General features: G+C 38.3%; 5 protein-coding genes across 5 annotated transcripts in view; 2 read left to right on the forward strand and 3 right to left on the reverse strand.

Moving 5' to 3' along the window:
- LOC143754414 (uncharacterized) overlaps positions 1-6 on the reverse strand; it is a 5,645-nt gene extending 5,639 nt beyond the window's left edge. Inside the window, exon 1 of the mRNA XM_077247032.1 lies at positions 1-6. This exon is cut by the window's left edge and continues 26 nt beyond it. The gene's annotated coding sequence lies outside the window, so the exon portion shown is untranslated.
- Positions 7-3,545: 3,539 nt separating this feature from the next.
- On the forward strand, positions 3,546-18,301 carry ppm1g (protein phosphatase, Mg2+/Mn2+ dependent, 1G). Its single transcript, XM_077247012.1, has 10 exons — positions 3,546-4,115; positions 4,380-4,449; positions 5,385-5,470; positions 5,766-5,889; positions 10,001-10,452; positions 10,680-10,808; positions 12,452-12,686; positions 12,797-12,926; positions 15,702-15,798; positions 17,236-18,301. The coding sequence occupies exons 1-10, from the start codon at positions 4,005-4,007 to the stop codon at positions 17,422-17,424; spliced, it is 1,623 nt and encodes a 540-aa protein (XP_077103127.1). The 5' UTR covers positions 3,546-4,004; the 3' UTR covers positions 17,425-18,301.
- Positions 18,302-19,581: 1,280 nt separating this feature from the next.
- Positions 19,582-26,834, reverse strand: LOC143754503 (uncharacterized). Its single transcript, XM_077247039.1, has 9 exons — positions 26,754-26,834; positions 25,965-26,032; positions 25,844-25,891; positions 25,688-25,752; positions 23,994-24,031; positions 23,830-23,903; positions 23,634-23,696; positions 22,159-22,209; positions 19,582-19,789 (listed from the first exon to the last, which is right to left on the reverse strand). The coding sequence occupies exons 1-9, from the start codon at positions 26,821-26,823 to the stop codon at positions 19,736-19,738; spliced, it is 531 nt and encodes a 176-aa protein (XP_077103154.1). The 5' UTR covers positions 26,824-26,834; the 3' UTR covers positions 19,582-19,735.
- A 740-nt stretch (positions 26,835-27,574) lies between these two features.
- apmap (adipocyte plasma membrane associated protein) lies at positions 27,575-44,140 on the forward strand. Its single transcript, XM_077247019.1, has 9 exons — positions 27,575-27,879; positions 27,994-28,110; positions 30,823-30,938; positions 31,255-31,347; positions 36,202-36,318; positions 38,874-39,048; positions 39,229-39,363; positions 41,450-41,642; positions 42,691-44,140. Exons 1-9 carry the CDS (start codon positions 27,788-27,790, stop codon positions 42,898-42,900), a joined length of 1,248 nt encoding a protein of 415 aa, XP_077103134.1. The 5' UTR covers positions 27,575-27,787; the 3' UTR covers positions 42,901-44,140.
- Positions 44,141-50,799: 6,659 nt separating this feature from the next.
- Positions 50,800-54,787, reverse strand: cst7 (cystatin f). The gene is made up of 4 exons (XM_077247034.1): positions 54,364-54,787; positions 53,968-54,143; positions 53,771-53,890; positions 50,800-50,971 (listed from the first exon to the last, which is right to left on the reverse strand). The coding sequence occupies exons 1-4, from the start codon at positions 54,536-54,538 to the stop codon at positions 50,879-50,881; spliced, it is 564 nt and encodes a 187-aa protein (XP_077103149.1). The 5' UTR covers positions 54,539-54,787; the 3' UTR covers positions 50,800-50,878.
- Between the last annotated feature and the right edge of the window lie 17,302 nt (positions 54,788-72,089).

Raw genomic sequence — 72,089 nt, forward strand, 5'->3', positions numbered from 1 at the left:
CAGAATCTGGAATCAAAATATATGCACATTTAAATAAATTATAAATATACTTTCAGTTAGAAAGTTTGCCTCCATGAGATAAAGTTCAGTTTTACCTGTGCTATCCAAAACTAATAGTTTAAATTCACAGTAAACAGCAGAATACGTTAAAGATGTAGGCTAAATAATAATGTATCACGATTAGGTTCATAATTCTACAATTCTTTCATTTTCGAATTGTATCATTCTTTTCTAAACGAAAATTACAGGGAAATTTACAACTTAAAAAAGCCGTAACACGGCGGTTTTGCTTGACTACCATCTGTAAAATGACAATTTATTCATAATAATGAATATCTATAAATAATTATATTTAAATGATTTAACACACACCCATAAAAAATGTGTATATGAAATATATAATTATAAAAAGGTTTTATTTACAATTATTATACAGTTATTGTTTTAGTATGATAAAATATATATTATAAATACAATCATTCCAATAATTAAAATTCATTGTGTTATGTAGTGTCTTATCTTATAGATATAAATTGATAAAACGGTTCAAAAAAAGTGTCTTTTATACCACACATCAGCCTATCATTGTCCGACTTGTACATTGGTTCATCACAGCATTTATAGACTGTTTGGTTGATTGATTGAATGCTGACCTGTGTGCACTCATCCTTGAAAATCAAGTGAAAACTAGAATGGGCCTATCGAAAACAAATCCTGCAAAACAATGAATGAATAAATCAAGACACTAAAAAAACATTAACTGTGTGGAGTTGTGTATAAATAACCTACACAACTCCACACATTGCTGCATAAATAATTACTTTTTTTCTTATTTTTTTCTCATTTTTTTTTCTATCAAAAGAACATTCTGTTTTTTTTTTCTAATCCTTAGCTTAAACTGGATTTAAAACATTGTCTGATCATTGTGAAAGCACTGCAATTGCACATAATCATAAAATTATGAAAGTAGGTAAAGGAGTTAAACTTACAATTAGGCCTACCAGAGATCCTGAACACAAGCAAACACTGCTTAAAAAATAGCCTACATTGTGTGCTATTTATAAAGCCTGTTCAGAATGAACTAATTACACTGTAATAGAGCATGTAATTGACAACAGCAATGATTACAGCAATCATCAGTAGCCAATGACAGAAGTTTTGCCTCAGCTAATGATGATTAATTGTCAGCCCCTCCTTATTTGCATGTTGCCCAACTTTAAGTTATGTCCTTTGCTATATTTGCATTTTCCACAATCATTCATGTTATGTGATATAATACTTTATTAAAATGTATTTACGCATTTATGCATTTCTAGTCTTTGTATTAAGGCAAGGATAAGTATTCACATATTTACTTAAGCTGTTTATTTGTGTATATTTTTCTATTTTTTTGTTGTGAAATATATTGTTTTTTCAAGCGTTATTATAGATATTTTTGTTTTAGAGCTCTTAAACATTAATACAAAGTTTTTGCCCTTTTTTTGCTTTTTTTTTGCCTTATAAAAATAGAAATAGTAGTTTCTATTAAGTTTACCTTATTAGTAAACTTTATCTTCTCCATACAAATCTCAAATTCAATTAATTAACATTTACAATTAAACATCTTTAACATTGACTGACCTCCTTAATTTAAATTTGATTAACACATTGAAGAGAAATGTTGTGAATGTGGCTATATCCTAGTTTTTATTTATAAAAATTATAATTTGTTAACAGAATTTGCCTTTATTTTTCTCTAAAAGTCCACAATGAAACCCTTTTTAAAATTGATGTGGACAGAGTGATGGTCATCCAGAAAAAGAAACTATTGAAAATGGCATGTCAACTCTGTAGGAATTTTAATAATTGCAATACAAAATACAAGAAATGAGCAATGTAATAATGCATTTTGACAGACTTTGCCTTTATTTTTCTCTAAAAGTCCACAGTAAAACCCTTTAAAAATTGATGTGGACAGAGTGATGGTCATCCAGAAAAAGAAACTATTGAAAATGGCATGTCAACTCTGTAGGAATTTTAATAATTGCAATAGAAAATACAAAAAATGAGCAATGTAATAATGTATTTTGACAGATTTTGTCTTTATTTTTCTCTAAAAGTCCACAGTAAAACCCTTTGAAAATCGATGTGGACAGAGTGATGGTCATCCAGAAAAAGAAACCATTGAAAATGGCATGTCAATATAGGAATTTTAATAACAGCAGTACAAAATGCAAGAAATGAGCAAATGTAATAATGTATTTTGACAGACTTTGCCTTTATTTTCTTTAAAACTCCACAGTAAAATATCTGCGAAAATAGTTAAACTGAAAATAGTTCAATAGGTTGCACTTGATGTTCGGTCAATTCGGAGAATAACCGCTGAAATACAAATCTTTCTCAGCTTTTTGGCACCTCCATGTTTCCGTACCGTAATTCCACAAATAGACGAACATCAACATCTAGACGGCTCACTTGACCGCGGTTAATCCTCCGCCGCTAATTTCTGTCATCCGTATCGAAAACATTTCTCAGAAAACTCGACGTTTTCTGACAAAATTATATTTTTCAATAAAAAAATAAGTACACAAAACAAAATAAACACTTACTGGCCTGAAAATTGTGTGTTTGAAAAGGATAAACATACTCACAGAGTCCGTTAATTGCCACCGAACCGATGCTGTAGACTTTAGATGTAGACTGCAGACGATGCTGAGATCACTCACGCGCACCCTCATAAAAATGTGTGCACGCGCGTGAAGGTCTTGATGTGGACCAACGGTTGCGCAGATATTATTTATTTGAAAAAAAGAAGCGGGATCGGCAAAATGGTTCATCACGGTTCCTCCACCGATCTCCGGAGTTGTGCATGCATTGGAGTGGCTGTACATTCATTCCGCCGATGGTTTACCCACCGAAGTTTTTTTGGTGTGCAGGGGAAAATCCCCTCCCGATACTTTGCTGCTGGTGCCCTCCAATTGCCAACGTTGGCAAGACTGAACGTGCTATCTAGGATCTAGTCCCCTTTCACAGCCTCATTGTGTTTATATTCATGCACTTGCAAACTATTGGGAACATCTTTTTAAATAAAGATTGAAACATTTATCTGAGGTTTGGTAATGTTGTCACACGACTGTAGTGTAGTTCATTAAGGCTTTTAACTTATAACAATTGTATTTAGGCTTCAAAATTCATAAAAGTTTCTGTAAGTTGTGAAACTTACGAAGTGGAGACGTCGTCCATCTTTTTTGCAGTCTAGTAAACACGTCATCAGAGAGAAGAGCCTGCATGATATAGGGTAAGTTATTTTGATGAAAGATTACGAGGTCACGTGAATTCTAAAGAATAATGAAGTGTCCGTATTAATCAGAAATACTTGCATATCCCATAAAAAATTAGAATGGTCCATTTTGATTTCATGGTTACTATAATGATGTAACCTGTGACTGGACGAATTAGTCAATCTAAACTAATCTTTTTACCCAGCGATTCAGAAGATTCGAGTCACTACGATTAATCAAAAATCCCCGCTACCTATTTTTTGTAACATGCGCATGCGCGAACTCACAATGAGCAGACTTCCTTTTCCGGTGTGCCTAAACTAAAGTCCGCCCTCTGTGAAATGGGTTTGCTGGTGGACTGTTGATTATGTTGACTCACACGTGTTAGCGGCTTTTCTATGTTTTAAAAGAGACTCATATCGAATCAACATTTATTCCCCTTTGTGTTTAATGTGAATTCTGTCCGTTTTGGACAGACAGTCTTATCTGGACACTTCGCTCATCTGTGATTATTCATTTAGAAACTCCAGCAGCATCACCACCAGTGTTAGCAGCCAGTCAGCTAACAGCAGTTAGCAGGGTAACATACCGGTTTACTCTCATTTAAGGTTCACTGCGCACTGAAATGTGACGAGTACCTAGTTTGCGCAAACGTATTAACTTCTTTAAAGTCAGCGAACTGGAATTGGACGGATCTATTTTATATTACGAGCTTTTCTTTCACTATACCTCATTGCATACATCATGGGGGCTTACTTGTCTCAACCCAACACGGAGAAAAGCACAGGCAACGGCGGGGATAAAAACATGACCTATGGGTACGCGGCCATGCAGGGCTGGCGAGTGTCTATGGAGGTAAAACACACTTTCACCGTTTCATTCTCTCCGCTGCTGTTGCTATGTGGATTACTAATGATATTTGAAAGGAAACCGAAGAGAATGGCCCTTACCAAGTGAAATTGGATGTTTATATTTTAAATGATTTCTATAACTGAGCGTTAGTTTTTGTTGTGTGTGTGTTTTGTTGTGTGCGTGAGTGACGTGCGCGAATTTTGGCGCCAGTGAGTTCAGAGTGACTCCCGCCTCGAGCTCTTTCTAATGGCTTGTTTTGTTTCTTAGGACGCGCACAACTGCATCCCAGAGTTGGATGAGGAAACCGCTATGTTTGCGGTCTATGATGGTCATGGAGGTAAGCTGGTAACGTGCACATCGTGTATAAGAGCTTTTAAAGAGTGAGTTTGCTCAAAAATGACACATCTGTCATTTTCTCTGCCTCAAAGTCGTTCCAGTCTCCTGTTTATTTATTTTAAAAATTCTTTCAGTGCAGCTTTGTGCCGTATGCCTGTTCATAGTGATCATGTCATTTAAGCTAAAAAAAAAAGCACCACATACGCATACAGTAGTCCATAGATGAGCGTTTTGAGCAAGAGGACTTGGAAGGTGCAGGCTGCATCCGAAATTGCTTACTTCCATACTATATAGTAGGTGAAAAACGCTATGTGACAAAAGTACTCATAAAAGAGTACGCATAAAGTACTTGGATGGCCTACTACTTCTGACGAGATTCTGAAGTGTGCATTCGATGGACACTGTACGATCCCATGAGGCCACGGGAGAGGATTTGTGAATTGAGGTGAAGCCATGCAGCTGACATTGGTAGGCCACATAATAATGTCAAAATGGTGAATGTAGTATGTCCGGATTTCATTCATACTACGTACATTTATACTATATAAAACATACTTTTTTTTTAGTGGTCATGAATTACTTATTCAAAACAAGTACCTACTCAAGAGTATGCGATTTCATGACATTCCAAACCTGTATTCATTTCTTCGGTGGGACATAAAAAAGATAATTCGAGAAATGTCTGTTTTCTTTTTCCATACAATGGAAGTCTGTGGTCACCAAAATAGTTTGGTCGCCAACATTCTTCAAAATATCATCTTCTCTGTTCCACAGTAGAAAGGAAAGTTATTCACTTAAAATCTTCCCCTGCGCTGAGATGTAGACAAAAGATATATATATGTATGTATGTATGTTTTTTTTTTGGTGAACTCTTCCTGAAAGAGGCAAAAATCCATTTGATAATATTGATTGAGAATCTGTTACTGTTTCCTCCAGGTGAAGAGGTTGCTTTGTATTGCTCAAAGTACTTGCCTGACATCATTAAAGAGCAGAAGACATACAAGGATGGAAAGCTGCAAAAGGTAACACTCACCTTTTACAGTTGTATATTCATATTGCATCTGGTCTAATCCTTTAACTTGCATAAGCCCACAACTCTGTGGTGCAAACAAAATTTATTTCTGCTTTTATTTGAGACATTATGGTAGATTTCAGATGTGCAAAGCCAGTAAATATGATTTGAAGGCTTTTTAAAGTCTCCATTCTGTTGTTGTTGTTAGTCTCTCATTAATTATTAATTATATCTTGATATCTGAAAATGGGTATAATTACTGACCTCGGATGTGTGTTTCTCTTTGGTTGCCTTCATATTACCAGGCTCTGGAAGATGCATTCCTGGCTATCGATGGCCGAATCACCACAGAGGAAGTCATCAAGGAACTTGTTCAGATAGCTGGGCGTCCTCAAGGAGAAACAGAAAAAGTAGCAGATGAAGATGATGGTTAGTTTTAGGGTTGTATATATCACATATTGGCCCTGTTTAAACCTGGTGTTAAGATTCAATTTGGTTGATCCGATCACAGGTAAATACAGGTGTAAACGAGAAAAAATGCAGGTGTAAGCGGGGCTAAATGCAGGTGTAAATGCAGGTGTAAGCGGGGCTAAATGCAGGTGTAAGCGGGGCTAAATGCAGGTGTAAGCGGGGCTAAATGCAGGTGTAAGCGGGGCTAAATGCAGGTGTAAGCGGGGCTAAATGCAGGTGTAAGCGGGGCTAAATGCAGGTGTAAGCGGGGCTAAATGCAGGTGTAAGCGGGGCTAAATGCAGGTGTAAGCGGGGCTAAATGCAGGCGTAAGCTGGGCTAAATGCAGGCGTAAGCGGGGCTAAATGCAGGCGCAAGCGGGGCTAAATGCAGGCGCAAGCGGGGCTAAATGCAGGCGCAAGCGGGGCTAAATGCAGGCGCAAGCGGGGCTAAATGCAGGCGCAAGCGGGGCTAAATGCAGGCGCAAGCGGGGCTAAATGCAGGCGCAAGCGGGGCTAAATGCAGGCGCAAGCGGGGCTAAATGCAGGCGCAAGCGGGGCTAAATGCAGGCGCAAGCGGGGCTAAATGCAGGCTGCGTAAGCGGGGCTAAATGCAGGCTGCGTAAGCGGGGGGCCAAATGCCGGATGCGTAAGCGGGGGGCCAAATGCCGGATGCGTAAGCGGGGGGCCAAATGCCGGATGCGTAAGCGGGGGGCCAAATGCCGGATGCGTAAGCGGGGGGCCAAATGCCGGATGCGTAAGCGGGGGGCCAAATGCCGGATGCGTAAGCGGGGGGCCAAATGCCGGATGCGTAAGCGGGGGGCCAAATGCCGGATGCGTAAGCGGGGGGCCAAATGCCGGATGCGTAAGCGGGGGGCCAAATGCCGGATGCGTAAGCGGGGGGCCAAATGCCGGATGCGTAAGCGGGGGGCCAAATGCCGGATGCGTAAGCGGGGGGCCAAATGCCGGATGCGTAAGCGGGGGGCCAAATGCCGGATGCGTAAGCGGGGGGCCAAATGCCGGATGCGTAAGCGGGGGGCCAAATGCCGGATGCGTAAGCGGGGGGCCAAATGCCGGATGCGTAAGCGGGGGGCCAAATGCCGGATGCGTAAGCGGGGGGCCAAATGCCGGATGCGTAAGCGGGGCTTAAAACTTTCAACCACTTCCAGAGATAGTTGAAAATAGTGTTGTCACGATACTAGAATTTCTAACTTCGATACGATACCTTGAAAAATATCGATATTCGATACCATTTTCGATACCACAGAGAAAAAAACTGCCACAATATTAAGGGGGTCTTTTTTTTATTTAAAGCTAAATATTACAAGTCTAGAACATGACAATGAGGTATATTTTACATGAACAAAAATGTCCTGAGTTCTATCTGTTAATATTTTTTCATTGGACCAGAGCTAACATGATCCGTTGTGTTTTTATTACCTACTGTTATCAAAGATTAAAATATACTGTAACAAATGCATTGGTCATCGGTCATAAATGCTGGTTAATACATTAACTTAATTTGATGAACAGATTTAAGGAAACAATGCTCACTGGATCAGCATCTAGTCAAGTTACCTTTATTTATATATTGCTTTTAATAATACAGATTGTGTCGAAGCACTTATCTGTATCAAATTGGAGGATAGAGTGTCAGTAATGTATAATAATAAGGTTAAACATTCAATTTTCAGTTAAAGGCATTTCATTATTGAATTCAGAGATGCCATTGTCTAGCTCAGTTTAGTTTAATTAGTATATGTGTAATCAAATTGATGATAATCGCTAATGAAGGCAAATTGCAGAATTAAATAATAATTTTTGAATAAAGTTAAACAGACACAAGTTAATTTACATCTGACCACAGTTACAATATTTACTTGTCTACGATTCCTCAGTCAGATTATGTTAACTTTAAGAATTACAGTGAAAAAACGAAACAGACTCATATCAACAACAATACTAGGCCATCTTGGTTAATGTTTCAGAAAAGTTAAAATGAGAAGAGTTACAGTGTTAGGATGTTTTTAGCAGTGGTGCAGGTCTGTCCAAAAAACAAACACCCCTGATGCTGAGCATATGCTTGCTAAATGGTACCCCTGGAGCCAATTCCTTAAATGTTTTCATCTATAAAATAATTTGACAAAATGAGTGATGAGAGGGATATTGATAGTCAAACAATCTTTTGGGTGCCCGCAGCCCGCTCGCAGTGTGAAGCGCGTGTCCGCGCTATTCTCCGACATGCCCGCTCGCGGTGTGTAGCGCGTGTCCTGTCCACGCCATTCTCCGACTCTGACATGCCCGCTCGCGGTGTTCTTTATCAATCAACCAAAGCCGGTCGCGGGGACGCCGCACTCGCCATCTTTCCATTCACTTTTGCTATTTAACCAGAGCGAATGAGACGAGTGCGTCACGTGTGGTGTTTGTCAACGCGCCTTTGGAGAGAAGTGAAAGTGACTGCTCGGCTAGTATTGGTGTATCGATACTTCGGGAAATTAGTATTGGTACCGTTCAGATATTTCAGTATCGATATTTATCGAAATATCGATATTTTTGACAACACTAGTTGAAAACACATTTGACCGGATTGCTTTCATGGTTTGAAGATGAAAAATGTACCAAGCACAATGTTCTCACCACTCCTGATTTCTAATACACATTCATAGTTTCAGTCTGTCTTTTGGAACTGGGAGTATTTTGGTTTCCTGTTTGATGGATGGAGCTGGAGGAAATATGAATGATAGACTTTTTCTTTAAAGTGCAGCTTTTCATTATATTTTATCTTTTTGTTAATGTTATTTCTGAATGAAACATCTCGTAATGATGCTACGCAAAGTATAAGGGTGCTTTCACACTAGCACTTCTGCTGCACGCTCGGGTTCATTTAGCGTCAGAGTAAATGAACCCGAGCGTGTTAGACGTGAATGTTTAGAAGTGAATGCTGCTTTCTCAGCTCTGGTGCGCATCCGCAAACCACTCCTGATATTAATGCAATCGTACTAAATTGCATGTGTAAACCACTATTGATGATGTATGATGATGGTGACGTGTGACTTGGTAAACTGCAAGCAGAATGATTGTGTGGCTCATTTCTGTTTGCCTTTTGCAGAAATAGTTGTCACACAAAAAAAGACACCTGTGTTCTTTAGAACATTTGCGGCAGATAGACGCAAGGTCTGTAGTGTTAATGCTTTGGAAACAAAACCAACGGTTCAAAAATCTAAGTATAGAAGTGAGGTGAGCAACATTTTCCTCCCTTCTCCTGTCTCAACGTTACCTAGAAACAGGAGTAAAACAGCTGCTGCTTTGATGCACACGTACCGGTTTGGATGGAAAAAAAATGCAGTGTGATCTATTGCTGGATCTAAATGCTAATAATCTCTTCCTCTCAAATGTAAAGGATTGAAAGACGTGATCTGGATAGAACATATTATGGTTGCAAAGTATATAAAAATTGTTTATTCCAAAAGCAACACTAGTTAAAAATAATAATCTAGACATTGTGTCCACTTAATGATTTTTAATAAATAAACACAAAAGGGATATTTAAAATCAAATTAACTTAAAGGTACCAATATGAAAATTGTACAATTTTAATCTTCTTACAAAAAGTGGTTTCTGCATTTTGAGCGGTATTGGATGGATTCTGACTGGCTTCAACACTTCTGATTGGCCATTGCATTCTGGTGCTCAACAGACATGTCTGTGATTGGCTACAATTCTCAACGCTGCAAAAATACGTTGTAAATAGTGTTTTATGCTTTTCAGAGCACAAACACAAAAATGCACTGGAAAGTTAGAAAGCAGCTGCATATCTTTGTGAGAGTGTGAAATTGGCTTACTTGTATGCTAAACTTTTAACATTATCGTGATATTAACAATATTCCCTAGTCTTTATCGTGAGCAAATATCATGATAATGTTGATATTCAATGTATCACCCAGTCCTATTATGAACAAAATCCAGTTTCGAACCAAGTGTGAAAGCACCCTAAGTAACAATTGCAATGTGTATCAATTGTAAAATGCATGCACAGCGCAACTACTACAAGTTAGCAAAATAAACTGACATCCATGCTCTTCTTTCTTGTCAGTTGATAATGAAGAAGCAGCTCTGCTGCATGAAGAGGCCACCATGACAATCGAGGAGCTGCTTACACGCTTCGGACAGAACCAAAACAAAAATGCCAAAAAGCCGTGTCCAGATGCGTCTAAAGAGTCGGAGGATGGAGAGAAGTCTTGCACTGAGAAGGCCATCAACGGCGAGGCAGAATGTAAGGCTTCCGAGGCTGGCAGCAATGGGAAGCAGAAGGCAGCTGGTGCTGGAGATGTGGCTGAAGGCTCCAAGATGAGGGCCTGCAGAAGAGCTGCGGCTTCCGGCTCCGCTTCGGCTGGATCCCGTGAGAAGTCTGGCTCAACTGGGGATGCTGGTCCCTCATGCTCCTCCTCTGCAGCTCCTGCTCCTGGAAGTGCCAAGTCCAAGTTTTTCGAGGACAGTGAAGAGTCAGAGGAGGGAGAAGAAGAAGAGGAAGGTAGTGAGGAAGAGGTGAGGGGACACATTTAGCAGCAATAGCACATTTTGACGATTCAGGACTAGGTTAGTGTAATGGCCAAGCATCTGGGGTACTTGCACTGCAGGTTCATTCTGGTTACCAAAGAGTAAGGTTTTGTGTTGAATGATCAAGTTTAAACTTTACAGAAAATCAATGGAATCTGTAATTGTATATTTTGAAATTTACAAAAGTTTGCTTCATTTTCTGTTACGATCAAAAGGACTGCAGTGAGGAGGATGGTGAGAACAGCAGTGAGAATGAAGAAGAGGATGACACTGAAGAAGGGGAGGAAGAGGACACAGATGAAGAGGAGGAAATGTGCTTGCCAGGCATGGATGGAAAAGAGGAGGTTAGCATGTCACATGACCTCAGATTTAATGTGGGAAATATAGGCTGCATCTGAAATCACATACTTATGAATAAGTAATTACTTTGCGACTGCTAAAAAGTATGTTCTATCTGGTGTGGATTATGAATGTAATCTGGACGTACTACATTCGCCATGTTGTAATTGTCATGTGACCTACCGCCGTCAGTTGCATCGCTTCACTGTCATTCACAAATCCTCTCCCGTGGCCTCATGGGATAGTAAAGTGTCCACCGAATGCACACTTCAAAGTCTCGCTGGAAGTAGTAGGTCATCCAGGTACTTTTTGCCTATTCGACATGAGTACTGTGAATATTCGAGTATACTACTTTTGTCACATACCGTTTTTCGCCTACTATATAAGGAAGTATGCAATTTCGGATGCAACCTTAGTGTTTGTTCATGACTTTAAGAATTTTCTAATGGTTCTGACCTCTTTCTACTCTGAAGAGAAGTTCAAATGATGCATTCATGTCCTTTTTGTTTCTTTTGAAACTTGGTTGCTGTTGTTTTTTTCTGTGAAACAGAAATAATTATTTTGGGAAAATTCAGTGAGCCCAAAAAAAACATGTTCCACAGTGAAAAACAAGAATTTTTTTTGGGATTAAAGGGTTAGTTCGCCCAAAAATGAAAATTATGTCATTAATGACTCACCCTCATGTCGCTCCAAGCCCGTAAGACCTCCGTTCATCTTCAGAACACAGTTTAAGATATTTTAGATTTAGTCCGAGAGCTTTCTGTCCCTCCATTGAAAATGTATGAACTGTATACTGTCCTTGTCCAGAAAGGCAATAAAGACATCATCAAAGTAGTCCATGTGACATCAGGGGGTTAGTTAGAATTTTTTGAAGCATCGAAAATACATTTTGTTCCAAAAATAACTAAAATGATGACTTTATTCAGCATTGTATTCTCTTCCGGTTCTGTTGTCAATCCGCGTTCACAAGGCCAGTGAAGCTGCTGATGTGTTATCTGGTGCGTCCGTGTATTCGGGTTCAAATAAATATGTCTGGTTAAAAAAAAATGCAAGTCTTCCCCTGTGTCGAAATCCTTAGACATGTTTGTGAAGATTGTTTTGTTTCCAGCGTGCATCTCCCTCAGACTGTAAACGAAGCTCGGGCACACCAGACACACGTCAGCTCGTCTTACGTCAGCGGACTCATGAACGCGGATTGACAACAGAACCGGAAGAGAATACAATGCTGAATAAAGTCGTCGTTTTTGTTATTTTTGGAACAAAATGTATTTTTGATGCTTCAAAAAATTCTAACTAACCCACTGAGGTCACATGGACTACTTTGATGATGTCTTTATTGCCTTTCTGGACAAGGACAGTATACCGTATATAGATTTTCAATGGAGGGACAAAAAGCTCTCGGACTGAATCTAAAATATCTTAAACTGTGTTCTGAAGATGAACGGAGGTCTTACGGGCTTGGAACGACATGAGGGTGAGTCATTAATGACATAATTTTCATTTTTGGGTGAACTAACACCTTTAAGTCATTCTTTCTCATGTGAATGCTTTGAAAACTTGAAATAAGATGTGTAAGGAGTGGATCACACAACCTCGTGACATATGCCCGTATACATAGTTTATTTAAATGTTTCCATCCGTTCTGCAGCCAGGTTCAGACAGTGGCACCACAGCTGTTGTAGCTCTTATTCGTGGGAAGCAGCTCATTGTGGCCAACGCTGGAGATTCCAGGTGTGTGGTGTCTGAAAAGGGTAAGGCGGTGGACATGTCCTATGACCACAAACCAGAGGACGAGCTTGAGCTGACCAGAATAAAGAACGCTGGTGGGAAAGTGACGATGGACGGACGTGTCAATGGAGGCCTGAACCTCTCCAGAGCTATTGGTAACTCTGCTCCTTACTGGCTTATTTATTTACGGAAGTATTATTTTGCGCATTTCCTTTTTGTTTGACGTAGTTTTCTTGCATCGCTCTAATGGTTGTGTTTCTTGTAGGTGATCACTTTTATAAAAGGAACAAGGCTCTTCCCCCAGAGGAACAGATGATCTCTGCTCTGCCTGATGTCAAAGTGCTGACTCTCAATGAAGACCATGAGTTTATGGTTATCGCCTGTGATGGCATCTGGTAAGATGGACAAAAAGAACTAAACTTGATTTCATGATTTTTTTTTAGGACTAGTTGTATTAAATATTCACAGCGCATTAACATGCTTTTGCAAGTTGTTAATTGAGCAATCGTGATATTTGTGATTATTTTTCTGATCTTTCAGACTAAAATTATTATAAAAGAAACCTTGATTTACTTTTAACTAGGGATGGCGAAAACTAAAAATGTTCTTGACCGAGCTTCATTCGCCGATTGAAACCGGTTAACCAATTAGTTTAAAATATGCTACGCTGTTTGAAATAACAGCCATTTCGAGCCGCGCCTTTTTGTTTTCCGTTGTTTTTATATATAAATATATATAAATTTAATTACCATTTGTGCATTTAATTCATTGCGCCTTGACACCAAAACTGAGTCCCAAAAGTCCGCTTAAGAAGCATAATAACTGTAGGTACGTTCACACCGCCGCCGACTTCAGCGGCAAAGAAGCTGTGGCCGCCCTGTCGAGGACGCTTGTCAAAAAGTACACGGAAGCTTGTTGACGCTTTGGCCGCTCTGACGTAGCAGCATTATTTTCGAGATAAGAGAAGTGTTACAACATGAAATGTAAGCAGAAAAACAAGCAATACATTGACAATAGAAACCTTTTATAATGACAGCAGTTTTATATTGCCTATTCTGCATCTCAACGCACACATAAAGCTTGCCACAAAGAACCGGCCAAAGTAAGGATTATGCATTAAACATTAGAATTGTTTATTAATAAACTAGTGTTTTCTGTCAGTTTTCGGTTCATTTATGAGACTCACTCCAGTTCACACGCCGGCGCCTCCGTGTCCTAATTAGCCTATATTGTTTACTATATTTGCTTCTTATTTATTAATCCAGTCAATTTGTTGATGAAACATTGATTAAAATGAAGATACAATTTATACTAAACGAAATTCACTTAAAACAAAACTTAAGTGGTCAAGATTATGTCGGACCCATTCCAAATGTTTTCCGATACCCTATATTGGGCATCTTATGATCCTATCTTACTCATCTCATGCGATTCCCTTTTCATATAACCAACATAGATGAAATGAAAAAAACATTATATTATTTAAACATATATATGAAACGTATGTTTCAGTTTTTTTAACTTAAGCGTCACACCGCCCCGCTTTAGCTACTCACATGTTCTGGTGTGTGGCCTATACATGCATGCAAAAATAATATGAAACACACAACCATGAATGCTGAAAACATTTTTCAATATTTATTGAAAAAAAAATACTGCTCATTGTGCAATTTATTCCCTCCTATTTAAAAATATAATAAATCATCAGCACGCACTTAACCAATTCACCGGAGACACCAACTATCTCAGCTATTTTATCCCATGCCTCGATCAAAAATACAACAAATGAAAGCGTTTATCTGTATTTCCGACTGATGAGAACTATGCATATATACATTCATAAATCAGTCGATTTTGTATTTTATTATGAGATTTTATTCTAATGTGATCAGTGACTCAAGCACTGATGGACCAAAGAGCGCGCATTTCGACTTGAAACTTGAAATATAAATTCTTAAATGCATTTAGTACCAATATATTAAAACGTCTGTTTATATACTCCATTAATAAAGGAATCCAGACATTGGAAAAATATCAGTCCACAAGCGTTTTATATTTAATATGAGGGAAATATGACATTTATGCTTCTAGACTAACGTCACTCATAAATCATGAAATTACACACATCCACCATTCCTTGAGTTTTATTTAAAATCTTTAACTTTTAGGTAGCAAAATATTTTTTAGTAATTCTGTCAGTTACACTAATGTTAGATTTCATTGAAGGTATATTGGAGCGGCCACACTGAGCTGTGCGTAACGTCCACAGACGTGAAGTGAACGAGACAGAGGCTGTCTGGTACTGTCTGAAATGGTTAACTCTGTGGCGATGCATGTGCAAAACAGATTTAACTAATCATAAAGTCAATCAGGATACATTACACAGCCTACTATACGCCTACACTAAAAAATCCCACGTCCCTGCCTGTAGCCTTTACTTTCCGCAAACCTTGAGCGCGCAAACCCAAACGCTGTGACCTCGCGCCAAATGTTTTTATTGGTTTATGAAGTACAAACAGGCGAGTTATGAAAAATTGAGTGTGAGGGATTTCACTTCACACAAAAATATCTTGGAATGGGATGGCTAACTGTAGTAGCGTTTAGTCCACTGTCTATAATAGCCTAATTTAGAGATTTTTTCTTTTCTTTTTTTTACCGACTACCGACAACTTTGATTGGTTAACGTTGATACGGTCAACCATCGGTCAAACGGTCATCGGTTAACATCCCTTCTTTTAACTACATTATGCCTTTAGTTCTTGGATAAAATGTTTGCATGCAATTGGCCATGGCAGCTGTGTTGGTTGAAATTGTTAGTTTGGTTGAAATCACTTTCAAATGATAACAAAAATATTATGTTATATAAAATATCAAGGAAAAGGCTGAAAAACAGTGCGAATTCTAGTGTTTATTCAGGTTCTCTGCTTTGATAACATTTTGCATAACATCTAGGCTTAATGTAGTGGTGTTATTTAAAGTCACTCGATGTAATGGTAGTTCCCCGATAACAATTCTTCTCGTTGCAATATGCAGGTCCATATATGTCTCTGCTATGAGAAATGCTGAATTTTTTTTGTCTTGTTTTTTTGCAATAGTCAATTAAGAACTGTAATGAGTAGCCAATGAATAGATTCAATTGTCTGTTTATATTTGTCTTTGTGTGTTTAAAGGAATGTGATGAGCAGTCAGGAAGTGGTGGATTTTGTGAATGAGAGATTTAAAACGGAGTCTGGTAAAAGCAGACCCCTATCTGCTATTGTAGAAGAGGTAAGTACTGGGAAAAATGTGTGACTATGGATGTGCCCGAAGCCGAATTTGTAAAGGAGATAATGGATTCTACGGAGCCCCTAAAGGGACATGGTGAAGGAAAAAATATATTTCAATATCTTCACGTAATAAGTGAAATCTGATCAGAGCTACAGACTGCGACCAAATATTTTTTTTTTACTGGTGCGAATAAATAGTTAGAGGTCGCACTGGTGCCACCACCACGTTGCCCAACTGATAAGAGCTGCCTTCAATGCATATGAAAAACATTAAATGGCTAATTAAAAATGAATAAAACGAAACCACGCTACTCTTGAGTTTATCAGCTCCAATAACAGACAGTGCAGCACGAGCTCAGAACAGCTTTACTTTCTGGTTGATCTCGAGCATGCAACACCGTTACTACACTATAATCACTCAAATACTATCATTTTATTTTTACAAAGAGATTTGTAGATCTATTTGTAAAATGAAATAATGTTTGCAGTATACATGCTAAGCAGGTGTAGTGATTAGCTGCAGATATAATCCTATATTTCAACAACATTATATGACTAAAATCCACATTAGATCGCGATCGGAAGTTAATACAAACACTCGATGGTTGTTTAAAGTGAGTTTTGGGTAAAAGGGTAATTAATCTTTTAAATTGTGTTATGTAGCTTGATGCTAATTGTAATAATAATTTTATAATAAAAATGTAATAATTGTAATTTAATAGAAAGACTTAAGATAATAGATTAAAGTAGAGTGGGATGAAAGTGTCGTAGATGGGAAAGCCATAATGCCAGAATAAAGGCTAATAATGGCTGAATACAAACAAAAGGATAACGATAAAACAATAATGAAGTCTTCATGACAGAAGTGTGAACGGTTCAATGAGTAAGAACAAAAGAACATGAATTGAATTGGAGTTCTCTTTGCCAGACCATAGACAGCAAATGGGAGTTTAAAGGGCAATAAAATATTGTATTAGCATCTATCAGTCTTCTCTAAAAACTCACGACATGATCTTAGAAAATTCATAGTTTTAAGAGATCCTCAGATTTGAAATCAAGCATGACTGCACTTGTGGCTTCACTTTAATTGTGATTATAAATTGTTATACTACATTTATTGTCCGTGCCTTTCCAGATTCGGCTTCGGGCACATCCCTCGGTGTGATGTTTTGTGTTTTTGTTTTGGTTCTTTCAGCAATATGGAGCCTCACACATGACATGCGGACAAAAATACATATATTGTGTCAATTAAGAATTCATTCCCACAATGAAGAATTCGTTTTAGTAAATCGTGGCCACGTTGAACTAATTCCTTCCCGAACAAATTATATTGTTTCAATTAAATGGCTAAAAATGTAATTATCATTGGACTTTTGTGTTGTCGTTATGACTGGAGCCATTTAAAAACTTACCAAAAAGTGTGTTTTTCACCATCTAGCTGCTGGACCACTGCTTGGCACCAGACACCTCGGGGGACGGCACAGGGTGCGACAACATGACCTGTATAATCATCACCTTCTCCCCGCACCTCGGGAGCAACGTCGAGGAGAGCACCAAGAAGCGGAAGTCCGAGGACACCACGGCCGAGGAAAACGGCAATGACAGCAAAAAATCCAAAACTGAATAGAAGTGCTGTCGTTGAATATGCTGATTATTTTGAGGACACCTTCCCCTTTTGAATTCAGACCACTTGGAAAATTTTAAGAATAGCTCCCTGAGAAAGAGCGTTTAAGTTTTAAACCATTCAAAGACGCAAGCAACTAGAACTGTTAAACCAGACCGTTTGTTCTTTTGTTGTTCTGATTTATTTAACAGGCCCGTCTATAATTGCTAATGTGATGAACAGAGCAGTGTGGTAGCAGAGGTGAAGACATGAGTCTACTCCTGATGTATCTGTCCATCGTACCCTTGTTTATGTACATAGTGTTTTTCCAGTAACCGTCAACTTGATGATTTTTTTTTTTTTTTTTTTTAGTAGTAGTGGTTCATTGTATCAGTAATTGTGACCTTTTTTCTGGACACCAGTATGTAATTGATCAAATACATTTTTTTTAAAAATAACTTGAAAGATGCTGGTCTATTTTTTTCCCGATAAAGCCATCGTCCAGATGAGAGAGATAATCCTGTAGAAATGCTCTGAGATGGTGATTTACATTGACATTCCTTTCTCCTTTGTTTCATGCTTGCAAAAGAACATTGATCCTAATGCGTGTAATAAATGGGCTTCATTCCTTTGAATCGGAAGGACTGAAGGCTGACATTGTGATCAATGTGAAATAATTCAGTAAACTGCATTTATAGAGTGGAAGTCCTCACTGCAAAACAAGTTTTCTTTTTTTCATTGTCATGAAGCAGCCATTTCATTCATTAAGGTTTATATACAATGTATTTTGGAATATATATTTTGCTACTTTTTCAGAACATCTTTGTGGGATGTACAGGGAAACGATAAGTCATTGCTCAGAACTACAGCCTTTTCTGTATCAATAAACAAGTGGAGACAAGTACTGTGATGCGGGTTTTCTTGTTGAGGATTGGGGTTTGTTCAAAAATTAAGTAAATGTTTCTCTATGACCGGTGTCTGTTTAGTTCTTGGTAATCTGATCAGCAAAAATGTATCCAAATTTTAGCCTATTGAGAAGTGATCTGTTCATAATGGGTGGTGTGCTGGGAAAAATCAAATCTGATGAGTTTTATTTAAATGTAAATGCTGCTGTCATTATCTTCCATTGTTTATGTGGCCATCATGTTAACATGAGTGTGATCTACTTCATCTTATACACATTTTAGACCATTTACAATGGTGTAATTATAATACATTGACATTTTAGGCTCTAATTTTAATTGTGAGACACTGAATATTTCTACTTAAAAAGAAAAATGATGGCCACCAGTCACAGCACTTAAAATGCACACATAACACACTGATGTTCAAAATAAAATAATGGACATAACATTCATGCATTTGTAAATAGGTGACCCTAGACCACACATGGGTAAATTTTTTGAACATCATCTGAAAGCTGAATAAATAAGCTTCACATTGATTATGGTTTGCTAGGATAGGACAATATTTGGTCGAGATACAACTATTTGAAAATCTGGAATCTGAGAGTGCAAAAAAATCGAAACATTGAGAAAATCGCATTTAAAGTTGTCCATTTATGTTTACAATTATGCTGCATTCACTCACAAAAATAAATGTTTTATATATTTACGATAGGAAATTTACAAAATATCTACATGGGACATGATCTTTACTTAATATCCTAATAATGTTTTGTCATAAAAGAAAAATCGATAATTTTGACCCATACAATGTATTGTTGGTCATTGCCACAAATATACCCGTACTACTTGTGACTGGTTTTGTGATCCAGGGTCACATATATACAATATGCTGATGCACTTTCAAGGAAAAATAGAACTGTAATTTTCTTTCAATGGGTTTTCAAACTTTATAAACTGCTTTACATATTTGAATTGTTCTGTTTGCCTATATTATAGTAATGCCAAAACGTTTCTGCAACTTAATCTACTCTTACCGGTAATGTATGCCATTACATTAGATTGCGGGTTATGAAATCTTAGTGGATAATGTTAATAGGTAATGTGATTCTCTTCACCTGTGGTCACACTGATAGGACACCAACTGGATAAAAGCCATTGGAAAAATGACTCAGAAACTTATTTTTTGTAGTAAAGTAATTTACAGGTCAGACATGTGTCCATGTGTTTTGGAGGCCAGTTGATATTGAAAAAACAGATAAAATACATGATGATATACTTAAACAACTCCAGAAAAATCATTCAGATTCTCTATAGATTTAAAGAAAAACTGAAGAACAGACAGATTCTACTCTAAGATGTTATTGGTCATGTTAGTCAGTGCTTATATTATTGAGTTGAGCCAGTCATGCATGACCTGTGAGCATCATTCACCACAGTGGAGCTTTTCTCAGCATCCCCTCCCAACAATAGCACTCGGACATCTAAAATAAAAGAAATCTCAATTGTTATTTTAGTTAATCTGAGATTACCTTGCATTTTAAATTGTAAAATCATTTTAAATATGCAATATTCAATATACAGGTGCTGTTCATATAATTAGAATATCATCAAAAAGTTGATTTATTTCAGTAATTACATTCAAAACGTTAAACTTGAATATTATATTCATTCATTACACACAAAATGATATATTTCAAATGTTTATTTCATTTAATTGTGATGATTAAAACTGACAACTAATGAAAATCCCAAATTCAATATCTCAGAAAATTAGTATATTACTTCAGAGAAATACAAAAAAAGGATTTTTAGAAATGTTGGCCAGCTGAAAAGTATGAACATGAAAAGTATGAGCATGTACAGCACTCAATACTTAGTTGGGGCTCCTTTTGCCTGAATAACTGCAGCAATGCGGCGTGGCATGGAGTCGATCAGTCTGTGGCACTGCTCAGGTGTTATGAGAGCCCAGGTTGCTCTGATAGTGGGCTTCAGTTCTTCTACATTGTTGGGTCTGGCGTATCGCATCTTCCTCTTCACAATGCCCAATAGATTTTCTATAGGGTTAAGGTCAGGCGAATTTGCTGCCCAATTAAGAAAAGGGATACCATGGTCCTTAAACCAGGTACTGGTAGCTTTGGCACTGTGTGCAGGTGCCAAGTCCTGTTGGAAAATTAAATCTGCATCTCCATAAGGTTGGTCAGCAGCAGGAAGTATGAAGTGCTCTAAAACTTCCTGGTAGACGGCTGTGTTGACCTTGGACCTCAGAAAACACAGTGGACCAACACCAGCAGATGACATGGCACCCCAAACCATCACTGACTGTGGAAACTTTACACTGGACTTCAAGCAACGTGGATTCTGTGCCTCTCCTCTCTTCCTCCAGACTCTGGGACCTTGATTTCCAAAGGAAATGCAAATTTTACTTTCATCAGAGAACATAACTTTGGACCACTCAGCAGTAGTCCAGTCCTTTTTGTCTTTAGCCCAGGCGAGACGCTTCTGACGCTGTGTCTTGTTCAAGAGTGGCTTGACACAAGGAATGCGACAGCTGAAACCCATGTCTTGCATACGTCTGTGCGTGGTGGTTCTTGAAGCTCTGACTCCAGCTGCAGTCCACTCTTTGTGAATCTCCCCCACATTTTCGAATGGGTTTTGTTTCACAATCCTCTCCAGGGTGCAGTTATCCCTATTGCTTGTACACTTTGTTTTCTACCACATCTTTTCCTTCCCTTCACCTCTCTATTAATGTGCTTGGACACAGAGCTCTGTGAACATCCAGCCTCTTTAGCAATGACCTTTTGTGTCTCGCCCTCCTTGTGCAAGATGTCAATAGTCATCTTTTGGACAGCTGTCAAGTCAGCAGTCTTCCCCATGATTGTGTAGCCTACAGAACTAGACTGAGAGACCATTTAAAGGCCTTTGCAGGTGTTTTGAGTTAATTAGCTGATAAGAGTGTGGCACCAGGTGTCTTCAATATTGAACCTTTTCACAATATTCTAATTTTCTGAGATACTGATTTTGGGGTTTTCATTAGTTGTCAGTTATAATCATCAAAATTAAAAGGAATGAACACTTGAAATATATCCGTCTGTGTGTAATAAATGAATATAATATCCAAATTTCACTTTTTGAATGGAATTATTGAAATAAATCAAGTTTTTGATGATATTCTAATTATATGACCAGCACCTGTAATTAAAGAGATTGCTAATTTATAATTTAGATATTGTTGATATATAAGTGAATAATTGGCATTATTAAAGGTGGGGTAAGTGATTTGGAAAACAACCGGCAGATTTTGAAAATATACAATTCAAATGGTCCTACCTTCTTTCCTCCAACGCTGGCCCTGACTCCACCCATTCGAAGAACATAGACGCGCAATCATGCACGAGCGAAAACTCAGATGCACGAGAGATTGTTTGTAATGACGATTTACTACTAATCATGGAACCGCCTTTACTGACGAGATGCGCATGCGTCACGAGTATGCGCACAAAGGGGGTCACGCGCGCTGGGGGGAGGGGGGTGTGGTACGACCGTTTGATTGACGAACTTACTGTCTAATGATTCCAGGTGGTCTTGGAAATGATAGACTGGAGTTTTTCGAGCCCTGCCTGTTCCACAGATGATTAAATTGCTTAATTTTCATTTCAGTGCTTCTAAGGCTAGGAATAGGAATAGGATTTCAAGGAATAGGAATAGGAATAGGATTTTCAATAGTAAGTGGGCTAGGAATAGGATTTCAAGTTATTTTGAAAAAATGGAGAAAAAAGAGAATCACATACCCCACCTTTAATTATTATGACATAAGGATGATTATGATAACAAATGAGGAATGACATTTTACCTGCATTCGTTTGTGAAGAAATACCAACTGTTGATTCAGTAACTCAATATCCTGCAATAAAAGGCATGAAATTAATTAGCGCATTACTACTTTTTTAGAGACAAATATTTTGCCATATGCTTAGTGCACACTTGAAGACCCGCCCACAAAGGACGATAAAGTAAAAAAAAAAAAGTTCTTAAAGGGATAGTTCACCCCAAAATGAAAATTCTGTCAGTATTTACTCTCCCTCATGTTGATCCAACCCCGTAAGACCTTCGTTCATCTTCAGAACATGAACTAAGATATTTTTGATTAAATCTGAGAGCTGGATCACTCCTCCATAGGCTTCTAAGGGATTGAAACTTCCCAGCCCCGAAAAGTTATTAAAGACATCGTTAAAATAGTCCAAGTGACTACAGTGGCTCAATCTTAAGTTTATCAAGCAACGAGAATACTTCTTGTGCGCAAAAACAAACAAAAATAACAAGTTTATTTCAACTATTCATTTCCTTCTCTGTTGGCCTCGAGTCAGTTAACGTAGTGTGATTGCGTAGAGCTACGTCACACGTAGGCTCACTATTGACCGACACTGGTCATGTCTGTGATGCGTGTGACGAACAACAAAAGAAACGTACGCTATTACACTAGTGAACTGACTCGAGGCCCACAGAGAAGGAAATGAATAGTTGAAATAAAGTCGTTATTTTTGTTTATTTTGCGCACAAAAAGTATTCTCGTCGTTTGATAAACTTAGGATTGAGCCACTGTAGTCACTTGGACTATTTTAACGATGTCTTTAATAACTTTTCGGGGAACAAGTGTCAATACCTTAAGAAGCCTATGGAGGAGTGATCCAGCTCTCAAATTTCATCAAAAATATCTTAATTCGTGTTCCGAAGATGAACGAAGGTCTTACGGGGTTGAAACAACATGAGTGAGAGTAAATACTGACAGAATTTTTGTTTTTGGGTGAACTATCCCTTTAAAATAAAAGAATCCACACCACACCGATAATGAAAACAGCACAGTGAAACGACATCGTTGGAATTACTTTTGGGACAATTTTTCCCAGCAGATGAGTGATAAAAACATGAATCCATCCTGCTTTAAAGAGCTCAAGCATTTAAAGTGACAGAGGACAAAACGGCAGCGCAGTTTTAATAAACAGATCAATATCATCCGCTGGCGTGGACTCTAATATCGTTATAGCTATCGTTCTTGGTGTGAACGGGCCTTAAAAGTTGACAGAATTCACTAATAGCACATGCATGCATATAAAATGTACAATCTGAATCTTCCTGGAAAACAAGAAATTATACTGATCATGACTTACAGACATATAAGACTTTTTCTAATCTAATACAACCATATGCATATAGAAAGTGGCAAATCATGGTTCTTCTGTGGGCAAACTAAAGCATTTTACACTTTATTGAGCTACATCCTGTTTCAACAGGAAATACATGTTTTTAGATATAAGATCAGAAGTTCACCTTTGTCATCTTTTCATGGTGTCTTAGCTTGATTTGAGGCAACAGCTCCTCTAATCTTTCAATCTGAAATAGCACCAGATGTGTCATAAATGTTTGAAATTTTCATACTTTGTCACCAAGGAAGTGTTTAACAGTCAACTTGATTTAAAGAAGCAAACCGAGTATCAGTGACTTGCATCTGAGTCAAACGTCTCACCTGTTTCACAATGTTCTGTAGTCTTGACTTCAAGGTTTTAATAAAAATGGGAATGCTTCTGGGTCTTGGGTTGACTATATTCATAAGGGAAAATTGTGACTTTTTTAGATAATATAATAAAGCTTTGGGGGGGGGGGGGGTTGGATTATTATTAGTTGACATACCATGCTGGTAGTTTTTAGCCACTTCAAGGACGTACGGCCTGCAAAAAGAATATGAACAAATTAACACATTTTAAGTAGTCAATCCAGAAAATATAACATGACTAAGAAAGGATTAACAATAATAAACAGAAAGAAATTACCATGACCATCAGACATTACCCAGGTCAAAAATGTATGTCAGCCATTAATATGTATTCTGTGTTTATCGTGTGATGATATCTTGTGCATTTAGATCTACTTGAATTTGATAAGTATCGAAAATGTAACATTTATTCATTATATGCAATAATTTATTTCAATCGATTGATTAAATTTAGATATTTTATATAATATTTGTATTTTTAAAATAAGTCCCTGAAAAGTAATTATAGTGTCCAAATACTGTCCTGTAATAAAAGAAGGGAAATTCTGACAATGGAAATTCCTTTTGTTATTGTTGGTTGAGGCTGCCACTCATTTATGTGAGCTATAAGTAGCATATGAGCGGAAGTGGAAGTATAAGCTTATAACGTAGTATAATTATTTCGTTGAATTATTAGAAAATAATGTCCACTTCGCTTCGTGTTGTGGCCGCAGCTGTGCTTTATTTTCTGATAATACAGCGGACAATCAACGGAGTATAGTCTATCACTACGGTTACCACACCTCAAAACATTCAGATGTTGTATCTCAAGACATTTGTCAGGTTTTTGTCCTTAAAACTAGTGAGAAATGTCATGTAGCTTTAAAGCTACTAAAGGATCACTGATAAAATCGCCATAGCCGCGCTGACAGTGTGTATCCGTATTGCCTACTGTAATATGTTTGTGCATTTGAGAGAGAGAGAGAGAGCGGGTGAAAGAGAGTAAGTTTGTTTCTGCCACGGAATAAAAAATACAAAAGGTGATTGCGACTAATTACAGTATCTCACAATTCTCATGATTTTTTCTCGCAATTGCGTGATATAGACTAAAGTCACAATTGTCAGTTAAAAAAGTCAGAATTGCTAGATACATGGCTACTCACAATTGTTGTCACGTGTAGGCTATGTTCTGTTTTCGTTGTGTTCTGTTTCTGTTTGCTGTTAGTTTATTAATGAGTTAATTATCCTCTGTTCCCTGCCTGTTTGGATACAGATTGATTAGAGTCCTCAGTTCAGGTGTGCCTTGTTAATTAGATGCTTGGTTTTCAGTGTTTATACAATAGGGTAGTTTTTAGGTTTCAGTTTGCTCCTTGTCTTCCATGTCTTCCATTTCAGTGTGTTCGAGGTTGTTTCCTGAGTTTATATCTCGCAATACTGAAAACAATGTCAGAATTGTGACCTAAAAGGTCGCAATTACCTTTTTTTATTAGCCTTTTTTTTTTTTATTATTCTCTGGCGGAAACCTCTTCCATAAGAGTATGTGCTTCACATAGTCGAAATAATGTCATTTTTGATCCTATTGTTTACTATATTTATTTGCTTGGTCGGTGTCGTTGTGGGTTTTTGGTTCTTCTGCTGTTCCTTTAAAATAATAACTGAAATCATTCGGCGGAGTGATATGGAACTGTAATGTGGTCAAGACCTCCCTGGAACTACTTCAGTCGTGCGTTTCCATGAAAATAATTGCACACCTTAGAATGTTCGTCAACCAATCAGAATCAAGCATTCAAAAGCCCTGTAGTATAAATTTATATATCTTTGTCACTAGGTAATATTGTTTAAATAGACTTACATTTCCTTGCTGTTTGGTGGCATGCAGCAGTTTAATGGAATAAGAGATCCTCGATTGTTTCGCATCTGAAAATTGATTTCAAAATATTTCTGTTTAAATATGGAGCAGATAGTAAAGATCTCAATCAGCACAGGAAGTTTGTGCATGTCAAAATACCTTAAGTGTTAACTGAGAAGTGTCCAGCCTGAAAGAATGACCTAGTGTCTGTAAGGAGAGAAAACACCAATTTAATACATATTTTGAATATCACTAACCAAAGAACTGATATAAAACGCACTTGTTTTATGGTGGTTACTTTAGCCCCACTTGGTATGTGAACTTCCCGAAGGGCCGTGACCCTGTTATCTGTAAAATAACTGGTTATGTCAGCACTCATATTTACATCCATGATAGCACACGCACATCAAAGAGATGTCTGCCCGAGGGACTATTTTTTAAAGTGTTTGCTAATCTGATATAATTTCAATAAGAAATTGAAATTTCTTTCTACACATCGCTAATCTGCAATGTGTCTCTAAGACTTCTGTCAGATGTTAAATAGACATTTAGAAAACGTCTTTAAGATGTGTATGATTTAGAATGTGTGTAAAACGGCCTTTTTTCTAAGACTTTCTCAGATGTTTTTAGATTAAGCACATTTAGCAGACATCTTAGAGACGTACCTATGCTATATCTTTTACATTTGCATGTGATTAGCATGTCACAATTATTCAAAGCCATAGTCAAAATAATATCCATTTTTTCTTTCTTTTGTCGTAACCAGTAACTCTTTTTCTTGTTCATCCAGTAACTTTTGCGCTGTCAGATGCACCTGTTGCTGTCTATCCATCGCAATACATTTTACAACATCAGTGGCCGAAAGGCAAAGTTAATTATTTCAGAGTAATTCAGTATATTTTATAAGAAATGTTGTACTCTTATAGGAAAAATAATGAAGGTGGCAAAAAGGCAGAAAAACAAGGATCTACAGCATCTTTTCATGTTGCCATGGTAACCAGGATGCTGCGCAGCTGTCCGCTGTTTAACTACATGCAATTTGGACAGATTATTATAAAATTAGACCAACCGTTGAGATCAAGCCTCTTGAGCGCAATCCAAATTGTACTACGAATGTTTTCGGTGTTAATAATAGCCATTGCAGCATAAAAATACACCTCTTGTGCCAGCGTTAACCAGCAGTGTGAAGGCAGATATAAAAAGTACAATATTTTCATAATTAAAGTCAGAATTCTAGCAAAAAAGTATTAATTATTAATAATAATTTACCCATTACTATTACTCATAACAGGAGTCATAGAACAACTAAAATACACTTAGTCATTGTTACATGCAGTTACTATAGTAATAATTAAAACATGCAAATAATTCATAATTACATGCAATGGACCCTAAACCAATTCCTAATCCTAACACTTTAGTAAGTATTACTTAGAACTTAAATGTATAATTACAGTGTAACAAAGACACCTTCAATAAAGTGTAACCACACTTCCCTTTACAGTCCTGTTCTCAATGTACATACTATGTACTTATTATAAATAATGTGCTTATTATAAATAAAATAAAGTGTAACCCAGAATGTTTTTATATATTATTTATGTATTAATGTGTTATGTTGTTACAAGATTATTTATGCTTTTAAGAGTTGTTCGGTTCCAATGATATTTAAAGTGTTTGACGTGTACAAGCTTTCTTGATTCAGTGGTTTTATCTGTGCACATAATGTCATAAATGAAACGTTTTGTGTATTTATTCCTTAAAATGCTTTATTTATTTATTTGCTTATATTGATGGCAAAATGTAATTTACTGTAAGCTAATTCAGTCGTTGTGTTGCCTTTCTAAAAAAAAAAAAAAAAAACCCAAAAACTTTTAATTTGAAAAAGGGGCCTTGTGTCACTGAAAGTGTTTCATCGTTTCTCCGCTCACACGTCACTGACTGAGTCTAGAACGCGCGTGTGTCTCGTGCACGTCATTATGAACTGCGCTGGCTTTGGGATGTTGTGAGTACATTCTTCGTTTGTTGGACCAGCGTTTATTTAGCCTTATGTTTTAGTGAACGTAGCTGTGAAACGGAGAAGAGAGTCGACACAACAACAAAATGAATGAGCCCGAGGGACTGCGGTTCAGGAGGTTGAACAGACCTCAAATAATTACTGACGAAACCCATGAACCCCAGTATAAAAACACAAGGTAAGACATGCCTACCTGCCTTCATTGCTTACTTGGAAATGCACTTGATTAATTGATGTTAAATGTGTCCTCGTCAGAAAAATGTAAACCATATTGCTTTGTTGTGCGTTGCAGCACTTACAGTGGGAAGGTGTTTCGTGTGACGTTACTCTCTCTGGTGGCTTTCCTGCTTTTCCCACTGCTGGTCCTCATTTTCCTGATTGATTCTCCCATTCAACCAGAGGCCTTCAGGTGAGCTTTGTACTCTCACAGAGATCTACACCTTAAGCATGGAAAACAAGTTGACTATTTCAGACATTCAGGGTTTCCTCACGACAGTTCCTGGGAATACAAGTTTATATAAAAACTAATGGAAAGATGCATTTTCTAGTTACACTTCGCTCTTGAATATTTAATTGGATAGAAATCAGTAAATGACTAACTGATACATCTTTAGAGTAATGCATGTAAAATAGGATATTATTCATGCAAAGGTGTGTAAGTTAATGATGTAGGTGGTTACAGAGTACAGGTGGGACATTGTGCAAGTTAATACCGCATTGCTCAGAAACCATGAGTTATTGTCATTGGTCCTACTCAAACTTTACAACTGACATTTAGCAATAAACATTATTACCAAATGGCAAAAAGAACATCCTTAAACATTCTGTTGTCAAGCTGGAAATGTTGCAATTTAAAAGAAGCCCTATTCAAAAAGTAGTACATTGCTTTAATTGTAAAAACTGCCGCCTTTTAGACTTCATGCGTTCAGTTTTAATGGTTGAAGGACTTTTTTACACCCAAAATGAAATATTATCTTTCCCAATGTCTTTTCAACCCTTTATAAATATTTACAATATAGCCTAGCTTAGCTTCTTCTTTCCACATAACTAAATTGGAGGGTGGTTTATACTTTTGTTAGTTGTTCCAAAAAGGAAAAATAAAACTTGAAACATAGTCACTTGAGCACTTATATATATATATATATATATATATATATATATATATATATATATATATATATATATATATATATATATACACACTATTCTGATTTGTATTTTTACATTAACAGTGTAATAAATTTTCTATTTATTAATTAAAACCAAGTATGAATTTCATCAAGTTAGTGTTTTTAAGCATTTTTACTAAAGGCAGTAATAATTTAAATTATATTTTGCTTGTGAACTGATGTTCAGCTGTTCTTTTTAAAAGTCAAATTATTTCAGATCATCAGACATCAAGCTGGGTAAACACTGGTCACAAACATGAAGATGTGCCTTTAAGCTGATTGCTCCCCCACAGTCATCATGTTTTCGGGCCATTTCACGCTTGATTTTGACCTCATCTATATAATTACAACTTGTTTGGGAAGAATGCAATGAAAAAGCCTTTGGTGACATTAAACCGTAATCTCCTGCACCTGCAGTTTGCCAGGCGTTACTGGGACTTTCAGTGGGACTGAGTTTTATGGCCAGATGAGACCAAAATAAAGCTTTTTGGAAAAACACCTGATGTGGGTTAGGCATAGACTGAACCATGGCAATGTAGAAACGTTCCTCATCCCCACTGTGAAGTATGGTGGTGGACTACATTTCTTCCAAAAGACCCTGGGCAACTTAGGAGACACGGAAAAATAAAAATAAAAGGCCAGCAGACATAAAATCAACACCTGACTGACCCTGTCAGGAAGCTTGGTTGGATCTTCCAGCATGACAACGATCCAAAGCACGTCTCAAAATAAACCACAGAATAGTCCACCGATCACAGGATGAGGGTTTTGCCATGGACATAGCAGTCCCCTGACCCAAACCCCTTAAAAACCTGTGGGATGAGCAGAAGAAAAGAGTCCACAAGCATGGATCTCTGAATCTGGAGGATCTGGGGAGATTCTGAATGGAGGAATGTGTTCATCAACCATATTAATTTGTTATGCATTATAGGAGAAGTTTCATAGTAGTTATCTATCTTGGCAAAGGGAAGTTGCACAACGTAAATTAAGGGGTGCCAATAATTGTGAAATGCATATATTTCAGAAAATTTGTTTTATGATAGTATTTTGTTTCTTTCAACTATTTGACTTTAATTAAAGGTGAGATTTTTGTGAATATTTTGAATGAAAGACTAAGAGGAGAAATTGCAAAAACTAATTTTCACATTCAGTTTTGCTCATACTGGGTACATAATTGGGTGCCAATACTTGTGAAGCCCACTGTATTTATTCATGTTTTAAATTAGATTTAATATAAAAAAAAATATATAAAAAAATATATTTTTATTTTTATTTCAGCTTTATTTTGATTACTGAAAAAAAATAATGCTAAAGATAGTTGATGTAAATGAAGTCGCATGTGGTATGAAAGGTGTCTATTTTTTTATTTATTTTTTAATAAAAAATAGACCAACATTTGTGAGCTGTGGTGGAGGTAAAGCTTATTTGCAAATATTTCACAATATGACTACTGAAGACATGAGTCGTATGGACTGCTTTTATTGTTTTTTTTTTCTGTCCTTTCGTTCTGATCAGTATAAACCTCCTTTTGCGTTTCACAGAAGTAAAATAATATAGGTTTGTAAATGATATGAGTAGGAGTAAATGAAAGCACAATTTCATGCACTATTCCTTTAACGCTGAATGGAAAGCTTCTTTAATCATTCTTTTATATCTCATCCAGTATAGTCCGTTTGGTTCTGATCTTCTGCCACAATGTTCTTGAGAGTCAAGACAAAATCCAATATAAATATTCATCTTAAGTCAAGCCCCACAGTGCTTTCTCATTTCTTTTTTAGTTCTGACAATCGTTAATAATTGATGCCTCTGCAGTTGATATGTAGGGCACTTCATCTCCTCCAGCTTTCTGCTGAAAGAACGGCTTTCAGTTCAGTTTTTCTCAACATTTCTGAACATGAAGCTTAACTAAAGTTCTTCTTTGATTTTTTCCCCCTCTTGTGTTTAATAATTAGTCTCAGTGAACCGCCTCTTATGACTGGCTGTTACGAGCCCAACCTAATACTCAGACAGGCAGAGCGACTGTTCGAGGAGCGGCTCATCGGCCCAGAATCCCTTGCCAATATTGGAGGTCAGTATTTGCAAAGCAATGCAGTTAAAACTTGACCTTTCACCCAGTGTGTCGCAGCTGTTTGGCAGTGTGTGCACTGAGAGATTAACTGTGGTTGTACTTGCCAAAATAGGTAAAAGTTGAGATGACTTGCAGTGTGTTATTGTATTTTTGTATTGCATGCATGCACACTGACAATATATAAGGAAGTATGAAGATCTTATAAATTATTATATGTAGATCTTAATATTGATTTTAAGTCATTAAATATAAAAAAAAAAAAACGATTTGCTTTAATGACAGTATGTAATGCCTCTAAATCATTCTTGTTTTGTAGATGTTTTGTACACTGGGACGGCTGATGGAAAGATAGTCAAAATCGAGGGAAAGAACATTAATGTATTAGCAACACTTGGCAAGCCACCATGTGGTAAGAAAACCAGCAATACTGGACGGTTTCCTCAAACACTGCGTAATGTGGGATTTCAACATAAGTGACCTTGTCTTTTGAAACGCTCAGGTTCATGGGTTTGTTGCACATGGCATGAATCTTTGTACAGATTTCAGTAACTTTTAGGAAACTCATGTGTTTCACATTTGCTAAATATGATCGGATTCCAATAGGATATGCACAAAAAATGATTTTGGAATAAACAAAGCTTTTGTCGACTGAATTTTAATAGTCACACAGTCCATGACAAACAGATTGTTAACACCTGGTCCATCAGGCATGGCTTATCATTTGAAACATTAGTAGTCTAACGTTAGCTAATTTACATGGCTGCTCGCTCTAATGTTAACGTTATCTTAGATAAATATTTGCTAATATTAGGCACATATCCAAGTGTTTGTGCTGAGTGTGGAAACAAAATTATACAGCGCTTACTTCATGACATGCATTTCTCTCTAAAGTCACATCCACTTTACTGTGGAGATGAGGAGTCCGCGTCGTCAACTTCATCTTTGCAGCCGACACTCGCTAGCTTATTAATAGCCTAAATTAAAATGTTCAGACAATCTCTTTGCTTTTTACATTCATAATCATTACTTTTGCCGGTGAGCTGCAGTATTACGGTTTAACTATTAGCGGCGCCAGGAATTTGATTGTAGGTGGGCCTCCAGAAAACTGGATGGGTCAGTTAAAATAAGCACAAAAAAAAAAAAAAAAAAAACGGGTTCCCCTTCATCTCCGTTTCAGCGCTTTTCTGCGGCACTGGACAGCGATTCAGTAGCCTTGTATCTGTGTGGCTCTTGTGTCGCTGTCCTCAGCTCAGTGCTGTAACGTTAGCCTAACTGGCGGGTCGCACACTGGACAAGATGCGCAGTGCTGCTGCGTCGCGTCTAGGACAACTCGAGGTATCGCACACTGGACAAGCACTTTCTCAGTTTATGGCCAGCAATACTGTTATGTTTAAGGACATTATGGAATTAAGATAATGTATGTACTATGTTATGATTGTAGCTACTGTAGAATTAAATACAATCGTTGCTGACTTTGCAGTCTGAACACTTTACCTCTGAGCGTGGTTAACTGAATTAATTGAGAATATCATCTGAAAATCCGATAACATCAGCAATTTTCATTCAAGCAGCTGATTTCTGTAAATGAATATAAAACTAAATGTATATAGCAGCACAGGGTGAAGTCAGTATATACATTAATGACGATTTGAGACAAATACATTTAAATTTAATATAGGCTAAAACAAATGGCGCTCTGTGGCGCGGCAGGATTTTGAACGCTGCGCTTCTCGTCCGGTGTGCGATCCCCTTATGTCACACGTGGGGTAGAAGTCGCTGATTGGTTGAGAAGCTTTCACTCAAAGCTTTCCTCGGGCTGCTTATTGGATGAACTGCTAGAATGAAAATCACTCACTATAGGCCTGGGTCAAAATGGGCGGGCCCGGACCTAAATTGGGTGGGCCCAATTGTAGCGCCGCGGGGGGGTTTAACGGGTTTAACTTTATGTGAATGATCGGCCACAGATTCGGAAATTTATAAAACCTGCGCAATGTGTTTGTTACAATTAAACTTTCCTACAACATGATGCTGGTATCATTATAAAGATAAAACCTAAGTGATGTCATTATTACCTGGTTGAAGTATGTTTAAGAAAAAAAACTAAACGCTAATAAAGTAATTCTTGTTATGGGATTCAAACTCATCCATCAAAATGCAATCAACGGAAAATTGCTATACTATTGTACCACCACAGTAAGTGAACGGATCTTAATCTTCAAATATTATTTTCTGTAGCCTAATGTTTCATGATGCCACTGTGCCCATGTTGCCTCACGCTCACATGCTGATATAGCCTCATCTGTGTGAACAAACAAATGACCTAAATAAATAAGCCCTCCATTGAGCTAAGTCATTGCAGTTTGTTTTTATTCACGCTGGTACCGTTTTCAAGAGGTACATTTTTAAAAATGTTCTTTAATCGAACAACAGATAATCAAAAATGGATTTTTTCCTATAATTTTAGTACATTTTCAATGTTCGGACAAAACAAAAATCACAAAGTATCCTTTTCACTACACACAAGTGTTTCATCTACCTTACATTCATAACTGCCTTTCATAATGCTTACTATCAAACTTTTCATTTGCATCTTTTTTTATTCAGTTGAATACGTTTAATCCAACTGATTTTTTTATTAATCTAATCACATCTATAGATTTCTATATAAATTCTATAGATATGGATTCTATAGAACAGCAGAGAGAGAGTCTGTTTACGCCGGAAACCATCAATGACAGTGTAACTATTAGATTAATCAGAGATAGATCTGGTAGGCTAACTGTTACATCAAAATACAGGCATTTTACATTACAGAATAACGTGATACTCTCAACAGAGGCCTTACCCTGGTAAAGACTGCCAAAGTACTGAAACTTACACTTCATCTAAAAAGGTCAACTAGAGTATAGATTATGGTGTAGTTGGAACATTTACTGCATACTCTGTTCTAGCACAAAAACTCATGGTCATATCTTTATCATATCTTTTGATAACACTGGATAGATAATATTACAAACATTATACATTTAATATAATTGACATAATGTAAATGTATTTTCCAATATGGCAACTGTAATCAGTAATACTTTGATTTACTAACAAGTGTGATTTGAAATCTTGTTTACTATTGAATTATCTGATTGTTTAAAGCACTAAATTAGATATAAGATCATAGTTATGTTTTGGTGATTAAACCAAATGTTCTACAATGACTATGTGGAAAGAAATATATAGGCTTGCTGTAAGGGGTCCCAATGAAAGCTTTATATCACATTTTGCGAGAGTAAGTATGTGTTAGGAGTATGACTAACTTAGCTCAATTAATCTGCTTATTTAGGTCATTTGATTGTTGATTGAATACTGAGTGATGAGTATTATGCGTTTTGATAAGAACTTGTCACTGTGTAATATAATGTATTCAGATGAGGCTATATCAGCATGTGAGTGTGAGGCACAAGTTAACATGAGCATCATGAAACATTAGGCTGCAGAAAAGCTTATTTGAAGATAAAGATCTGTTTGTGGTGGTAAAATAGTTGAATAGATAGAATGTGCCAATGTTGCGTTGCTTGTATTTTGTTGGATGAGTTCCAATCCCATAACAAGGATGACTTAATAAACCTTTTTTTTTTTTTTTTTGTTAAACGTACTTCTGCTGTTCCAGGTAATGACATCACTAATGTTTATCTTTACAATAATACTAGCATCATGCTGTAAGAAAGTTTAATTGTAATGAACGCACTGCACAGGTTTTTCGAATTGACGAATCTGTGGCCAATCGTTCACATCTGGCGTAAAGTCATAATTTAACACGGTCACCAGTTAAAGCTACAATATGTAATCTTTCCACCAGAGGTCGCATTTTCAAAACAATAAAAAAGACGAAGCTGATGACGCTGTGAAGCAAAGTGGAACTATGGGAGATGTCGTTTTCACCATCCAGAGATGTATAGAATTCACAAATCATATAAATTCTATATCAGCTAATAAATTAGTTTTTGTATTACCTGTACGTTTGATAACACTATGGGGCTGTTTACATGACACTTTTTTCAACTAAAAAACGTAAAACGTTTTGGGTACCTGAAAATGCTAAGTTTTGAAAACGTGTTTCAAAGTGCAAGTTTTGAAAAAGGTCTCCATGTAAACAACAAAAACGCGAATCTCTGAAGACTATGACATCATGCGTATTACGTATAACAGCGTTTTTAGATGTTTTCGCGGGTCCGTGTGAATGGGGATCATTTTGACAATGGTGTCGTCTGTACGCGGAAAACTCGAAGGAAAAACTTCTCCTTTTTAAGCATATCGTTGTCGTGTAAACGTACCCTGAGTTATGTCATCGTAATGATTAGCTGCCAGGAACGTGAAATGTAATGCTATATTAGCTTGTTACTAATATGTGACTTTTATGTCAAATTATTCAGTGGGTTAATACTACAAATTTTTATTATTTGTTTTAAACATTTTTATTGAATGGCAACCGGAATCATTTGGCGGAACTGGATAATTTCTTACGAAATTAATTCCCAACCCTAGTTATGATCAGGCAAGACTTTAGGACCCGCATTAAGATTATAAAATATTTGCAGTGCTGAAGTGGGAACGCCTGAAAACATTGGTTTTGAGTGTGTGCTGCTTGCGACTAACAACAAACTCTTGCTTGTACCTGTGTACAGTATGCTCATTTTTAGTTCTTCCTTGTCATTCATTCATGATCTTTGCTTTATTTTTCAATGATTCTCAGAAATTGCTTACTGCACTTTTAATTTATATTTTAAATGCTCATTATTATGGTTTAGTATTTCTTGTTGAACAGTGTTACATATAATATTCTTTCTCAGCCCTGAAACGGAAGCCATTGTAATTGAATTAATATCACAAACGCCTGACTTGTAGACTAATGGCTTGAACCAGCCCTACTGGTACATTACACTAATGCATGTAAAGCACACATGCATTAATGTAATGTAACATTAAAGGTTCCTAAGTGTATTTTATTACAGTAGAAGATGGCATTTTATAGTGGATGACTGTACTCATTTCTTTCCCTGGCTGTGCTGTAAACTGCTGATACTGTGGAAACAAACATAAAATGTGCTTAGAATTTTAATTGTTGACAAGCTCATGCATTTTGTTCCATCAAACACATCAAGTTATTAAATAACTGTTATGTAAGATATAATTGAGAATTCCAGTATCAAATAGCCTACTATTATCATTAGTGTTGAATATCCATTGTCATTTTTTTCCTGATTCAAAGGCTCTCATGAGCAAGAACACACTTGTGGACGTCCTCTGGGAATTCGTGTGGGACCCAATGGCACCTTGTTTGTCACTGATGCCTATTTGGGACTGTTTGAGGTCAACCCTGTCACGGGTAAGGAAAGAGAATACACATATTCTGTTTTAAAATTCAGTACTCATTTTAAAGGGTCATTCCACCGGTGGAGAAATGAATATGTATTGAAAGTGGGTCATATATGTAGTAGAATAGAATCATAAATTTCTAATTTGGGACCTTCTTGGCCGATAAAAGGCAGAAAATGACTTTTTAGTGCTTGTGGATTGTAGACAACAATCCCCATAGTGCATTGCAATGCTCAGCTCCGCAGACCACTCCCACTACAGTAACGTTAGCTAGTTTAACTGCAAGATATTTGTGCAATGAACCTGCCACGTTAGCGTGTTAACAAAATGAAAATAAACTTACTTTACAGAAAGATGACCATTTGACCCTGTAGGCTTTGGCTAACGTTGCCAGTTGAACTTAGGTATTCTAAGGGCGTCTCCAGGACGCCGGTATTCATATGGGGTGCGAAACTCGGGTGAGCAACAACACACACGTCCGTGTCATCCTCCGATTCCGTAGCACCGCTGGAATTCTCGGCAGGAGACAGACTCTTGTTCTGTGTCCATTGGCGCACAGTGAGAGCACAGGCACCACCAATCTGCCCCAGCTCGAGCCATTGCGGGCTCCTCGTCCTCGTCTCGTCGGCTGTGGTGACAGCAGCTTCAGCCGCCTCCTGTTCCTCCATAGCCCTCAGCTGCTCGTCGCTATACTGTGGCTCATAAAGGTAGCCACGAACATCCGTTTCTACCATAACATCGTCAAAATCCAGATCCTCCATAATGCATCCGCCTATGTATTCAGTACCTTCGTCCATATTTTCAAAAAGTTTCTCCCGGTGAAATCAAAGGCACTGGCACTGATCTGTGATAGGTCTGTTAGCGCATTAGGTCCAACCCCCTATGGGCAGGTTTGAAAGGGTGGGAACTAGTGCTTGTAGTCTTCACAGAAATCCCCCCCTTTTACACTTCCTCCTACGATGACGTAAAATGACGATTTTTGCGTCATTGTAGGAGGAAGTGAAAAAGGTAAATAGAGGATTTCTCTCGTCTCGGGGAAAATGAAAGACCGTTGCACGACCATTCAATAGTATGACTGGATTTCTAACAATGGAAATCTTAATGCAAATGGGTGGAGTGACCCTTTAATGCCTGGCTCACACTACAGGAGTTTTAGGCCGATTTATGCCCGATTTCCCCCTTCCGAGAATCGGAGAAAATATCTTGTCGAGGACCTCGATCGGTTCCGATGTTCGGAGCAGATTATATGGTAATGTGAGGCGTTCACAGATCGAATCTTACACCTCCCGATCTGCTCTCACACAAATCGGGCTCGCCCCGATCATATCAAACATGTTTGATATTTATCGGGATGAACAAGATTGTGATTACGTCAGTACTGTCACAATAGCCAATAAGAAACAAGTAACGTTAGGGCTGTGGTGATAGAATTTCCATTGAGGTAATTTTGAGTGACAACTGCGTGATATGCGGTATTATCTTCATTTATTTATTTATTGTTAAATAAATAAGTGTTACGCTGTTGTCAGCAGGCACGAGGACTAGTAAAGTTACATGTTCAGTAATGAAACCGAAACTAAAAAAAGTGGAGTAAACAGAAGATGTCAAAATAAGGATCCACATAATATAATAACAGAACATAAACCTGACAATAAGCTTGTTAGATCATTGTTATACAACAGTTAGTTCCGATCATCGAATCTCACCTAACGAGAGGCTTTCTGCTGATATTTCACCACGTCATTGCTCGTCTCTGCGTGTTATAGACAGGCTGTCACTCAGTCCAGTTACACTGTTACGACACTAGGTGGCGGCAAGGCACTGCCTTTGAGGGAGTCATTAAAACTGTTCATTCAACGGAAATGTAAAAAAATTCAGATTCATTCTAAGATGTAATGAAACAAGCTGTTAATTATTTTAATATTTAATTTTAACTTTGAGCTCCACTTTATAAGGCTCAGCTGAGCAGCAATCCGGCGCATGGGTAACGCTGAAGCTGATGCGTCACTTCATAGAGATCAATGGCATTGAGTCATTGTATTGACCAGAGCTGACACCATTCATTAGAAATATCCTTAAATGTTAAAAGAATGATTTTTTTTTTTTTAAAGAGTTTGCTTTCCTTGGTCAAGGCAACCTTTTCACGATTATGACTTGATATGAAGGACAGATAGCCTATTTTGTTTACATCCACTTTTCCGCTTCCCATCTGTTGCGTGAGATCACGTGGTCATGGTGGAATCATATCAAGGCTCTTCCTCTGGCACGATAATCTTATTAACATTGTGTAGTGTGTGATGCGCCGCGATTTTCAAATCTTGTAGTGTGAGCATGTTTAAGATGAGGTAAGAAAATCTGCAAAGATTCTCCTTAAGTGTGTGCTGCAACCAGATTTAAAAATTGGTTAGGATTTTAAAACTCCTGTAGTGTGAGCCAGGCATTAGGGTTATAGTTCATGCAAAAGAACACAAACGGAGGAGTTGAGACATCACACAATAGTTCAGAGTGTCCACGTCTCTGTCAAGCTCCAAAAAGAACAATGCACTGTCTCGTTTTGACTTTTAGGTGAGGTACAATCTCTGGTGAGCACAGGGAAGATGATCGGTGGTCGACGTCTGGGCTTTGTGAATGATCTGGATGTCACTCAGGATGGGAAAAAGGTGTACTTCACTGACTCCAGCAGCAGGTGGCAGCGCAGAGACTTCATGCACCTGATCATGGAGGCCACAGCAGATGGACGGTAACTGGGACATGAAACATTCAGGGGCACATCTGATTTTCAGTGCATTTCACGGGTTTTTGCACTTTACAGTTTTATTGGTTGGACCTTTGCGCATAGTTTCTGAATCACTGCTCGTTTTCACTGGGAATTATGTTTTAGTACGGTGACTGATGTTGCTAATTTGTTTTGTTTTTTCAGTGTGCTTGAATACGATACAGAGAGCAAGGAAGTTTCCGTGATGATGGAGAACCTGAGGTTTCCTAACGGCATCCAGCTCTTCCCTGATGAGGAGTCTGTTCTAGTGGCTGAAACCACAATGGCGAGAATAAGGAGGTGATACTCGCCTTACTGTTTATATTCAGTTACTTTGGTCGTTGATTGTTAAAACTTGTATATTGTTTCATTTGTTTAAAATGATTCTAATCAAAACCTGGGATGTTATTATCCTAGAACAAGAGCTATGTTCATACTGTTTTTACTATTTCTATTGAATATACTGTACATTAGCGTTCAAAAGCTTGGGGTAAGACAAAATAAAAAAGAAATTAATACTTTTATTCTGCAAGGATGCATTAATTAGATTTTCTTTTTTAAAGTGCCAGTAAAGTTTTAAAATATTACAAAATATGCATTTTAGAATAAATGCTGTTCTTTTGAACTTTCTATTTATTAAGAGTCCTGAAAATAATACAAAAATATTTAGCTGCACGACTGTTTGCAACTGTGATAATAAATGAAATGTTTGAATGATTTTTGAAGGATCATGTGACACTAAAGACTGGAGTAAAATTCAGCTTTGCATCACAGGAATAAATGACATCTAATATATATATTTATTTTGTGTGCACATAATTATATAAACAAAAACTTGACAACAATAATATATGTGTATATTTATATGCAGACACACACACACACACACACACACACATATATGTATACAAAATACTGTTATTTTAAACTGTAATATCTCACAACATTACTGTTTTTACTTTAGCCTATTTTTGATCAATGCAGCCTAACACTTCTTTCAAAAACTCGTAACTTTTGAACGATAGTGTATTTCTATCCCTCGTGGCATCACATCTTTGACTTTAGAGATGCTCATGTTTGCTTTCTAATACAAATCCCAATTAATAATTAGCTGTTCTGTGCTTCATTTTTCTATATTTCAACACTGATTGTCCTGTGTAATTTTAAGCGTGTTCCTACCGTCGGGCTGATTCATTATCAGGTCAGCTAGAACACATCAGTTCTCCCTGTCACTTCTTTATCGCCTCACAGCTTCACAGCTGACCTCTTGAATGACGTAGTCCTCATTCACTGCTACATGACGTCTCATGTCTGCTAGAGGCACAGGCCGTTCTCACCTGGATAGATGATGAGTGCATGCAGTTGCCAAGGCAACGGGCTCCATCGTTAAGCTTCCCGTGTGGAGAGATGCATAGCATGTTTCCTCTTACTAAAGCTAGTGTGGTCTCAGTACTCCAGGTGGTTTAATATTAATGTACCTTCCCTTTACCTCTGTACAGATAAAACCTTATCAAGATTATTCCAGTTCGCACGGATACGTGGAAGCGACTAAAAATTCTGTATTATGCAGGCCAGACAAGTAATTTGATGATGTAAATTTGTAAAGAAAGACAAATGTGCCTGTGCACATATATATATATATATTTCAAATGCGCATACCTATAGACTAAACGCATAATGTGCATGTGCGTCAACGTTTTCACAGATTCACGTTTTTAAAGTTTACACGGAGATGATAATTTTTTATTTATTTTTTACATTTTTCAAAACTTGCACCTAGGAACCTATTTCAGAGTTTGCGTTCTCGAGCCACCAAACACTGTTGTTGTGCTGGTGAGCTGCTAGAACACATTAAAAGTTTTCTGTTTTCAGGTAAAATGGTTAGCAGCCGCTAAATTAATAACTAATGATCTTTGCAATGGAAGTGAATCAATCAAAACTAACTTTATCTTGACAATAACTTTATTCTAGAGCTGCTGTAAAGCCAAAACAATCTCTGTTACCGTATTTTCCTGTTATCACTGTAAAGCTGCTTTGAAACAATCTTTATTGTTAAAAACGCTATATAAATGAAGGTGACTACTTTAACGCCGTGGTGATCTGGGATGGTCTGGTTAAATCAGTAGAAACAGTACTGGGTAAAAATAACCCCCAGAGGCTATGTTAACTGAGGCTATGTTTATTAAAAATTAGACAATGTTGCCAAAAGAGTTAGCAATTTTTGGTTATGTATTGGAACCAGATTTGTTAAATTCCTAACAAACCCAATGTTGATAGTCTCAAAATGTTGAAACGTCATCTTGACTTGTCGGTTTAGCTGATGTATCGGTCTGTCACTGCTCATGTTCAGTTCTACATATTGAAGTTTACTTTGTTGTCTTCACAGAGTTCACGTGTCTGGCCTCAATAAAGGAGGAATGGATACCTTTATAGACAACCTCCCAGGATTCCCTGACAACATTCGACGCAGTTCTTCGGGAGGATACTGGGTGGCCATGTCTGCTGTGCGACCCAACCCCGGCTTCTCTATGCTGGACTTCCTGTCTCAAAGACCCTGGATAAAGAAGTTCATATTTAAGGTAAGCTGCCATTTAGAAGTAAAATAAAAACTTTACAATTTTTTTTATTTTAAATACCAATGTTTTTTTATATACAAATAAATATTTTTTTTATTAAAATGAATAGTAAACAATGTCTGGGTAATAAATCACTTTTCAAATAGACAAATACATAGACATACACTTGTTTATGTAGATGTATATTGAAATACTTTAAAATTGAGTTAAATGTAATGGAAAAATCTCTTTTCAAACTGACAAGTATATAGACATTTATTGATTTTATTTAAATAGTTTAAACATAGTTAAATGTAACAGTAAAATAACAATCACTTTTAAAATTGACAAATATATATAAAACAAGAAAATAAATGAACCCGTTTATAAAAAGGATCTCGAGACCCACAAGTTTCGTAATCACGCTGTTTTTCTTAATAGTGCAACAGTCGGTTCCGGAAGTAGATTCTGCATTCATTTTTTCCATAGGGAAATTGAGTTTAAACTATAACTTATAAACCTTTAAAGGCAGACCTACTGTGAGCTACGAGTTTGTTAATCGATGGTATTTGCCATTATTCCAGCTTAAATAATCGTGTTTAACAGCAAAAATCCTGGTGAAAAACTGCATTACACATGATGCTGAACAAAAAATGACACCCATCAGAGTCGAAAAAAGCAACTCAACAAAAGATCTCATTAGCTCCGCCCACTCCCATGAAGCGCTGTGAATAATAGTCGATCTCTCTACGCTTTTTTAAAATACTTAAACATTTGTGTGTGTGTATATATATATATCTATATATATATATATATTACGCAGCTTATTGGCTTTTTTTTATCCCCATGCAAAAAATTATAGGAAAAAAGACTTCTCAAACCAGTGCCTGTGAAAAAGGTGGCTTGCACTGTTGTACTCGAGCACAATTCTTAAGTGAACACTAGGAAACATGTTGTCTGGTTAATTAATTGCTTATTTTGATAGTAGTTCTTGTATTGGTGGTTTTACACATTCCAACTCGATATATATTTCTGAAATGGATATGCTTTCCCATGTTTTGTGTGTTCTCAGCTCTTCAGTCAAGAAACTCTGTTGAAGTTTGTGCCGCGCTACAGCCTGGTGGTAGAGCTTCAGGACGGTGGGACGTGCGTTCGTAGCTTTCACGACCCTCACGGCATGGTAACTGCCTACATCAGCGAGGCACACGAGTACAACGGCTACCTGTACCTGGGCTCCTTCCGCTCCCCTTATCTGTGCAAGCTGGATCTGAGCAAAGTGTGAAACATGCTGAAGAACACGTCACAATCCTGACAGATGCTCAGCTTGAGTCATTTCACTGTGGCTTCTAAACAAACAGATCCCGAAGCAATTAACACAAGAACACTTATCAAATTCTTCCATATTGTAGTCAACCTATGACCAAACACAGTCCCTTCATTTTGTCCCATTCTCTTTATTTAGGTCTGACAGATGCCTGTTTTTTGTTTCATTAACCTGTGTGGGTGACTTTCTTTTTTTAGAGATGTGCGGTGCATAAGCTCTTTGGTAGCCGATTTTTTTTGTTTTGTTTTTTTATCAAAAGATGTGCCGTAACTATTTTTATTTCTCTCCCTTGTGACAGAAATAGTCGTTTCTGTACTTGTTTTATTTGCACCGACCATCATCTGGTCCTTAAAATAGTGCTGCCAACTGTTTTTCTTATAAAGGCGCTGTGATACAAATCAAGGCGACCTATAAAAACTATAACTACTGTTGTTGACAGCATAAGGATGTTGTTTTGGGGAAGTGAAAGGGTATTTTCATTTCATTATAAAATTAATATCCTGCAACATTACGCTAAAATTATTTCTGGTTTTAAGAATGTTCGAATGTGTGAATGTTTTGGTTTATTTTTAATTAACAGATTGAAGGTATTCCTCATTACATTGTTGTTTGTATATGTTGCAGAAATGAGAGCTGTGTCACTCTTGGCTGATAAATGCTGCTGGCTTTATAATATTTAGCACACCCTTACACAAGTATCTGTGTTTTCCATTCATGCGTTATAAGATGTCTATAATAATTATCAGCAATAATGTCATATAACGGGTTCTCAACTGGTGGCTCACCGCTCATTTGATAAGAAAATGGTGAAAAAATAGTCCTAAATGTAAATAGTAAATTAAATTAATCATATAATCTTGCGTAGTTGGGAAAGCAAAATTAATTCGCTTAACTTTTTTCTTTTTGCATTCCAGTAGTTTAAACCGTATTGCATGATGTTAGCAATGCCATGGTCATGGGTTCGCTTCCCAGGGAATGCGTGAACTGGGAATGGAGACAATGCAAGTCACTTTTTTGATTAAAGCTTCTGACAAAAGTAAGTCTTGTTGAGCTCAAAGATTGTGTGGATACTCGAGCTACACCATTAATCGTTAAAAGATTGCGATCTCAATTCAAACACCCATGTGATCTTATTCCTAAATGGCCATTTGGCTATATCTATTAAACCTTTGACAACAAGTACCAGCGAACATTCAAATCTGTGTTTTCTCTGTTGCTGACCATAGGGAGGGAGCAGTTGTCATGTTCAGGTATTAAACAACTTCACAAACATTTTTTGAACCACACAGTTTATTATTTCTGTCTTAAAATAATTCAAAAGATCACAGAAGTACTGGGATAAAAGTTTATAGTTCAGATATAAACACTGATTGTGATCAAAATAGAATAAAACACTTTTTGAAAGTAACTTGATGCTTAAAAAAATTGTATCGGTGACAGTTTGTGGCAACAGGTCACTGTTAAAATATATATATATATACAGGTCCTTCTCAAAAAATTAGCATATTGTGATAAAGTTCATTATTTTCCATAATGTAATGATACAAATTAAACTTTCATATATTTTAGATTCATTGCACACCAACTGAAATATTTCAGGTCTTTTATTGTTTTAATACTGATGATTTTGGCATACAACTCATGAAAACCCAAAATTCCTATCTCAAAAATTTAGCATATCATGAAAAGGGTCTCTAAACAAGCTATTAACCTAATCATCTGAATCAACTAATTAACTCTAAACACCTGCAAAAGATTCCTGAGGCTTTTAAAAACTCCCAGCCTGTTTCATTACTCAAAACCGCAGTCATGGGTAAGACTGCCGACCTGACTGCTGTCCAGAAGGCCATCATTGACACCCTCAAGCAAGAGGGTAAGACACAGAAAGAAATTTCTGAACAAATAGGCTGTTCCCAGAGTGCTGTATCACCTCAGTGGGAAATCTGTGGGAAGGAAAAAGTGTGGCAAAAAACGCTGCACAACGAGAAGAGGTGACCGGACCCTGAGGAAGATTGTGGAGAAGGAGCGATTCCAGACCTTGGGGGACCTGCGGAAGCAGTGGACTGAGTCTGGAGTAGAAACATCCAGAGCCACCGTGCACAGGCGTGTGCAGGAAATGGGCTACAGGTGCCGCATTCCCCAGGTCAAGCCACTTTTGAACCAGAAACAGCGGCAGAAGCGCCTGACCTGGGCTACAGAGAAGCAGCCTGGACTGTTGCTCAGTGGTCCAAAGTACTTTTTTCGGATGAAAGCAAATTTTGCATGTCATTCGGAAATCAAGGTGCCAGAGTCTGGAGGAAGACTGGGGAGAAGGAAATGCCAAAATGCCTGAAGTCCAGTGTCAAGTACCCACAGTCAGTGATGGTCTGGGGTGCCATGTCAGCTGCTGGTGTTGGTCCACTGTGTTTTATCAAGGGCAGGGTCAATGCAGCTAGCTATCAGGAGATTTTGGAGCACTTCATGCTTCCATCTGATATCATTTTTCAGCATGACCTGGCATCTGCTCAATGTGCCAAAACCACTGGTAAATGGTTTACTGACCATGGTATTACTGTGCTCAATTGGCCTGCCAACTCTCCTGACCTGAACCCCATAGAGAATCTGTGGGAAATTGTGAAGAGAAAGTTGAGAGACGTAAGACCCAACACTCTGGATGAGCTTAAGGCCACTATCGAAGCATCCTGGGCCTCCATAATACCTCAGCAGTGCCACAGGCTGATTGCCTCCATGCCACGCCGCATTGAAGCAGTCATTTCTGCAAAAGGATTCCCGACCAAGTATTGAGGGCATAACTGAACATAATTATTTAAAGGTTGACTTTTTTTTTGTATTAAAAACACTTCTTTTATTGGTCGGATGAAATATGCTAATTTTTTGAGATAGGAATTTTGGGTTTTCATGAGCTGTATGCCAAAATCATCAGTATTAAAACAATAAAAGACCTGCAATATTTCAGTTGGTGTGCAATGATTCTAAAATATATGAAAGTTTAATTTTTATCATTACATTATGGAAAATAATGAACTTTATCACAATATGCTAATTTTTTTAGAAGGACCTGTATATATATATATTTGCCATCGACTCGTTCAAAAGATTTGTTAAAAAAATACAGATTCATCCAGTACTGAAACAAGTGAGTCATTGAATCATTCATTCAGACTGTTTTTGTGTGTGTGTGTGTGTGTGTCAGAACCTCTAGTAAATTACTGCCCAGTTTCACAGACAGTCCCAGACTAAAGTGCAGTTGTCTCGAGTAAAAGCAACTTGGACTGACATATCTTAAATTATGTCAGTGCCATTGTTTTGTCAAGATACACACCAGTAATGTGCTTTAAAAAAAAAAAATACAAAAAATCTAAGTTTAGGATATTTAATTAGCTTTTATAAACATGCCTATGGCCTAATCCTGGCTTAATCTAAGCCATGTCTGTGAAATTGGGCCAAGAATTTATTTTTGTTTAGTTAGTAACTAAACAGAGGGTTTAACTTGTCGATTATTTATCTCATTGTGTTAAATAAAAATAGCTAGCCTATATAACTAAAGTTTAACAACCTGAAGTTCAAAATAATGTTTTGTTGTTTACTGAACAATTAATGTTAGCATACATTAGGTTAAGCAATTCTTCTATTGCTTGTTTCTGTTTTTTCGCTTGTGTCTTGATTCAGACATTCTTTACTATTTTCGAAGATGCGTAATATCGCTCCTTACCGTATAGCAGTGAAAACATAGGTTGCTGGAAAATTCTGTCAATGGCGGGGAAGCGTTGTTGGTTGTTACCCCTAAAATCCACTGGATCAGTCTACGGCGCGGAACGTCAGCGCCACGTTTTTGATGCGTCCCTAGCTCGGCGTCAAAGTCCACTGGAAGCATCTCAGACGCGTTTCAGCAGCGGAGCGTTGGTGACTTCTTCATTTTTCCTCAGAATCGGAGCGTTGTTTATTTGTTGTTCATTTGTCCTCTTTTGGCTCAGGAGCGGACAGTTGTGCTACCTTATTGTTTTTGTTTTTTTTCAATTTTCCTCTTTGTGCTTCTACAATTGGTTAGTGGATTACTTAATTAAGTGAATTCTTTTTGTTTTTTCTGTTATTTCCTACTTGGTAGGTATAGCCTAAATTTCACACAATTAAAAAGTAAAAAATTACACAAATACACGTTCAGTTCACCACCCACTGCCTCTGATTGGCTGCCCAAGCCTAACAGCGAATGCAACGAGTAATTTCCAATCAGAGGCATTGTTGTCCAAACTGTAGGGATGTGGAGTCTCCACAGGGTGTTTTATTTTGAAAATCGACCGGATCCTCTATGCCGTTCTGTGTCTGACTTCCTGCCCGGTACGATGTGCTCTGTGCTGCTTGACGCGGCAAGCGGCGAAAATAGACCTGCTACCTATTCTCTGCGGAGCGGAGCGGAGAGACGCTTCTGAGACGCTTCTGAGACGCGCTGCGTCCCCAGCTGGTGGACTTAAGAGCATTGACTATAATGGCCGCAATTAGCTCCGGCATCCGCGACGCTGACGTTCCGCGCCGTAGACGGATCCAGTGGATTTTAGGGGTTAGGGTGATGATCAAGCAGACGGCGTCGGCTAGAGCCAAAGGTGCGGAACACCGGAAAACTAAGCTGACCGGGGAAAAATGGGCCGACATTACCCTGGTGTGTCCCGGCCTTTAGAGGGCTTGTCTACGTGGGAGATTCCCCTCAGGCCGGGGCATGATTTGGCACCCTCGTTCGGATTTGTGGAATCAGTGGGTGTGGCCTCTGAACGGGGTGCGTTGATGTTTACCGATCTCCCAGCTCTATGAGGCGGCTGTAGGCCCTTAAATAGAAACTCTTCATTTCATGTTGTAGGCTATGGACCTAGTTCCCTGCCCAGTAGGTTTGATGTTGGAGTTCCTACAGAGTCGTTTTTAAAATTTACATAGCAGTGCTTGCTGCTGAATATGTGCCGTTAGGATGTCTCTCCATTTGGTGACACCCTCTGGTTTCTCGTTTTTTACAGGGAGCAATTCAGCTTAGGCTGTGTGAATCCCTTTGTTTGGATTTGACAGGGAGGCGAAGGTAGAATACAAATCCAGAAAGTTTATTTAAAAATCTGCGAAGAAATCTGAAACACAAGGCAGAGATGTAAGTCTATGAATCAGTGTGTCAAGTAATCAGTCTAACCAGACAAACAAACCAAAAACAGTAATCCAACGATCAGTAATCAAACATGAAAAGCACAATGGTCAAAACAGGAAGGCAATGAAACAGGCAATGGAAAGAACGCTCTGTGAGGAAGTGAAATAACTGGCAATACTTTGCAAAGTATCTGGAAAAGCATAGCTTTTTATACAGGTGATAACCGGAATAAACCATAGAAGAAACAGTTCATGGCTAGTATTCGGGCGAGGGCTCCCTCTGGCGGTCGGCTGAATGGATAGATACCAGCCTCATTTTTTACACCCTTCTCGGGACTTATACATTGTCCTGAAAGGCCATCAGTTTGAACCATTGGAGTCCGTGTCAGATAAGCTTCTGGTCCTATTGGTGGCCTTATCCTCTCTTAAGTGGATTGGAGACCTGCAGGCTCTCTCTGTTGGCCCTTCTTTTATGGACTTTGCCTCTGGCTTGGTTAAGTTCTTACCTGGCCTAGGCTGGGGTATGTTCCCAAGGTTGCTTCAACCCCATCTCGCAAGTGATTTTGGAGGCATTACCCTCCTAGCACAGAGTCTTGCGTGATGTGCAGGCTCATGGGCTCTGCCCAGTGCGGGCGGGCTGTCGACCACAAGGACCAGTGATGTAAGTCTGACCAGCTTTTTGCGTGTTTCGGTGGTCGAAACAGAGGAGCTGCTGTCACCAAGCAGAGGATGTCTCATTGGTCTCATAACTGATGCTATGCTGCAGCCTATAAGGTGCGTGACTTGGCTTCGCCTCTCGGTATATGTGCTCATTCTTCTAGAGGAATGGTTTAAGGGTTCTGCCTTGGAGGATATTTGTGTTGTGGCAGGCTGGTCTTCTCCACACACTTTTGTCAGGTTTTATGGTCTCAAGCTGGGGAGGGTACCTCTACATAAACCCGCAAATGTAGTCGAAGGCATTATGGTATACAGTTCCCATAGCTTCAGCTACGCAGTGTAGAAGTGAACCTACGTATGAATGGGAATGTCTGTTACATACTGTATGTAACCTTGGTTGCCTGAATAGGGAACAAGACATTGCGATGCTGGCCATTCTACTACTTTGCGAATGCTTCCTCCATAATAAGAAATCTGAAGAGAGATGGTGGGAGCACGCTCTTATTACGTGACGTATACCTCATAAGAGCGTGCTCCCGCCATCTCTCTTCAGATTTTCCATTTCGATGGAAGTATTCCCTGGAGGCAGTGCAAGCATCACTGGCCAATGAATTAGCATTATGGTATAGGGGCTTCAGACAATTGTCACTCCGAAGGTGTTCCCATAGCTTCAGTGACACAACGTGCTGTTCCCTCTTCAGGGAACCAAGGTTACATATATAACCGAAACGTCATAAATGATTCCGCCATTGACAGGGTAAGATTTTAAATATATGATACATTTATTTTTCAAATGTAAATCAATGATTTTTTAAAAATTAATAAATGTAATGTTTGATTTTAGGGACAATTTAAAGGATAATTCCGGTAGTTAGCACTTTGAGTCTGTTTTCTAGTTTGTTTTGGATGAACTAGAGTGGTGGACACAGAAATTTTGATGATGGGTCCTGTCTAGACTTTTTGACTTTTAGAATCGCCTTTGACCGCTTCAGAGTGGCTGTCTATGGCCATGCACAAGCATGTCCTTAAAACAACCCTTGACGTCCGTTTTCAAAACTGTGCAACTCACCGAGTGGTTAGTGGTGTTCGTTGATGATTAAAAACAAGTAGCGTAGCGAAATACAGTTTCTGTCGTGTTTTATTTGGCATTTTGTAAAATCGCATTGATTTCTGTTGAGGACTCATTGCTCGTTGATATTACTGCGCTACCACTATCAAGTTGTCAGACTCAAATATCGAGCGGAAGTTTATACACTGTTGTGAGGTATCTGAAAAAATAGTTCCACTATAGCAAATAACACAGATTGAAATCATACATTGTGCCGATATATGTTTTTAATCATCAACGAACACCACTAACCACTTGGTGAGTTGCACAGTTTTGAAAACGGACGTTAAGGGTTGTTTTAAGGACATGTTTGTGCATGCCCATAGACAGCCACTCTGAAGCGGTCAAAGGCGATTCTAAAAGAGTCAAAAAGTCGAGACAGGACCCATCATCAAAATTTCTGTGTCCACCACTCTAGTTCATCCAAAACAAACTAGAAAACACTCAAAGTGCTAAATACCGGAATCATCCTTTAAGGTCGCTTTTGTATGATAATGTTTTGGTTGCTGGGTCGCCACTTCATGTCCACTGTAAAATCTTTGTTCAAAGCAAATCCAGTTGAGAACCACTGTCCTATTGGATGCTTACACCCACCTAATGGGCATATGGAGTTATGAAATTTAGGACAGGTAGGTCACATTTTGAAAAAACAAGTAGTAAATGAGTAGTCAAAAAATGAAAATCTGAAAAAATCTGGGGAAAAAAATCTGTTCATACAAACCCATTAGATGTGTGTTTGATCAGTGCTGTTGTATTTCTAGGGCCAGTTTGCTTTAAAGATCTGTGACTCAAAGGAAAAGAGACCAGGGAGCTCAGAGATTGTGGTGATAGACCCTGATCTACTGTGGGTGTGTAAAGCACATCAGAAGTGAAGCCCACTGAATAATTTACACTCAGTCAGTCAATCTCAGCATTTGATGAACTGAAGGTTGCACCTTGCACCTATAGAATTACTGTACATGATAACCAATCACTACAGTATTCACTTTTTTATTATATTAGCATGACATTTCAGATTGATCCATTGAAAAACATTTAAATGAAAAAGACATTTCAGAATTTATCAAAAGAATGACACTTAAAATATGTGGTCGACATTGTCTTCATCCATGGAATTGACCATATGTCAAAGTGACAGAGGAAAGTCTATAATAAAAGGAAATATTAAAAAAAATCATATGAATAATCATTTACAACCTCAATATACAGTATTTTATAATTACATTTGTCGAGGATAATCAGGGTCATGGAAATATCAGGGAATTTTAATTGTGATTTGCAGGTCTAAAAAGTTGGAAAGTGATATATATAATAAATTATTCAACCCCCATTGCAAATCAGGTTTCAGGACTTCAAGCTGTTTGCAATGAACAAATCAAAGTAATTAAAATAGCTCAACACAACAAATGTTTCAAGTAATTTCCCCAAATTCAACTGAAAATGCAACTTTTAATGACTTCTGCAGGTGTCTCAAGCACACTTATTCAAGGGCTTCATTAGTTTCACCAGGTGTGCTTGAACTAGAACACTTGAAATATCTGAACTGTCTAGGTTTGTTGAGTCACGTTTGACTGCATGTTAGAAATATAACTTAGCCAAAAGAATGGTCCAAAGAGGTTAAAGTCCCCCTGTGGTGAAAATCAAGCTTTTAAATGTTGCTTATATGTCTATGTAGTGTTTTTAATATGCTTTAAGACAAACCATGTACAAATGCATGTCAACACCATTTCTGAGCATTTTCTCAATATGTATTTTCTTTTTCTCGCCACTAGGGGTCGCTAACCTCTTACAATAACTAAGACGTAGGTTGATGATGCAGTGATCTGCGAAATTGGACTTGCTGTCACGCTGATGGATCTAATAATGTTTATGGATGAGTGAAAACATCCATGTTTTTTAACATGACTGTGGTATGAAGCAGATCGTGATTGCTAATAAGAGACAGATATCAGCGCCACACGCGGGTCTCACGGATATAAAGGAATAAGGACATTTAATTCTACCGAACTACCCGCAAGTGCTGAATTACTATTCGCACAGGTCAGTTTATTTGACAAATTAAACTTGTGAGGTAACGTAGCACTGTTTCATTAGGTCTAATGTTACACTATCATACTAAACAGCATTTGAGTGTGTTGAAAGTTATAATGTTATCCTATGTGTTAGTTTGTTTGCTATATAAGACTAGCAGTAAGCGAGATCAACATTAGAATAACATACTGATCATATTCTAACATTTCATCATGTTGAGCTGTATAACATTGATTTGTTTTATGTACATTTGCTCACCTGTCTAATAAAGTACATGCAAGAGCGGTGTCGCTGTCAAGTCGTGACTCGTGAAGCTCTGTCAAGTCCAATATTGATTCTCGTTTTAGTTCTCCCTTTGTCCAAAAGTCTTACCGTGATCCATAATGTTTGAACGAAACAACAACAGCGTGCCGCTAGACATTAAGCACTACGCAGTTGTCCACGTCTGTTGCCATGGTTACTATGGCAGTTGTAACCAGGGATAACGCGGATATTACATCATTGACAGGCGACAAGTTTACAGGGACGGGAACTTTTTAAAATGGTGAATTTCTCTGAATTTTCAAATTCTTGGAAACATTTAGGATAATGGAAGTACACAATTGAAAGAAATACATAACACTGTGCAAGTGGTTTTTGGATATTTTGATACAAAATTCTTACATATTACCTTTAAAACTGAAGTGAACCCAAAAACAGTCTCAAAAACGCAGTTTGAAATCGCTGGTGTTTGTCTGAGTCAAACTACCTTGTAACCAATCACGTCAACGAGTGGATCTCTGAGCTGGTGTGAGTGGAGGCGTGGCTAATTTGCATATTCATAGAACTGTGCGTACTTAATGAGGAAAGGGTGTAGAGCTTAAATTCAAGATATTTTATTTGAAGAATTTTTTTCTAGGACAAAACGTTTAAATATGTTGTTTTGATGATCACTGATAAAGTTATTGACTGTAAGAGAAGATATCACAAACAAGGAACAGGATACAAAAAGATTGCGAACTAAATGTATGCAGAAATCCTAGGAGAAAAGGAAGTGAGGAAGCTGAAGCTTGGGTGTCATTGGACCTTCCAACAGGACAATGATCCCAAGCATACCTCAAAACCTTAGATGGCTTAAACCGCATAGAAAATCTCTGATGGGATTTGAAGAAGGCGGTTGCAGCACGAAAACCCAAGAATATTACCGAACTAGAAGCCATTGCTCATGAGGAATGGGCTAAGATTCCTCAGAAAAGCTGCCAGAAGCTGGTGTCTAGTTATAGATCTCGTTTGCAGCAGGTTATAACAGCAAAAGGGTGTTCTACTAAGGGGTTAAATCATTTTGAGACTGCAGAAGTCATTAAAAGTAGCATTTTCAGTTGAATTTGGGGAAACCACTTAAAACATTTGTTGTGTTAAGCTATTTCTATTACTTTTGTTTCATTTGTTCATTGCAAACAGCTGAAAGTTTGTAAATTTTGCCAATAAACCTGATTTGCAATGGGGGGTTGAATAGTTTTGATTACAACTGTATATAAAATGCATATATATATATATCTCAAGGGCACATTAAATTGATCAAAAGTGACAGTAAAAACATTAATAATGTTACAAACGATTGCTTTTTCAAATAAATGCTATTCTTTTGAACTTTCTATATTTCTGAAGGATCATGTGACTGAAGACTGGAGTAATAATGCTCATTGCTGAAAATTTAGCTTTGCATCAAGGGGATAAATTATTTTTTAAATGTACTAAAGCAGAAACGGTTATTTTATATAACCAATTATATTTCACAATATTACTGTTATATATTGTAATTTTGATCCAATAAATGCAGCCTTGGTCAGCAGTGAGAAGCCTAATTTTGGCCTTATTGACATACTTCAGAGCAAGAGAGGCATTTTAACTTCTTCCATAGAAGACCACACATACCTGCTGTAACAGATTATCTGTCTGAAAGGTACAGTTGGTGAGGTTATCGTTGTTGCCCATCTTCCTGCACACAGTCCGTGAGATCTCCACTTCCAGAATGTAGCGAATGCCTTTGACTACCTATAGCAGAGCAGAGACTGGATGACGCATACATTATATACACACGCAGTGAGACAAAACAGCTTCTTGTACTGTACCTGTCTCTTTGCATCATCAACAGACGATGCTTTGAACAGGAAAGCATCATTGGACTTATTGTTAAATGAGTATGTTCCGGTCAGGACAGCCTTCTGTACTCCAGTGTCATTCTTACTGACATTCTGCAGAGTCCCTGGGATTGGTCTGCTGACGACTGTGTGAACTTCAGCTTTCCCTGTAGTCAAAAAAACAAAACAAAAAACATGGATTTTCCATTTTGATACAGGCAGGAAGGTATCAGACAAATTAACATAAAAGAGCCATTTAAGTGACTCTAAAGTGACATTTAAGAGTGACATTTAAGTGACCATGTAATATACACTATAGAACACACCCAGAACTAAACAAACAACTATAGCTACAAAACTATGCAAATGTGTATGAAAGTATCTTACCGAGTGAGCATAAGCCTGCTAAGAAAAACAAGACAAGAGCCTGATAAGAGACCCTCATGTCTGTTGGAGCTCTCTCAATTCTACTCAGCAACTTCCTGTTCAGCAACACTTCAACCACCAGCCTTGTGCTGCAGTCCTCCAGAGAGCAGGCGCACTTCCCATTGGTCAAGAGCATTGTTTCCTACACAGACTCACATATGCCTTAAGAAACAACACAGGTGAAGTCAGTTGACTGTTGATTGCTGCTTGAGTACAATATGATGCTCCTTTGGAGTTAAACACATTGCGAGATTCATCATATATTTAGTTTAGTTTTGATAGTTTTGTGTACATGTTGTGGTTGAGGATTTGCTTCAATGAATATTAAACTTTGTAGAGACCACCGAAATCAACAAGAACAAAGGATGCAATCCTTCCTCAGACTGAACCAAAATAGGCTGTGTGTGTTGAAGTGCTTTGAAAGATGCAAATGAACTCCTGTGGTTTCCTCCCACATCCGGTGATGAAATCCACTGATAAAAATACATGCTGACATGTAGCCTAAGTACTGCATGTGAATGATGAATTGTTAGATGGGCAGAGCAAAACTGTCTTAAAGTAGCTTAAGAACGTGTGTTGAGTTGTGTAACAATATTAACTTCATCTCTGTTGGTTTATATTCTTAAAGTCAAAATGAAACTGTATTTGCAACTCCTTTGAGGCAAGTTATTACATTTTGAAAAATCCTGATAGATTGTGCAGGATCAGATTTTAATATGGTGCTGATAAAAAAATATATATACACATAATCAAATACGAGACTGCCATTGTTAGTAAATACAATTCAGAATGATATTTGATTATAGAAGCACATTTCTACCATGAGAAAGTGTTGCTGTTCACACTTGGTAAATGTGATCGGATATGCACAAAAATCGGATTAGGACAGACAGTCTGAAATTGTGAGGCTTTTGTTATGTACCTAATTTGGGCCTTGAAGGAGCGCCTTAAGTTTGTAAACCAGCAGATGGCGCTGTGTCTACAGTCAGTGTAATATACGCAAGTGTCTCCTGACCTGTTTTACCCAAACGGACAAGAACCAACTACGCTTTCAGAATTCATTCTGCAATCACTAAAAAAACAATTTAGCTATCTTTTCAGAAGTTCACAAGAGGAGAAATGTGGCGTCTTTTCTGCTCGCCCTCTAGTTTCTGGAGCTCCTCAGCTCGCAAAACTTCAAAGATGGTGTTCGTATCAAGTGCTTGTGCTGAGAACATGAAAAGGCAAGTTCCAGCCATGTCACATCCTTCACATATCTCAATCTAGCCTGAAGAATTGCTTTTGCACTTCAGGAATTGAAGGTTATTTTTGCCTGAACAGAATGTTGATCCTCTTCAGATGACAAAATTCTGAAATCCCTGTTGTTTCTTGGCCCATGTTAATCTAACAATATGTAGGCAATGCATTGGCAATGCAGCCATTTTCTCTGTGTACACCAGGGCTGGTCAACATTTGATTAAACATGAATCCAAATTAAGAGATAAAAAAAAACATGTCTGTACATTCAGCATCCTTGTTAACTTTTGAATATGAAAGGAAGAACATTTCCTGTTCCTTTTAAAAGTATCATCAACAAAAAACGAATGAATAGTGTTTGATATCTGTAAAATGGTTTCAGATTGTTCAAATACCTTGTTTGCTAATGTTGTAAATGCTAAGGAAGTGGTTCCCAAACTGGGGTACGTGCGAGGTGAGGGGGTACATGAACAAGATGCTTTGCCTTTCATTTAATACTACCCCAAAATTAAATCGGAGCATGTATTTCTAACAGGAAAAATAGTGTTAAAACGGGAAAATGGTAGTGCCGTAAATGTTCAAATACATGACATCCAATCAATTTACCTCATCTTTTGTGGTCAAAACTGACTGCATCCAAAAAAGCAGCATACATATATGATAGTTGCATGCAGAATTTGCTGCCTTAGTCTCGAATATGAATCGAATAGCAATTAGCAGCAATAGCATGAAGACTCAAACTCTCTTCACTACAAAAAACATACCCTATGAGTTCTTGTTTTTTATGTTGATAATATATTATACAAGCAAGAATGCCATTTTTTCCCAAATATCCACACGATTGCAAATGTGACAATGATTTTAAATAACAGTTCAACAAATAAAAAGTTAATATTAAGTGACGTACAAAGTATTGTCAATTATTGTTTACTCTATTTTGCAACGAAATAATAGTTTCAACAAAAGCCACTACACAACTGTTGTGCGTCACCAAGCAACACACAGTGGTGTTTCCTTAGTGAACAAATCAGTGGCTTTGAATGACTTAGGAGAGTCAATGATTCAATGACCCATTCATAATACAGCCACTTGCTTCGTTACTGAATGAATGAATGAATGAATGAATGAATGACTCACTCATTAAAACAGTGACTTCACACCAACTACTGGCAGTTTTAGTTCAATATTTAAAAGTATCGCTTTGTATTTTTACCATCATTTCATACTTCTCTATTGAATATTTTTTATTTACAACATTATCTCATAAAATTATTTATGCCATTGTAATTGAATTAAGTGTGTAAACGCATCTAGAAGCAGCTTGTGTCGCTGCAGTGGCTTGGCGGTATGGATTTAATTAGTTTAATCGTTGATTTAGTTTAATTTATTGCTTTTATTATATTAAGATTTCAATTAATGGATATAATGAAATTGAAATAAAACCTGACACATACATTTAATAAGGTTAGAAAAAGTTTGCCTTTATAATGGTAGAAAATGCAACTGAAAAGCAGTTTAAAGGAGTAAATATTGTCCATTAATGGGAAAGGTGTGACTGCAGACGATTTCTTTTCATGTTGATCAAAACGCCTAGATACTTAAAGGTCATTTAAAGGAACACTCCACTTTTTTTGGAAATGGGCTCATTTTCCAACTTCCCTAGAGTTAAACAGTTGACCCTTCGCTAAGCCCCGCCCTCCCTAGTTCCTGTTGCTACGCCTGACAAGCTTTCGCGCCCAACACTTCTATTACAGTGTGTATGCACCGGTGTCAGACATTCCCAATGAGATAATTAGTAATTTTGGCGAGCATGTGAAATATCTGAGAGAGCAAGACAAAAGGGACTGCATTATGCATTCGAGGGATATATCCAGAATATCCACGACATATGCAAGTGATTAGAGAATAATTTCATAAAAATGTAAACTAAAGCCTATAATCGCAGCAGCTGCCGCCTCGTACACTGACCATTCAAATGGGAAACACACAAATTGAGGAACAGCTATGTTCGTGCACAGCAGGGTAAGTGAAATGTGAAAATAATCTAATAATTATAAATCAAACAGTTTATCCATAAATCTTGTGGAATAACACTAACACCGGGAGAGCCGCGATCGGATTGGGTTAAAGTTACTCAGTCAGGGGTAGTAGGCCGTCGATTAACAAAATGCTGAAATATATTTTAAAGTATGTCAGTGAGCCTCCATCTTGTCTTTAAACGTCTTATTTTACGTTAAAATATATGCAATATGAACAAAGAACCGTCATTATTTCCAAGCAATAGGTGTTTTTGTTAATCCTGTTAATATGTAGCCTAGTTGTGAATGGGGTCTCCCACACTGCTGATCCACGCACATCATTTCTCCCCTTGGCTTTTAGATTTTCGGGAAGGAAAAAAATTCCACTCCCCCGTCCAAACTTTTAGGGTACCGGGTATCAGATTTGCACAATCCATACGCACAACGCTTCCGCATGTTTCCCTCGCTTGAAAGCTTGCCAGACCTCCCGCGCCTAGTTACAGTTGCTAAGACACGATTGGCCAGTGGCAGTTTTCGGGCGTGGCTTAGCGAAGGGTCAGTTGAGTTTTTACCGTTTTCGAATACATTCAGCCGATCTCCGGGTCTGGCGGTAGCAGTTTTAGCATAGCTTAGCATAGATCATTGAATCTGATTATACCGTTAGCATCTCTCAAAAAAATGACCAAAGAGTTTCAATATTTTTCCTATTTAAACCTTGAATCTTGTGTAGGTACATCGTGTACTAAGAATGATATTAATTGCAACTACACAAACTTCACGTTGGAAGTTACCTAGCTGGGGACTATTTTCAGGTGAGGGTAATGTTCCTACGGAATAGTATGGCAGCAATGTTCCTTGAATATTACGCAGGAATGAGAGCATGTTCCTTGCCATATCGACCTAGATAATCACAACTTTTCATTTTCCGTCGGTCTTAGTACGCGATGTAACTACAGAAAACTCAAGGTTTAAATAGGAGAAATAGAGAGATGCTAACGGTCTAATCAGATTCAATGATCTATGCTAAGCTATGCTAAAAGTGCTACCGTCAGACCTGGAGATCGGCTGAATGGATTCGAAAACGGTAAAAGTCAACTGTTTAAATAGGGAAGTTGGAAAAGAAGCCTATTTCCAAAAAAAGTGGAGTGTTCGTTTAATCATCTGCTAATGACGACCCATTATAAATGTAGCTTGCTTTCTGTTGTAATGTCAGATGTGTCTTCAACGTCTGAGATCTTATTCTCTGTTCTGAATTGAGTGAGCTGTGTCTTTTTATATCAGTATGTCTTCTTACTTCTCATTAATATTACTGCCACTCTTTGTATTGGTTGTATTGGTTGAGACCTAGCAACACCCTAGAAACCAGCGAGGTTTCTAACAATCATAGCAAACAGCAAGGACACTCCAGCAATGTAAAAACAATAGCCGAACAACATCTTATCAAACTTATCAAGATATGCAGTATAACCTTCAATGTAACATTACATGTAAAGGTTGAAGGCTTTGTCAGGATATTGTTCAAACTTTACTTTTTACTCTCTTTTTTAGGGGAGGTAATTTGTCATTGCATCTCAATAAACCTAACTGCACCGCTAGAAACATGTTGTTCTGTGGAAATTGGAAACGGTATTGATTCCTGCAGTATGATGTATGACTAAGTTATTCGCAGAGATGTAGCGCATCATTAATCAGCATGATGTTGGGCGATGTTCCTCTTGCTGGCCGGCGTGACCTCTAGATTAATCTGTCAGCTAATGGATTCAACCTGGTGTGCAACAGGACAACGATTGTCTGAGCTCTACGGCCCATCTGGATATCCAGAACAAGATGTGAGAATGTTTGGTGGAGTGTGTGTGTGTCTTCAGACGTGTGACCGGAGACAGGTGGACTACCTTTAGCAGGGTTAGTAAGAGTGCCACCCTGTCACGAACTGCCAGCTGATGTGGGCTGGCCAAACACTATCCGTGTTACATGGAGACGTACGCCTGTGACGGGAGATGAGGGAGGAAAGCACTGAGATGTTTTATGTGAGATTCGAAAGAAATATGCTGTATCCATTTGTTCATTTGATTTCTGTATATCATGTCCTTCCTGTCATGTAAAGCCTTTTGAAGAAGATTATGGCACTAACACACAATTCTCTGTCCCAAATCAACAATTAACAGTCCTCTGGGAAAATATTTTACCCAAAAATAAGTCCCTGTGGTGTCCCTTTTGGAAAAAAGGGTAAGTACACTTGGGTAAGTACACTGTAAGTAAATATACTGTATAAAGTTTAACCATAATTTTAACTGATGTGTGTTATTTAATCAATTGCATATAAAGTTAATATATTTTACGCAAATGTGTAATTGCAAATATTTACTTATAACAGGCATGACATGTCAAGTGGGTCAAAAAGCAATCTTATTGTGTTTAATATAAATTTAAACAACCATACAATTAAGTGTCCGAAAATATTAGGGGAGAGCCGGGATGATTGAAACGCGGGGTTGGATGAAACATTGAGATTTCCTTGAAAACCACTCACGTTATGTACGTCAAATTTCGTCAGCACGTACAGCACGCAATGCCTATCAGACCCGCGAAAACATTTGTTCTTTACGTCTTGCCGTTTTAAAGTTAGAGCCGGAAAGCTGTTTTTGAGTGTGGTTAGTGAAATCTTTTGTGCGGTACTTTTTTTTGACCGACAAGTTGTATTTATTGTTTCATGTGCCATTGTAATAATAATATGGCAGGTGTATTAGTACTGCATCACACCCTTAAGTGTATAATATCAGAGTTTTTAGTTTACGGACCAAACAGGTTTAAATGGCTGGAGGCGCTGTCGGGACGGTTGAAACAGCGACTCGTGCCAGTTAAACCTGGTCATAGGAAAACACTCAATATGACTAAATCACTCAATATGACTCAAGGAATAAATGTAAGAATTAATTGTAAACGGATTTGTCTGTCTTCTTCAAAGTAGCCTATTAGAAAGATTACGCAAAATGCACAAAGGCTTATCGCCGATTGTTTATTGGGCGACAGAACAAAAATGTTAATATGAACCTTAAAATGAAAATAAATGACAAAATATGTTTGTAACAATATGTACATAAGTTACTTGTCAGATATTGTTCATAAAAACAAGAATTAGATGGATAGTTACAGTTTAAACTGTTATGTTTCATCCGTCCCACCCCTGTGTTTAAATCGTCCCGCTGTGGAGGGACGATTGAAACAAAACCCAACTCCCGTTCAAAGTAAATTTTTACTTAAATCATTCTATGTTTCTACCGAATAACACATGATACTAAGAGAACACATATGTGAGTTGTTGATCACACACACACACAAAAAAAATCTATCTGTAACCTTATCTTAGAAAACGACGTTTATCTGAAAAGTGTTTGAACCGTCCCGGCTCTCCCCTACATTCAGCTTGCATTTAATTATAATTTCTGTAATAAGTACTCTTTTTAAAAGTTTGCTAAAGTATACTTTTCACAAGGGGAATAAAATTATCCAAAAAAGAAGAGCCTGGCATATTCTCAAACACTACAGTACACAATTACTCATATTAAACGGTTATGGGTGTGTTGAGCAAGCAAACATTACTTGACAGGTTAATTCAGGTTAGATAGTTTGTTGTTATACTTTTTCCACAATCCTTGGACCCTACTGTGTGATATGTCAGTCTGAAGTAGAGAAATGATGAGCTGACTCAAGAAATACCTTTCTGCTGTTGTTAGATCCTTGCTTAGTGAACAGGAAGTAACTGAAGTTGACTTTCGTCAGCTTTTCCAAACTAGTTTTGTCCTCGAAGAGCTAGAGGAAGATTTTGAAGGACTTTTGACTGTGACGTCTTCAGTTTGCTTCAGCAAGCCTGAAAGGTTATAGACACTACATCTGACCAGTACATCTTGCCTCTTGGCAGTCGGATAAAATGATGAGTCAAAAAAATGAGTCTTGTGGCTGTAACGACTGTCTCTGTTGGTTTGTTGTGATAGGAAGGCATATCTAAAGAGCTCAACTGGAGATTCCAGAGATGGTTTTCTGCTAATGGATATGCTTTTAAATAAAACTGCTAGGGAAACAAATTTGGTTTAGATTTGGCTCAATTCAGGGGAGAAAAGTCCTTTTGCAGCAGAAAGCAGCGTTGACATATTGTCCCTGCAGGCAAATTTACAGAATGAATCAAATGGAATGTGACTCTCATCATATACAGCAACACTTGATGCACATTGCCGACTTGCATTCGAGTCCTTTGATTGAGGTGAGATCAGACACACTCTGAGCATGTCACTAAGAAGCAATCTCTATCTAGATCTTTATACGAAAGGGGAAATGCATTTGAGCATGAAAGGTCTCCTGTCATACTCGCCTCCTGCTGTAGTATTTCCTGTTTGAGAGATGGATGTTTGGCCTTTTCCAGGGTGAATGTTACACCATACCACGTGACTGACTATAGTTGTTTTATGATAATGCCACATCTTGTTGGTACACGTCTTCATGTGTTAAATAAATAAATAAAAAGCTTATGTAATATGTTTAGTGCCTATAGGATTACATAGCTGAACATTATGTTTACACTAGTTGTATGCACTAGTTATTTCATATCAAGCAAAAGTCCACTGAAAACATCCACATTGATTGGCGTAAGGCAGTACTGGGCAAGTCAAATCATCATCAACACGCTTCAACTACAACAAAGCCTAAAGTGCATGTAAATAAAATCTGATAGCCTCACTGATGAAGTGCATTAGGACTTGACAATTAATAATTGCCATGAAATGGTTATGAATTGATCTTAGATCAATTTAAGCTGACCATTCCAATGCGCATATACAGTATATATATATATATATATATATATATATATATATATATATATACATACAGTATATATGCATTCAAATTAACGCATTTAACGCCCATTCTGGAATGAATCAGCTCTTTGAACAAATTGAACGAATGAATAAAAGACGCAATTACTTACTCATTTAGACATTTACCGCCACCTACTGGCAGTTTTAGTGTATTTTTTTATTTCATAAAAAAAATCATATTCCATTCTAACAAAAAAACAAAACATTAAAGGTATAGTTCACCCAAAAATAAAAATGTTGTCATCATTTACTCACCCTCATGGCAGATGTAGCCTAAAAGTACATGTGTAATAAATTCTATGTTGAATCAAATATGATATTTCTTTCTAAAGTTACGTTTTGTAATTTAACTCAATGACTTTAAATGATATTTTTGGGGTAATTTTTCAGTCAAATTTGGTGTGTGATAAATGCATGCCACGTCATGTAAATAATTAGATTTAACAAAATGTATCACTTGACAGTCCTAAAATATATATATATCATGTATATGCATGAATTACTGTACACAGTATCAGTGGTTATTTAGTTAAAATGTAACGTTTTGCATCAAGGAAAAAATATCCTGGTGGTCTTACAAAAAAGACTTGAAATTATGTTTAAATGCTCTGTGTGTATTAAGAGAAAAGCATTAGCTCATCATGTCTCTTCAGGATTGCCACATCTGCAAAATGAACTTTAACCCTTTTAGAACAAAAAATGCAGATGTACATTTCTCACCCGTTTAAACAAGGAGAGACTGCTCCACTGCGTAACCTAGCAACAGTATACTGAGAAGTGATGCTGGATGAATGTTTTACAACAAATCCCAGGACGATGGAGTCTGAGAGGCATCTACTCAATAGCTAGACATCCATGCTGATAATCTATTAAACTGAGATGACTTATATGCACCTGGGTATATGCTGAAAAACACCTGAAAGAGACATTTCTCAAAGCCTTTGTTCTCTTGTTGTAGGACTTTTATCTTCTGCATTCTCTGTCAGGGTTAAAAAACTCATCTGTAGGCATCACTAATGTACACTATTGGTCAGAAGTTTGGAATAATCTCAGATAATGAAGACAAGTTCCAGGCAAGACTCTAGTGAATTTAAAGAACCATGTCCTGAATCAGCCTTCGCCCTTACATCCGTCCTCACAGCATCACAAGCTAATGATGTTCCAAAGCAAAAGCACATAAAACGCATCCAAGTGCCATTTATAAGTTTGCGGCATAATTTTTTATAATTTGTGGAATAACAGATTCAGGATCAAGTAATGCAGAGGAATCTCTATTTAGGTCACGGTCAAATGTTTACTGATTGTTTCACAGGAGTGTGAAGTAATGAATTACAAATACAGTACTCGCATTACTGTAAGTAAGCAGTTTTTTTAATCAGTTATTGTACTTTTTTTTTTAAAGTAGATAAAAAATTGTGTGCTTTTACTTGAGTACATTTTAAGTGATGTAACTGTACTTTTGCTCTGCTATTTTCCCTCCGTTAGAAGTTGTTACATGCTTTCTCGGTTGAAAGGACTTGAAAGGTGATGAGTGTCCTGTAAAAAAGTACATTTTTCATCTCTAGTATTTCCCTATTGTTTAGGAAGTAGATGCATTTTTATTACTGATTTTGTTCTGACGAAACTGTTTGTTCTTATGAAAGAGAATGTGAATTAAAGTATGTAAAAAAAATTCTACATTTTTAAATTGCATGTACAGTGTTTGTTATAAGGGAGTAGAATCTGAAGCTCAGTACTAACTGCTCACTACTAATGAGTATTTTTAAATAAGTTACTATTACTATTTGGGTACATTTAATTTACTCACTACATTTTTGAGAAGTAATGGTACTTTAACTTGAGTATATTTCTTCAGTACCCTTTCCACCGCTGTTGTTTCGAACATGTAACATTTTCAGCATTGACCCACTATAGATTTGCTGTAGCTCACCAGATGTACTTAATAAATAAAAGAAATCTATGAAGATTTTGCAAAAATGTTTTAGAGGGGCACAGAAATGAAAAATAAAGAGAGAATTTCTAAAGAAAGTGTCAAGGTGGCTGTAATAAAACGCATGAAGGATGAGTAAAGAAACAAAATCTTGTCTTTATTGATAAGTCCAAAAAGGAAACACTCAGGAGATTGCAGGAGAATAATTAACATTGACGATACCGGAAAAAAAGAAAATACACTGCGATAAACGCATACATAAGTCAATCAAAACCATGGAGACAAACTAGCAAAGAGAACAAACAGTAACTGAACACAGTGAAAATAACATAAACGTTAAAGAAAGGACTTACCCAACTAATAAATAGGGTGTGTGTTTTTTTCTTCTTTTTTCTCCATTCTGTCACCTGAGGGAGTTTTGGTTCCTTGCCACTGTCGCCTTTTTCGCCTTTCTTCGCCTTTGTCACCATTGGCTTTTGGCCTGCTTAGTTGGGGACATTTAATTTTATATTTAACAATATTATTACCACATTATTTTCCTGTTATCTCTGTAAAGCTGCTTTGAAACAATCTGCATTGTACTATAAAAAATAAAGGTGACTTGACTTGACTTGTGATACTGATAAAAAAAATATTTATTTTCCAAAAAACTGTGTAGCGCTAGCTTCGTAAAAGTCTGAAGTAGTCGCTGACAGCCACATAGGAGATATGGCAAATGTGACACAAGCGCTTTCAAGGGAACTAGCGCTGCGTCGATTGATGCTGAGGGAACGTCTATACCAACGCCACCATAGCGACAAGTGTCTGTCCAGTGTGAAGTTGCGAGGAGCAGCACTAGTACGAGAGCACCTGGGACCCGGGTGTAGAGTCCAAGTTCAAAGAGTAGAACCTTACAAATGTGTTCAGTGAGGACCCCCCTGCCGCATCACAAACATCTTGGAGAGCAACTCCTGACATAAGGCGGACATTGGAGGCTGCCATACTCCTTGTAGAGTGGGAATGGACAACCATAGGTGAAGGCTGTCCAACCACCTAATAAGCAAGTGAGATAGCCTCGACCACCCACTTGCTCATTCTCTGCTCATTCTCTGCAGGGGACCCTTTGTTAGGGGGCCCAAAAAATACGAACAGCTGTTCAGATTTACGCCACAGGGCAGCTCTCTGGACATAGGCACCCTATGTCCTACATCGCCCTAGCGCCCTGACTGGGCAAAGTAGAATATTTTCCTGGTCCGAGTTCTGGAAAGGAGGAGGACAAAAGGCCTGCAGCATAATAGATCTAGCCACACTAGTAGGGACCTTTGAAACATATCCTGGTCTAGGATGAAGGAACGCTTTAACCATGCCAGGTGCAAATTCCATGATCGAGGGCACAACCGACAGTGCTTACAAATCTCCTATCATTTTAAGAAAAGTGATAGCGAGGAGGAAGAAAGCTTTCAAGGTCAGAAATTTGTCCGGAACCTCCTCCAATGGCTCGAAAGGAGCCAAGGAAAGGCCTTGAAGGACATTGGCCAGATCCCATGTCGGCACCCTGGTACGAGCTGCAGGCCTCAGCCTCAGAGTACCACAGAGGAAACGAGATACCAAAGGGTCTTTACCCAAAGTCATTCCACCCAACGGAATGTGGTAAGGACCTTTAGCCACCACATAAACCTTTAAAGTGGATGGGGATAGACCTGCAGTGAACCGCTCCTGCAGGAACTCGAGCTCTGTACCAACCGGGCAGTTAACCCCCGCCCTCGTCCATGTCTCCTAACAACTCAGCTTGGTAGGTCTGCAGCAGTGAATATGTGATAAACGATGCCCCGACATTACCCACTAAGTCAGTCAGAAACACATATTCGCTTAGTGGGTAAAGCTTACTCAGCCGCTGGTCAGGCTGCAGTATGCCTACACACCATGTCACTGCTGCAGGCCTACCAAGCTGAGTTGTTAGGAGACATGGACGAGGGCGGGGGTTAACCGCCCGGCAGGCCCCGGCGTTGAGGTTGTGACCGTGATGACAGGAAGCATTCGTCTAGCTTGCTTTTGGAACATCGTCCTGATTATCTGCTGGCCAGTCATCACAACCTCAACCAGCTCCTTAAATGCATGAGACTGAGGTGGCGAGTCCTCAGTATCTCTTGCGTCGACACTGATAACATCTAGTTCCTCAGAACTAGATAGTTGCAGTGTATGTGTCTCAATCGGGGCGAAAGGAACCGCAGTGCGTGCTTCCAAACCCTGAGAGAAGGCACTGGACCTATCGAGTGAAGGCAGAGATAAGGCTGGGCCCGTTTCTAACCCCGCTGATAGATCCATTTGCAAACCCCATGACTGCGATCATGAGTTGATGATGTGCCTGGGCAGCAGTGGGACCAGAGCTCTGGGGAACACAGGCCTGAGCGTCCTCGCGAAAGAACGCCAGGCGGGATCGAAATGTCTGCATGGGAAGCACATTACAGTGCTCACAGCCAGTGCCCTTGAGCACTGACTGTGCATGCACCTCAACCATACAAGCTACACAAAGAATGCGTGTGCCCCTACCCGTTAAATAATGCGTGCAGAGCAGCACACACATCTTAAACTGCTGCTTGCTCGCCATGACTTTATATGTGTGTATATATCTTTAATGAAGCTCAGAGGGACATGAATGCATTTAACCTCTATTTACAAATGCATACATAAGGTTTTAAAATTAAAAAGTTGAATAGTGATATTAATTTTTTTTATTTTGATCTGAGAACATTGGACAATATGCTATAAGTCCCCATTTTGAATGCTAACCGCACTAGTTGGATATAAAGTTGTCATCACCAAAAGATGTTATAGAACCCATCTTCAGTTGTGTACCTATGCAACTTCAGGTGTTTCTGCCTTTTGTACACAAGACACCCTCCACATAGGCAGGTCCACCACAGCCTGATCAGACCATGGTGTGGGCCCCTATCATCTTGGGGCTCAGCTGGGGGTTTTCCTCATTAACCACAGCCACCGACTAAAGTTTTCTGCAGTGTCTGCCACTTCTCTGATGGTCTGGTGCAGGGTGTGGACATGGATTCCCAAATCCTTGAGCAGCTTGACGGTAGATGTTGCCACAAAGTCCTGAAAGCCAACCTCCACAGGGCGGACTGAAACTTTCCAGCCCTGCTGATGAGCATCGTTTATGAGCAGACTTTTCTAATGCACACATTTTAATTATTGATGAAATATCAATGGTGTCAAAACAGTTGTTTGCCAATGTGAACTGGAGACCAGAAACCACTCTGTGTGAATGAGGACCATGTGGACTTCTGGAAAGATTATTTTCAAATGATAACTATGACACAGATCATGAGACAGAGAGATGATCTTTCAAATGAATCTCTGCTTATTTTTACCTTCACAAAAATCTGTATTTTAATTAGGCGTGTGCCTATTTTGAATAATAGCCGCATCTAATAAGAGTTCCAGTTTGTATTTTATTGCACTTAAGTGTAGCGCTGTCCAACAGCTAGTTTCGATTTCTCCCATTTTCGGGATATTTACTTTTGCTGTGCTAATTGCAATGGCGGGCATAGCTGTCCTCACTCAAGCGTTTGAAAGCATTATATTTATGTAGTGTGCGTGCTGTCGCTAAAGCCACTGAGCAAGGACCCCGGTAAGGCACTTAATTATCTACTTCTACCCTTTCCCTTTCCTTTTCCACTTTTATCTTATTTCCTTTACTCAACATGAGCTTTCAATATATTCCTGTTGTCTCTCGACAACGCTCTCTCATCACACATTGAAGGCAGCGCAATACTACTAATCTACATCCCATTCTCTCATCCTCACACATACCTCCCTCTCTTTCTCTGGGTCTATGAAATTGTCAGTCAGCAGTCAATAAAGATGACTTCATTCCAGCCTTTGCAGCTCAATCTACTCTTTATAAACCGGGCTTGACTGAGACCTGGATCCGTCCAGAAGACTCAGCAACCCCTAATGCTCTCTAACAACTTCTCTTTCTCTCACACCCCTTGACAGTCTGTGAGAGGTGGGGGTACGGATCTTCTCATTTCTAACATTTGGAAATACTCAACTCTCTCTTCTCTATGCAATAACAACTCATGTGAATGCTATTACACTTACAACTCCCATTAAGATCCATATTGTTGTCATATATCGCCCCCCAGGTCAACTGGGAAGCTTTGTAGAGGAGCTGGATGTGCTGCTGTCCTCTTTCGCTGAGGATGGTACCCAACTTGTAGTCTTTGGTGATTTCAACATTCATCTAGAGAAGCCGTATGCAACAGACTTAAACTCTCCTAGCCTCATTCGATCTCAAACAGCTTATCACCACAGGTACTCACAAATCATGCAACCAACTGGACCTGGTTTACACACGCAACTGCATCACAGACAACATTTTGGTGAAACCTCTCCACATTTCAGATCATTTCCTCATTACTTTCAATCTACAACTCACTACCCATGCTCCACCAACCCCCCTACAAGTTACTTTCAGACAAATCCTGCGCTTACTCTTTCCCTCCCATCTTTCCTCTGATGTGTCATCTTCTCTTACCTCACCCTCACAATTCTCATCTCTGGATGTGAATACCGCAACGGATACCTTATGCTCCGTTTTAACTTCTTCTTTAGACAATATTTGCTCTCTCTCCGCCAGGCCAGCACATGCTACTTCCTCTAACCCCTGGTTATCTGAGGTTCTTCGTGAACATCGGACCAAACTCAGGGCAATGGAGAGCAAATCAAAAGACACTTCTGACCTGAGTATGTATCAATCTCTGCTCTCTTCCTTTTCTGTTGATGTTCAAGCCGCAAAATCTACATATTTCCGCAAGATCAACAGCGCCTCTAACACACAAACACTTTTCAAGACATTCAACTCTCTCCTCTGTCCACCTCCACCACCATCCACCTCCTCTTTAACTGCTGATGATTTTGCTAACTTCTTCACCAACAAAACAACTATCAGCAGTCAGTTCTCAGCTCCACACACACAGGAACCCAGACCAACCTCTCCCACAGCCAAAAACCTTCTCTCCTCCTCCTCTCCACTAACAGAGGATGAAGTATCTAAACTTCTCCTCTCCAGTCATCCTACCACCTGCCCTCTAGACCCCATCCCCTCACACCTTCTACAAGCCATCTGTCCCATACTTCTACCAGCACTCACACACAACATCAACTCATCCTTCCTTACTGGCATTTTCACTACAGCATTCAAGCAGGCTCGGGTAACTCAACTGCTTGAAAAACCAACATTAAACACATCACTTTTAGATAATTACATACCTGTCTCTCTCCTACCATTTATAGCGAAAACACTTGAACGAGTTGCTTTCAACCAAGTATCATCTTTCCTGTCCCTGAACAACCAGCTGGATGTCAACCAATCTGGCTTCAAGAAAGGGCATTCAACCTACACTGCACTGCTGTCGGTCACAGAAGCCTTGCGGATTGCAAAAGCTGCTTCCAAATCATCAGTTCTTATTCTCCTAGTCTGCTGGTTTCGACACTGTGAATCATCAGATCCTTCTATCCACCCTCTCATCACTGGCCATCACTGGAACTTCCCTCCACTGGTTTGAGTCCTATCTCACAGGTAGGTCCTTCAGGGTCGCATGGAAAGGCGAGGTATCCAAAACACATCAACTGACCACAAGGGTTCCTCAGGGTTCAGTTCCATTTACACCACATCACTGGGACACATCATACAGGCACATGGTTTCTCTTACCATTGCTATGCTGATGAGACACAGCTCTTCCTCTCATTTCAACCAGATGATCCCATAGTAGCTGCACGTATCTCAAGCTGTCTGGCGGACATGTCGGCATGGATGAAGGAACATCACCTGCAGCTCAACCTGGCAAATACTGCGCTTCTCGTCCTCCCTGCCAATCTGTCTTCATCGGTCAGAAATCTTGGAGTAATATTTGATGACCAGCTGACCTTCACAGACCAAATTACAAACTCAGCTCTATCGTGCAGATTTGCACTGCACAACATCAGGAAGATCTGGCCTTTCCTAACTGAGCATGCAACACAAATTCTCGTCCAGGCCCTGGTTATTTCTAGGCTTGATAACTGCAATGCTCTTCTGGCTGGACTTCCATTATGTGCAACTTAACCTCTATAAATGATCCAGAATGCTGCAGCCCGTCTTGTCTTCAATGAGCCCAAAAGGGCCCACATCACTCCTCTGTTCATCTCTCTCAACTGGCTACCACTCGCGGCTCGCATCAAGTTCAAGGCATTGACGCTTGCTTACAGATTTACCACAGGCTCAGCTCCCTTCTACTTTCACTCACTCCTACGAGTCTACATCCCTACCAGAAGGCTACGATCAGTCAATGAGAGACGGCTCGTGGTACTATCACAGAGAGTCACAATATCACTCTCCAGAAAATTCACATTCATGGTTCCATACTAGTTACTTTCCTTATCCTTTAATCCTCCCTTGTCTGGCTTATGCTACTCTGAGCAATGCCTGAACTTTGTATTTTGAACACTTCTTGCATTGTTTTGCCTCTTCCAATATCTTCTTTGCTTTAGTCCTCATTTGTAAGTCGCTTTGGACAAAAGCATCTGCTAAATGTCTAAATGTAAATGTAAATATGCTGAGCTGCTCAACAGACTGGCTGAGCATATGTCGCTCAGAGACGCAAAACAGTTCTGCTGTGGCTTTGTTTTAAATTATTTTCGCTGGCGAAATAAAGCTTAAACAATAATTGCAATATTGTGTCTACTTGTTTATTAAACTGTTGTATAAAATCAATATCACATTTGCAATCATACTGATATTGGGGGGAAAAAATTCACTTTTTGTGTGACTGCTTAACTATACCATAGACAATAGTCATACAGGGGCATTTTCACTGCATTTTAATTGAGTCACACAGTGAAAGTGCGCAATTTAAATGTCAGTAGTCTAAACTAAACCTATACATCACACAGTGTATGTTGACTTTCTAGGCGTGTTTTTGTTTGGCTTTTGCAAAGTGCGAGACCTAACTCGATAATGTCAGAGTGCACATTGTTAAACCAACAATTACGATGCATGATTTCACTTCATGTGGGCAAGGCCATAATGGCACTATGCTGTTATTTTCAATGATAATTCCCATTAGAGTGTAATAGCTTGCTTTCAATTAGTTGATTTCATCAAGACATAATTCTTACGACTTCCTTCCCTCCACCGAGATTCAGTAGAATCTCCAAATAATAGCAGAAACCAAAGCCAAGCGACATCAAGGGAAACAATCCACTGAGTGTACGAGTCAATCAATGTGCAATCTTAGGCTTGGACCATTTCTTCTCTCCTATGAATATGTCAAATTCTACGAATAATACATAACGTACAAGAGGGATCTCTAAGTAGGTAGGATCAGTGCTATCTTGGGTCCCTGATGTGATGCCAACAGCACTTGAGGCTAAAAATGGAACTTGAAATATGTTTTTCTTTACTCAAGGGTGATTAGTTACAGAGCTGAAATAATTCCTGTAATTTGACTAACACCATGTACGGTAGGTACCAGAGGTATCGTCCAGTAATTTGTGATATATATCATCTTGCTTGCTCCAAAGTTTTTTCTATCTCCCTGAACAAATGAACATGGCAAGCTATAATTATAATAATAGACACTAATCTCCAAGGGTCT

The sequence above is a fragment of the Siphateles boraxobius genome, unplaced genomic scaffold, assembly GCF_051911475.1.
Source record: "Siphateles boraxobius isolate OS27281-9 unplaced genomic scaffold, OSU_SipBor_1 104, whole genome shotgun sequence".
NCBI lineage: Eukaryota > Metazoa > Chordata > Actinopteri > Cypriniformes > Leuciscidae > Siphateles > Siphateles boraxobius.

Bases quoted from the DNA above. Each gene is read 5' to 3' on its own strand.
- ppm1g (XM_077247012.1), top strand. From the start codon at position 4,005: ATGGGGGCTTACTTGTCTCAACCCAACACGGAGAAAAGCACAGGCAAC. The intron at 4,450-5,384 runs GTAAGCTGGTAA...TGTTTCCTCCAG, and splicing joins GGTCTATGATGGTCATGGAG to GTGAAGAGGTTGCTTTGTAT. The intron at 10,809-12,451 runs GTTAGCATGTCA...TCCGTTCTGCAG, and splicing joins GCATGGATGGAAAAGAGGAG to CCAGGTTCAGACAGTGGCAC.
- cst7 (XM_077247034.1), bottom strand. From the start codon at position 54,538: ATGCTCTTGACCAATGGGAAGTGCGCCTGCTCTCTGGAGGACTGCAGC. The intron at 53,891-53,967 runs GTACAGTACAAG...GCTCTGCTATAG, and splicing joins TTGATGATGCAAAGAGACAG to GTAGTCAAAGGCATTCGCTA. The intron at 50,972-53,770 runs GTATGTGTGGTC...CTTTTATTATAG, and splicing joins CAGATAATCTGTTACAGCAG to ACTTTCCTCTGTCACTTTGA.
- apmap (XM_077247019.1), top strand. From the start codon at position 27,788: ATGAATGAGCCCGAGGGACTGCGGTTCAGGAGGTTGAACAGACCTCAA. The intron at 31,348-36,201 runs GTAAGAAAACCA...CCTGATTCAAAG, and splicing joins ACTTGGCAAGCCACCATGTG to GCTCTCATGAGCAAGAACAC. The intron at 39,049-39,228 runs GTAACTGGGACA...TTGTTTTTTCAG, and splicing joins GAGGCCACAGCAGATGGACG to TGTGCTTGAATACGATACAG.
- LOC143754503 (XM_077247039.1), bottom strand. From the start codon at position 26,823: ATGGCTATTATTAACACCGAAAACATTCGTAGTACAATTTGGATTGCG. The intron at 26,033-26,753 runs GTTGGTCTAATT...GTTATTTTACAG, and splicing joins CAAGAGGCTTGATCTCAACG to ATAACAGGGTCACGGCCCTT. The intron at 24,032-25,687 runs GTAAGTCTATTT...TTCTTTTTGCAG, and splicing joins CCACCAAACAGCAAGGAAAT to GCCGTACGTCCTTGAAGTGG.